This window comes from Cetorhinus maximus, chromosome 1 (genome assembly GCF_964194155.1).
Source record: "Cetorhinus maximus chromosome 1, sCetMax3.hap1.1, whole genome shotgun sequence".
Lineage (NCBI taxonomy): Eukaryota > Metazoa > Chordata > Chondrichthyes > Lamniformes > Cetorhinidae > Cetorhinus > Cetorhinus maximus.
In genome coordinates, this window is record NC_135879.1 from 70834255 (window position 1) to 70906343 (window position 72089).

Here is a 72089-nt window from a genome sequence, read left to right on the forward strand (position 1 = left end):
TTTTGAAGTCTGTATAGTCAGCAGTATTTACCAGATTTGGCCAGTTGATATTTTCTACTGTTCAGTGCTCAGATGGTTGCCGTTGCTTCTTTATATTTGGCATGAGGGAGGACAGCTCAAAACACTGCTGTCGTTTTGTGCATGTTACACCCTGCACAATTTAGGAAGTATAAAAAATCTCAGGTTTAGCAATAATCCAATGGTACCAATGATCCTGTTTAAAAAAATAGAAAAATTCACACCATGTCAATTGCTTTGAAGTACATTGATGGGACGGTGTCGATGGATATTTAGCCTGCACCTAATCCATATTACAACTGGCCTATGGGGACGATTTCCCCTTCGTTGGGTAGGTGCGGTGGACGGGCCTTGGAGTGGGCGGGAAACGGTCCACCGCCCACGATTGGACCCCGATTGCAATTTCACGCTGGCTGGATGAAAATTTTAAAATGGAGGCATTTCTGGACTCACCAATTTAACATCAGTTGGCGGAAGGTACTGGAGTATATCATCAGGGACAGAGTGGCAGAGCACTTGGACAAAGCTGACCAAAAAGACTTAGCAACCATTTCAGACAGGTCTACTAATCAATAATTAATCTGTTTTTAATGGGAAAAATGTCGGTCAGGACACCAAAGATGCCCTCTGCTCTTCTTCAAATTAGACTGAAGCCTTATAGTGGTTCACATTGTTTAAATGCATGTTCTTGGAAATTCTGTGGACAACAAACAAAGAAATGAAGCGCAGAAAATTATGAAAAGGTTATTTTTTAATTGCATTTTTGCACTAGATTACAATTATTTGCAATGTATCTGGCAGCAACAAAGCCACCTTTTACATTTATAAACTTCATCATATTGGGATCTGGAGAATAAAAGAGCACAACATGTGCTAGAAACACTCCAGAGAGAGGGTAGGAAATATGGGCATAGAGAAGCAATTGAAAAAAATATATACTGGGAGCAGGATGCCTATATGGAAACAAAATGGATTTGATGCAGAAATTATCAAAATTAACAATTTTACATATCTTCAATAAACCAAAGTGAATGAATAATATTCCTTTTTTTACACAGTAAAAATTAAATGTAAAAACTTACTTTAAAACCGATCTAAAGAAAGCACTTGCAATAATACAGAGCATTGCACAACCTCAGGATGTCCCAAAGCTTTTTACAGCCAATGAAATGTAGTCACTGTTGTAATGTAGGTAACGTGGCTGCTAATTTGTACTCAACTTGGTTCCACAAACAGTAATGAAATAAATGACAAATATTGTATTTTCCATCATCTTGGCTTAGGGACAAGTATTGGTCAGAACACCAGAGAGAAAGCCCCTGCTCTTTTTGAATAGTACCAATGGATCTTTTACATCCACCTAAGGAAGCAGGTTTGACACCTCATCCCAAAGCTGGCACCTCTAACAATATAGCACTTCTTCGGTAATGCATTGAAAATATAGCCTAGATTATGTGCTCAAGACCTGAAGTAGGGCTTGAATCCATGATCTTCTGATACCAAACTACTGAGCCAAAGCTGACATCTATCTATGCTGTATTATGGTAAAAATTGGCCAGATTTTCAGATTAGAATAATGGTGAAACTAATGGTGCTCGCTGTTATTTATGTGCAAATGGCTCAGCAACATTCAGATGAGGAGCAAATGCAATGCTAAACTTTAAAGTCCAAAAGTTGCAGTTCGAGTTGTGTTGCTTTTCCATTATCCTCTGAAAAATGGCATCTAGCTGCCTGTCTTAAAAGTGAAATGCATGGAATGTGTGAAGTTGCTGTATCTGCACGGTAGATGCAAACTAAACTTGGCACAGAAAGTTACATCTTGTACATGCCCTTTTAACCATATGCTAAGTATTAAATATTGATAAACACCCTCTCTGGCTCTGAAAGTTAACAATTATAAGTGTGGAGACCCATTTCTTAAGGTATTAATTGCTGTTGGAGATTTTAAAAATGCCATATTTAAAATGATCATTTTTTAAACTTTCCCTTTATATCTCATTTTCTCACCCTTTTAATCCAATCTTTCTTTCCTTATTTCTCTTTCTGTATCTGAACTGACATTGAATTTACCTTCTATAATTTATACATCCTTATCAATGGGAAGCAAAAGTGGAAAAATGTTGACTGCTTTGAGGCTAATGTCACTGTGATGGAACCTCTCATTGAAGCCAAGCAGTCCGCTCTCATTAGTCACAAGAGAGATCTGAGCGAGATGATTCTAAACACATTGAGTAAAGTCCAACAGACTGCGAAGTGTTGAGCTAATGACTACTGGTTCCAACTTTGCCAGAATATTCAAATATCCTTCAACACAGGCAATACTGGGTGCATATATGAAGGGATCAAAAAGGCAACAGATTCATCTCCAAAGAAAATGGCTCAATTGAAACAAAGACAGGAAAGGTCATCACTGATTGCAATAAACAGTTGGAGAGATGGGTGTAATACTACATGGAGTTATACTCTAGAGTGAACATTGTCACCGAGGAAGCTCTAGACAACATAAAAAGCTTTACTGTCATGGCAGAGCTGGATGTTGAACGCACAATGGTGGAGCTTAACAAAGTTATTGACACACTTGACATGGACCAAGCTCCAGGTCCTGATGCTATACCACCTGAATTAAAGCACAGGAAACTGGCACTCTTGCAGCATTGGCACAAACCTCTCTTTCTCTGCTGAAGGGAGGAGGCAGTTACTCAGGATATGAATGGTTGTGGCCCTGTACAACAAGGGCAATCACCGCGGCTGCAGCAACTATTGAGGCATCATACTGCTGAGCGTCATGGGAAAAAGTATTTGCCTATGTTGCCCTTCTCAAACTGTAGATTCTGGCTGAATACATCTACCCTGAATTAGTGTGGCTTCGGAACTGGAAGATCAACAATTGACAATTGGCAGTCCCTTTGCTGTTAATTCTACAATCCTTCAACTTGATTGGTTAATGAGCTACACAAGTGCTTGACCTGTTCACACAGGTTCCAGATACACTGTGTGGAGTTTTAATCCCAAGAATGAGTGGGGGATTAAAAATAAAAACGTGGCAAGTGTGACCCCAACTCTCCCAATATCTGACCCTCGCCCAATATCCTTCCCTCTCCTGATATCAGAACTGCCCCTCTCCAAAAGCCCCACATGCTTCCAGGGTCACAATCTCTCAATCTCTGATCCCTGGCTGTGGCCTGGTACTATTGACTGTTGACTACTGTTGACTGCCAGCCATTATTTCAAACTGGCTGACTGTGGCCGGGAAATAGAGGAAAAAAAGTTTAAAACAAGGCTTGCTATTAAATACACAGGGCCTTGGAAAACCCATGCTTTCAGGATTCCTGAGCTAAATCATCTGCCGCTCCCTTTGTTCCTGGAAGTTAATATTGGGGCCTATGTTTCACTCACTGTGCTATTATCAGTTTGCACTTGCAGCAATGCAAAAATGTAAAATGATAAATGTGCAAGAGCAAGTTTAACTCACAGCAGATACAATTGCAACAGCAAAATTTGATCCAATGTAGTTTTTGGGCTACAGTAAGGAGCCTTCATTGCATCAGTCTGCGTGAAACATGACACTAGTCATAGTGGTACTCTGTTCAGCTTGGTTATATGCCTGTTCAGTTCAAACAGACCATTATAAAAATCATTGTAGTCACCAGACTGGCTATCGAGTCAATATATTTGTCTGTGAATCAAGGAAGTTATGGCACTGGGTCGCCGTTTCTCCACCAAAATCTCCTTCCCTTTTCTTTCCTTCTATTCGTGCTGAGCCACATTCAGGCACCTCACTCACTTCATGTGAACTTAAACCTGAAATCTCCTTGTTGCACTTCCTATGTACATTGGCCAGGAGTGCTGGCACATGCTGTGAGTTTTCCTTAGCTCCCTGTTTGGGGTGGAGGCTCTGTCTACCATAAACATGGCCCTAGATGTCAGATGTAGCAGGGCGAGGGGAAGAAATTATATAAACAGGAATTTCCTCTGCCATGGCCTCTCTAATTCTGAGTGACTTGGATATTGCGATGAATCTGGCATAAGGTGGGGCATGCCTAGCAGTTCAAGATTGGGCTGTGGCCTGGGTCCCCTAACAAATCCTGGCAGCTTTATGCTTCTCAGCCCATTATAGTTGGACAGTTTAACAACTAGCTTCACTTTACACACAAACATAGGAACAAGGAGCAGGAGAAGGCCATTCAGCCCCTCAAACCTGCACCACCATTTAATAAGATCATGGCTGATCTGTTAGTAACCTGAAATCTGCATCCCCCAATAACCTATCACCCCCTTACTTACAAGAATCTATCTGCCTCTGCCTTAAAATTAATCAAAGACTCTGCTTCCACTGCCTTTTCAGGAAGAAAGTTTCAAAGACTCACAACCCTCTGGGTGAAAAAATTTTGCCTCATCTCTGTTTCAAATGGGCAGCCCATTATTTTTAAACAGTGACCCCTAGTTCTAGATTCTCCCACATCCACCTCATCAAGACCTCTCAGGATGTTATATGTTTCAATCAAGTCACCTCTTACTCTTCTAAACTCCAGCGGATACAAGCCTAGTCTATACAAACTTTCCTCATAAGGCAACCCACCCATTCCAGGTATTAGTCTGGTAAACCTTCTCGGAACTTCCTTAAATGAAATGATCAATACTGTACACAGTATACCTAATGTGGTCTCACTAGTGCCATGTACAGCTGAAGCATAACCTCCCTACTTTTGTATTCAATTCCCCTCGCAATAAATGATAACATTCTATTAGCTTTCCTAATTACCTGCTGTACCTGGATACTAGCCTTTTGTGATTCATGCACTAGGACACCCAGATCCCTCTGCACCTAAGAGCTCTGCAGTCTCTCACCATTTAGATAATATACTTCTCGTTTATTCTTCCTGCCAAAATGGACAATTTTACATTTTCCCACATTATAATCCATTTGCCAGATCTGTGCCCACTCACTCAACCTATCTATACCTCTTTGTAGTCCCCTCTTCACAATTTACTTTCCTACCTATCTTTGTGTCATCAGCAAATTTGACAACCATTCCATCTATCCCTTCACCCAAGTTATTTATATAAATTGTAAACAGTTGAGGCCCCATCACTGATCCCGGTGGCACACCACTCGTTACATGTTGCCAACCTGAAAGAGGCCCATTTATGCCTACTCTCTGCTTACTGTTAGCCAGCCAATCATTTTTCCATGCCAATATGTTACCCCCTATGCCATGAGCTTTTATATTCTGCAATAACCTTTGATGTGGAATTTTATCAAAAGCCTTCTGGGGATCGAAGTATAGCACATCCACCGGTTCCCCTTTACCCACAGCATGTTACTTCCTCAATAAACTCCAATATGTTGGTTAAACATGATTTCCCTTTCACAAAACCACGTTGACTCTGCCTGATGACCTTGAGCTTATCCAAGTGCCCTGCTATAACTTCTTTAAAATAGTTTCTAACAATTTCCCTATGACAGATGTTAAGCTAACTGGCCTATAGTTTCCCGCTTTCTGTCTTCCTCCCTTTTTGAATAATGGAGTTACATTTGCTACCTTCCAATCTAATGGGACTTTCCCGAATCTAGGGAGTTTTGGAAAATTAAAACCAATGCATCAACTATCTCACTAGACACTTCTTTTAAGACACTAGGAATGAAATCCATCAGGACCCGGGCTCTTGTCATCCTGCAGTTCCAACAATTTACTCAGTACCACTTTTCTGGCGACTGTAATTTTCCTGACTTCCTCCCCCATTTCCATTTCCTGCTTTATAGCTGCTTCTTGGGATGTTACTTGTATCTTCTACAGTGAAAACTGATACAAAATACCTGTTCAACTCATCTGCCATTTCCTTGTTTTCCATTATCAATTCTCCAGAGTCACTTTGTATAGGACCAACACTCACTTTTAACTCGTTCCTTTTTAAAATATTCATAAGAACTCTTACTATCTGTTTTTATATTTCCAGCTAGCTTTCTCTCATACTTTAATTTTTCCCTCTTTATTAGTCTTTTGGTCATTCTTTGCTGTTCCTTATATTCTGTCTAATCTTCTGACCTGCCAGCTGTCTTTGCACGATTGTATGTTTTTTCTTTAAGTTTGATACTATTTTTAACCTTTTGAGTTAACCACCGATAGTGTGTCCATCCTTGGACTTTTTGTTACTCGTTGGAATGTATCTATTTTGTGCATTCTGAAATATCCCCTTAAATATTAGCCACTGCATCTCTATTGACCTATGCCTAAACCTAATTTGCCAATTCACTTTAGTCGGCTCAGCTTTCTTGCCCACATTGCCCTTATTTAAGTTTAAAATCATAGGGCAGGATTTTGCCGTCGGCGAGCAGCGGGCGGGGCCCACTCACCGGCGCATAAAATGATGTGGGATGATGTCGAGTGGAACCCCAGATGTCACCCCGCCCCATTTAAATTTTCAGGAAGGCGGGGGCACAGCAAAATCAGCTGTGTGTCCACTGACCTGTCAATGGCTAATTGAGGCAATTGACAGGATCAATTAAACAATTAAAGGACCTGCCCGTCCAACGTTAAGGTTGGTGGGCAGGCCAGGAGCCCCAGCGGCAAATAGGGAAAACATGAAACCTCATCCACCGGCGGGATGAGGTTTCATGCAGGGCTCTAAAAAGTTTAATAAAGTTTTACTGTAATTTATAAACATGTCCCATCTCATGTGACATTGTCATATGAGGGGGATATGTTAGGGAATTTTTTTTTTCTATTTTTAATCTTTTTAAAAGTGTCAGCAATCTCCCTGAGGCTGCACTTTGCCTCAGGGAGATGTGCCCTCTTTCATGCGCATGCACGAAAGAGCGCAATCTCGCTTTTGGGGAATCCCCCCGCCCGCACAGGGAGCGCATAGTGCTTCCCACCGGACGTCACGCTGGGTGGGCCTTAATTGGCTCGCCCACGTAAAATGGTGGCGGGGCCCGCTTCTCCGGCAGGATGTCATCTCTACCAAACAGTCTCCACATCCTGGTTTCCTGAACTTAGGTCACTCTTTCTATTGTGCTAATACCATCATTAACTAACAGAGCCACCCCTCCACATTTTCCTCACTTCCTGTCCTTCCTAACTATCCTGTACCCTTCAATATTCAGGTCCTAATTCATGTCCTCCTGCAGCCATGAGTCTGTAATGGCTATCAAATCGTAATTATTTATCTCTATGTGCACTCTCAGTTCATCTGTTTTGTCTCGAATGCTACGTGCATTTAGAGACAGGGCTTTTAGTTTTATCCTTTTATTCTTTTTATAACCTCTAGTTTCATCTGTTGATTTACTGTTATATTTGTATTCTTTATCCCTTCCTGTCATGGTCTGTTTTTCATTTCCAGTAACAATACCTTTCTCTTTTGCCTTGTCTCTATTCTTTGATTTACCACATCTTCCCAGATTTGATCCCTTGCCGCCACTATTTAGTTTAAAACCCTCTCTACTTCCCTAGTTATGCGGCTCGCAAGAACACAGGTCCCAGCACGGTTCAGGTGTATATCATCCCAATGGTATAGATCCCACTTTCCTCAGTGCTAGTGCCAGTGCCCAATGAACTGGAGTCCATTTCTCCCACACCAGTCTTTGAGCCACACATTCACCTCCCTAATCTGATTTGTCCTATGCCAATTTGCATGTGGCTTAGGTAATAGTCCAGGGATTATGACCTTTGAGGTTCTGCTTCTTAATTTGGTGCCCAGGTCTTCATACTGACTATGCAGAACGTCCTTCTTTGTCCTGCCTATGTCATTGGTACCTACAAGGACCAAGACGACTGGGTCCTCCCCCTCCCACTGCATGTTTCTCTCCAGCCCTGAGCACATGTTCTGAACCCTGGCACTGGGCAGGCAACACAGCCGTCTGGACTCACGCTCATTGCTGCAGAGAATGGTGTCAATCCCTCTGACTATACTATCCCATACTACCACTACATTCCTTTTTGCCCCCCTCACTTGAATGGCTTCCTGTACCATGGTGCTTTGGCTAGTAAGCTCATCCACCATGCAGCCCCACTCTCATCCAAACAAGCTGAAAAATGCTCAAACCTGTTGGACAATCGCAAGGGCCGAGGCTCCTGCACTCCTGCCCTGATACTCCTTACCTGCCTCATTTGCAGTCACACTCTCCTGTCCCTGACCACTGACCAAATCAGAAGACCCTGTCCTAATAGGTGTGACTGCCTCCTGGTACAAAGAATCCAGGTAACTTTCCCCCTCCCTGATGCGTTGCAGTGTCTGTAGTTCAGCCCCCAGCTCATAAACTCTGAGCCAAAGCTGCTAAACTTCAAACACTTACTGCAGACATGTTTGTCCTGGATCAAACTGACATCCAGGAGCTCCCACATGCTGCAGCTGTGACACATCATCCTGACATCCGTAATGTGTTCTAATTAACTACTTAATTATTTTATTCAATTATATATTTTACTTTTGTTTTTATATATTTTATTAACGTTACCACCAGTTGCTAGACTATTTTGAACCTTAAGAATAGAATAAACCTTAGTCACTTACCAGATACTCACCAAATAACAACTTCTTCTCCTGTTGTAGAGTGCGGCCACTTGCTGAAGGCTGAGAAAATTAGAAAGCAGAAAGAAAAAGAGCACCTCTTTCCCTTCCTTCCCTAACTCCCTTAATTACCTAAGTCCCAGCAATCCATTCTAAGTCACGCTTCTTACAGTAAACCTTACCTAAAGCACCTTAATCCCCCATACACCAAATTCCCACTTTGAACCAAATTCCCTAATATATTCACTTGGTCTCTGTCTCACTCAGGCTGAAGTTTCCCCTCGCTGATTGTGCACCTCTTACCGATCGTGCGCTTAAAAAGTCCCTTTCTTATCTAGATCTGTGATGAGTCACTCTCTAGCCTAGCTTCCTGCTACAGTTATCAGCATCTAATTTAGGCCCTATTCAGGCAAAGGGCTTTTGGGTGATGGACAGTTAACTGCCACTAAGACAGTTGCCTATTTAACTAGGCTACTTAATTTCTGGGTTGTTAGTTCTCAGTCAGAACTTGACTCTTACTCCAAATTTGAACTTGAAAATGATTTACCAGTTGAATTCCCACTTTGAACCAAATTCCCGAGTATACTCACTCGGTCTCTGTCTCACTCAGGCCGAAGTCTCCCCTCGCTGATCGTGTGCCTCTTAAAATCTTTTTCTGCTTCCTCCTTCCATTTTCCTCAGGTAGGTGCCCAAATTGTCTCCATAGTGATGCAAGTGCCCACCTGTAGTTTAACTTATATAACCTCCCAAACCATCTCAGAGGGTTCAGGATCAAATGTTGCTTGCATTCGATGTGCTGCACTTTGTCAACAAAACATGCCCGAGGATTCTTAGGTCTGATGAGCCATCTGACTATTCAACTTAATCACCATGTCATTTATTAAGTCTTTTAGGTTACTTTTTTCATGCTTGGTGGTGCTTGGTACTCTGGATCTTCACCCCTCACATAGAACTATCGATTAAAAAAAACACAGGTGAGGAATATCATTGCTGAACCTTATCCCTCCCTTTAGCAACAGGCACACACTAACATGTTCCAGCAGAGATCACCGGTCAATGATCTAGAGATTGCAGAATTGTTCCTCCCTCAGTGAGATTTTGAAATTGGATTGAGCTAGGCTGCACAGACTTAATTATTATGCTGGCACTGAGCATAAATGCTTCTCCATGTCCAGCATTCTTTCATGTCCTTTGGGATGCAAGTTTAGCGTTGGTGGTAAGTGATTTCAGCTTTGCACTGATGATAAACTGACTATGTAATTTTAGAGCTGGTGTGGAACCTTGTGGAGGTGTTGGTGGTCATGGCTAATAGCTGGAGAGCCAGTGAGAGCCCCATGTCACCTCTTTTTGGGATGTCCCACCACGTTTTGTGCCACTCAGACACTTGACAGGCCAGCGGTGAGCATTCCCTGGGATCAAGGATCCAAGAACTGCTGGTCAGTCAGAGGCCTCCAACTCTACTTAATGGCAGCAGCCACTGCACCGCTGGTACAACAACTAACTGAGGCCTAGGACTGTTGCTGGATCCCAGGCCAGAAGTGAGTGATGGCAGAAGGAAGTACAGGCAATGGGGGTCACAGGGGAGGGGAGGGGAGGGGAGGGGAGGTGGAAGCCAGGGCAGGGGGTGGCCTGGGTCCCTTGATCAGGCACTGAGTGCCTTTGAACCAGTGAACTCCTTGGGAGCCCGCAAACAACCTCGCGTGGATTTGCTTGTTGTGCTCCCCGCAAGGCGAGGCCCCTGCCTGTTGCCAGGTTAGTAACAGTGGCAGTTGGATGAGGCCCTTAAATGGGTATTAATTGACCACGCAAGGGCATCAATTGGCAGCAGGCTGGGAAGGCTGACCATGGGCCTTTCCACCCCGGGCATAATTGGGATGGGGATGGGAAAGCAGCAGGGTTCTCACCCGCCCAATTAAATGTCCCCCTGCCTCCAAACTCGCCATGGGAGAGGAAACAAGATTCCACCTAGTGTCTTAGCTGGCTTCAGGAAACATCGAGATGTGGCTCCATGAATATGGCAATCATAGATCACTGTGGTTTGAAACTGCATGGAGTGTAAATCTGCTGCAGTGTCAAATCTGATTCACATAGAATTCACAGCACAGAAGCAGACCACATCCCAACTGGTCCATGTTGATATTTTGCATCACATGAACCTCCTCCCATTCTTCTTCATTTAACCCTATCAGTGTAATTTTCTATCACTTTCTCCCTCATGTCCTTATCTCACTTCCCCTTAAATGTATCTATGCTATTTGGGTCAACTGCTCCTTGTGGTAGCCAGTACCACATTCTAACCATTCACTGAGTAATGAAGTTGTAAAGTACTTAGGGGCTTCATTGGACCCCAGGGACATTTTGTAAACCCACCTAACCTCGTTTCAATTTTGAGCAGGAAGTCAACTCTCTCCATTTGTCTCTCAACATTTACATTTTCGATTTGTTTACAAAGAGCTTTACCCATTCTAGCAAGGCATGAGCCAGGAAATGTGAAGCCAGTTCTGCCCAGCTACAAGTTGGGCTGATTGCTGTGGTGTAAGTACATCCTTAGATAATTCTTTGAACAAAGATGGCCCTGTGGAGGATACAGCATCCTGTAATGCAGCTGTCGGCATTTTTATATTTCTTCCTCAGATTTTGGCTCTCTGTTACTGGCAGATATTTTTCAGTCTTCATTTGAACTGTTTTCTTCCTCAGTCTCAGAGATGACAATGGGTTCTCCACTAGATGACTTGGATACTTTTGGGGATAAATGGTGTGCAAAGATATGAACATAAGAATTGTGGATATCTGGGTCTACACTGTGCATTATCTGCAGGAAATATTTTTAGATACCAGTTGTTTAATGCATTTAGCAGGGATGATTGTAATCCTATCTGTCTGGCAGGAAGAAGGGAGTGATGTTGTTGAGAGCAGGCAATTAGCTCTGATAGTATACTTAACTGCTCGTGGCCCTCTCTATTCCCACTGCTTTCTCTGTCAGCCTGCCTTTGTGAGCAGGTGGAAAGATGTCATTAGTATGGATTTTCTTTAAGTATGCAGATCGGGGTCTGATAACCCTTGATTCCAATTTTAACTGGTGACATTAGCAGAGAAGGCATTATAGCTTTCTCACCTGGTGAAACTCACAGGAAGAGGAGCAAGGCCAGAAAATGCTCCTACAAGACATGACCAAGGTAAGGTTAGATTTCCCTTGCCCTGGGTTATCCCTTCCTTGACCATAAGATGGTCCTGAAATCCCCTCCTGATGACTTACCTAAGTGCCAGGGGGCATTTTTTTGTTCCTCTGTAATAGCCTCCCGTCCCCAAAAATAATGCAGCCAACTACCACTTCCTGTCTGGTTTGAGTGGGAGGCAGACTGTAGGTATGCAGATGCCAAAGTTGAGGGTGGGGTGGTGGGGTTTTCAAGCAGTGCATTCCAGATCTTACCAACTTACTTAGTGAAAAGAAGTTCTCCCCACTGGCTATCTCCCTAATTATCTTAGTCCCTTGGTTACCTCCTACCAGTGGAAATAATCTCTCCCTATTCGCCCTACCAAAACACTTCATAATTTCGAACATCACTATTAGCTCTCCCCTTAGCTTTCTCTGGTCTACGGAGAACAACCTCAACATCTCTAGTCTTCCCAGGTACTTGAAATCCCTGGTTTTCTCCTGGTAAATCACCTCTGTACCCTTGCCTAGGCTTCAACATCTTTTCCAAAAAGTGATGCTCAGAATTGGACAGCACAATGTTGTAATATGCCATGTAACATAAGCTTCAGATCAATTATATATAATTGATATTTATGCATGATAAATGTCATAATACAAATAAGGTGGTAGAGTGCAGAGTCCCAACTTTTCCAGTTGTTCTGCTTCAAAATAATTGTTTTGCTATTTGATTGAGTGCTCTAGACTCTCTTATTATCTTCTCATAAATTGTTGGACCAGTGGAAATAATTATCTCCCATTCTTGTGCCATTCATTCCTGCTATTTGGGGTTAGAAGTTATTTGCTACAGATGCATAACCTCTTTGCTTTAGACAGCTTATTGACAGAAGTTAGTAAATTAGCAAATTTTCACTTAATAAACACAAATTGGCTGAACTTATCACTAGTAATAAATTACATGTACAAATGGGGCACATGTGGATTGCTAACATATGTTCAACACTTGCTATCTTACATGTCTTAAGAAAGTGCACAGGGCAATTCCTTCTTTTGAATTTTAAAGGCACGTTACTCATTTTATGTATGTTTGGGACTCCTAATTTACAATTCTATTAAATAAATAAACTCGTGTCACCAGTGGATTCTTTATCTGCTACTTGTCTTTGTTTGTTTTCGAGATTACTTTTTGAGTCAAGATGAGGTTCATTTCCCTCAGGGATCAAATCTAGCAACTGGGAATCCACATATGACAGGACGCCAGAGTCCTTGGATGAAGATTTCTCCAGATTCTTAAAATCAGCTTCATAGTTTACATGGCTCGGGAAGGTCACAGGTCTAGGCACGGCATACTTGTTATCCTGAAGCATTTCAAGTGGTAGTTCAAAGGCAGAGGGGCCTATTTCACTTAAGGAGCGCTTCAGAGTGTTGTGTTGGAAAGTTGATGTATGCCAGACTACACCACGGCACATCGAGGAACACAAGCAAGGTCGTGGCACATCATAAATTGCGTAAATACTTGCTTCGGGAGAAGTGTGCTCTGGGACGTTTGCCGCCAAATGCCCTGCTTCAGTTTTAGGCTTTTTTGCAGTTTTCTGGTTAATTTGGGTGACAACAGAGCCACTGTTTGCAGCATGGTTGAAAGTTCTCAACTCTGTTGATTGTTGAAGTACATTCCCCTGGGAATTATTCAACTCTTCATGTGTTAGATTTTCATGGTTCCCATTTGCTTTTTCCATTTGTGTCACAGGATTTCGCGAACCATTCTTGATAGCATTGTTGTAAGACGGTGGTGAGGAATATTTGGGAATATTCTCTGTTAACCGGCTATCCCCTCTGAATCCATTGGCATTGGAGTCTTTTGATGAATTCATGCCAAGCTTTGCTTTGTTGGGAGACTTAAATGGGGTGGCTTGTACTGTCCCATCAGGAAGCTTGAGATCAGAACTCCTGCTTGACCTCTCTTCTGTGTCATGTTCATTGCCAATTTCCACTTGTCCGACGCTGTTGTTTCCTTTCACATTCCCATTAGTATTGGTCAAGTCTTTATCTTTCCTCACTTGTGTAAATTGAGCCAGGTTAGTACCAATCTGTGCATATGTCTCGTCATCTTTTTCTGACAATATTTTCCTGATCTGAAAAAAAAAGTGTAATTGCTTGCACTCTGCATGGGAGCAGTTGGCTTATTTAGACATTAAACAATAGAAAAAGGGCTTAATTTGGAACAACAGCACATAAACATTTTCAGAAGGCAATTTAAAAAGAGACCAATGCTTTCTTTAAAAACAAGCTAACAGCTCGCTGACCTTGATAATTCTTCTGCTCATTTTTTCCCTTTTCTCTTGTTCATCTCTCAATCAAGCCTTTCTGATTTCTTTAGCTTGAGGGACTTCCATGACTCTCTGGTAAATTGTCTTCATTGGGAAGCTAAGCAATGAGTGCTGATTGTAGGAAATTTCAGGCTGGATTTTTATCCTTGAGGTAGGTAGCGGGAATCAGGAAAATTCCCAGCTCGGCCCACCCACCTCAGGAGAAAGTGCTCGCGAGGATGGGATTTTTAATGTGTTGGGTGGGTGGGGTGGAGTGTGGGGGGGTTGCAGGGGGTGTGGCGCTGCAGGCTGCAGTCAAGCCACTGACCAGGGAAAAGGTTTGGAGACAACCACCAGGGCTGCTGGGTGCCAATGTGAGCTTTTTAAAAGGCCTGCCTCAGTGCAGTGGGACTTCGTCCCAGTTAAAATAAAAACGGAAAGGCCCTATAGCCCTCACCCCCCACACATTTCCCATGCCCCATCCATGCCATGACATGGCCCCCACCCACCTCCATGGCCCCTTATAACCCCCGTGTCAAGCTATGCCCTCCCAAACAACCCCTATGGCCCCTCAGGCTCCCATTCCAAGCTATGTCACTTCCATGTCCATTCACCCACTACACACTGTAAAGAATCAATGAACCCTATACTGACAGTAGGATGTATATTAAAAAAAAAAGCTTTAAAAAAACAGTCCTTCACTGATAACTTTCCACTTTCTTAAAAAAAAACCTCCTTTTTAATACAGGCCAATAAAAATGTCAATTAGTTGTTTGGAAGTACAGTGCTGAAAAAAGAGACATGTCTAAGCATTCTGCTTGCACTTATCAGGACACTTGCAAGAATTCCAATATAAGGGGAAAAACAACAATTTATACTGTATGTGAAGAGAATGCTGACAAGGCCACTTTCCAACCAATCAGCACTCTCTTCACATACCGTATAAATTGTTGTTTCCCCCATATATTGATATTCTTGCAAGTGTCCTGGTGAGTACAAGATGAAAAGCTTTGACTGACATTTTTATTGATGAAAAATAGACATATATCCAGACTCTTTAAAGAATCAATAGCAGAAACTGCAAGCACTTGAAGCCTCTTTATTTTGGGTAAATAAACATTGTGAAACTGACAGCGTAGATCAGAGAGCCAGAGCCATCAATCAAGCAATGTTTTCCCTGGGGCTCAAGTGTTTCAACAAGCTAATGGATTTCTGGGCTCTCAGGTTTGGTGGAAATCCAGCCCATCATAGCTGACTTCAAACTTCCCCTCACTCACTGAAACAAATTACAGTATCTGAACCACAGAGATCAACAAAGTCAGCACCGGCAAAGGATTAAACCAAGGGTTATTCTAGTCTCAATGCAACACACTAGCAGAATTTACCTAGAGTGTTCTTGAATTTGTTTTGAATTGCTCATGTTTAGTAAATACAAATTGAGATATTAAGGCAGCAAAAATGTCAGATTCAACCTACTATTAACTTCATTGGACATTTGGAGACAAATTAAATATGTATTTTTTGAAGTGACTATATGTTGTTGATGCAACGTTTGAAGAAAGCACCTGTGAATCTCATTGTAATTGATCTGTTCATTTAAGATGTACAGATAATTTTCATCTTTAAACTACTGGAAGGGATCACTTGCACATTAAAGAACCTCTTCAAATTTCATCCAATTAAATCAATGGAATGAAAAATCAAGTGGGTTTTAAAATGGGCAGATGATATGATTTACCAGGACACCAACCAGATAATGAAGACAAAAATGACCCCCATAGTTGCTGGCGCAATGGAGGAGCTAAAAGCTGAATAAACTGTACCAAAATGTGACAAACATCATCAGATGGAACATCCTCCATCTTCAGCAAACATCAGGGCCCTGGCATCTCACAGGTTGTGATGAGGCAGCTGCTTACTGGTGCTCTCCAACACTGACCCCTGGCAGAGTTTCTGGGATCAGTGGGACAGCTCCTCATTTGCATGGATCAGCAGGTGGCAGTGCCACAGTGACACTGCTTTGCCCATATCAGTAGAAATTTTGCTACCCACCTGCCCATCAGGGAGTGGAAATTATTGCGGGCTCCTCCCGATCCTGATGTTTTCCCCCACCTCCCAGCCACAACCTCTTGCTCCCACACCCCTGTGCAAAGTGGCCAAACTAGAAGTTTTGCTTTTATAGAGAAAAGATGCCCTAGGGTTCCAGGCCACTTGCAAGGCCTGTACCCAACAAGCGGGGTCCACATGCATTCTGTGCAAGGCTGGGGTGTCTCATCTGACTTGATGACCCTAGGTTCAATCTTTCATCTGTGCTGACTTTGCTGATCTCTGTGGTAAAGATACTGTAATTTGTTTCAGTGGGTGAGGGGAGGTTTGATAATCACTGATTATCGCTGATAATCTGGGCCCTCATCCACAGCCAGGAAGGAGAAGTCCCTTCATTTATGTATAAGGGGAAGTAATCCTAGAACTTGCAGAAATGCTGGACAGTTCAATTAACTGGGTTCCATCATTTCCTTTGGGGTTTCACCAATATTTTAGTGGGAGTAGAAATGCATAGAATTTCAGGGCCAAGATTAAAAAATTAGAACCACATTTGATCTCTGCATTGCGCATGAATACATCATTGTCAGATTAACAGTGTAAAGTTAAATTGGATTTTGTGCAAATTCACATATCGAGGGCCTTTTACAGTTGTTTACATCCATATAGCATAAACAAGAAATAAAATTAGGAAGCACTTTTTGACATAGGGTAGTGAAAATCTGGAACTTTCTCACACAAAAGGCTGTGAACCTTGGGTTAATAGGAGCTTTAAAAACTGAGATTGACAGATTTTTGTTAGGTAAGAGCATCGAGGGATATGAAGTTGAGGTGGGTAAATGGGGTTGAGGTGCAGATCAGCCAGTGAAGAGAGGCTGAATGACCTACTCACGTTCCTGTTGTTTCTTCTTACAACTATCGAAGAGATGGAAATCTTTATTTTATCTTGTGTTTTTTTTCAATAAAGTGACAAGTACCTGATTGAGTTTAATGTAGATGAGAGTTATTCCAAAGATTGCTGCAACACATACTAACAGTAGTATAACCAGCAGGACAAGAGCAGCCACTAAATACTTCTGAAGAGAATTTGAAACTTCTGGTTCTCCATCACCAATAGTTGACTGCCCAGTAACTGGTACCTACAATAAGAAAATAAACGAAACAAGAGAATAAAAACTAAATTTCAGTTTAAAAACAAAAACAAAGAAGGTACTTTTCCCCACTTTTTACCTCTCTATCTGTAACAATGAATGAGCATCGGTAAATCCACAACAAAGTCACTTGGGGGAGTAGCACCTTTGGGTGGGAGGTTAATTTTCTGGCATTTGGTGTTTAACTCCCCTTGCACCATGACAGGGGTGCCCAAATACCCCTATGGAGGTGCTTCTTTGGTGCCTATCTGCCCCTTGCCAGTGGAAATTCAGCTGAATGTTTGTGGTGGGAGAGGGTGAAGGCAGTTGCCAGGCACTCCTCTGCCATCCTGACCACCTTGCTTGAGGAACAATCAGGGCACCTCAAGTGGTTTATAAGAACATAAGAACATAAGAAGCAGAAGCAGGAGTAGACCATACGGTCCCTCGAGCCTGTTTCGCCACTCAATATGATAATGGCTGACTTGCCTTAACTCCACTTTCCCACCTGCTCCCCTTGTCCCTGGAAAAACTCAGCAGGTCTGGCAGCATCTGTGGAGAGAGAAACAAATTTAACATTTCGAGTCTGTATGACTCTTCTTCAGAGCCGGACTCATACAGACTTGAAACATTAACTCTGTTTCTCTCTCCACAGATGCTGCCAGACCTGCTGAGTTTTTCCAGCATTTTATGTTTTTAATTCAGTTTTCCAGCATCTGCAGTATTTTGCTTTTATCCCCTTACCCATAGATTCCCTGAGAGACCAAAACCTGTCTATATCAACCTTAAATATGCTCAATGATGGAGCATCCACAACACACTGGAGTAGAGAATTCCAAAGATTCATAACCCACTGAGTGAAAAAATATCCCCTCATGTCAGTCCTAAATGATTATCTCCTTATAATGAGACTGAGGCCCCATGTTCTAGATTCTCCAGTCAGCAGAAACAACCTCTCAGTGTCCACCCTGTCAGTCCCCTTCAGAACTTTGCATGTTTCAATGAGATCACCTCTCATTCTTCTAAACTCTAGAAGATATAGTGCCAATTTACTCAGCCTCTCAATGCAGGGCAGCCTTCTCATCCAAGGGATCAGCCTAGTAAACCTTCACTCACCGCCTCTAAAACAAATATATCCACCCATGGATAGGGAGACCAAAACTGTGTGCAGTACTCCAGGTGTGGTCTCACCAAAGTGTATACAATTGTAGCGAGACTTCCTTATTCTTGTTCTCCAATCCCCTTGTAATAAAGGCCAAAATGCCATTTGCCTTTCTAAATTACTTGTTATACCTGCATTCTAACTGTTTGTGTCCCTTGTATGACCCAAGTTTTTCTGAACATCAACATTTAGAAGTTTCACACTATTTAAAAAATGTTCTGTTTTTCTATCCCTACTACCAAAGTGAATAACCTCACAAGTCACCATATTATACTCTATCTGCTACCTTACTACCCTTAGTCATGGCTTTGTAGCCTCTTTGTGGCCCCCTCATGATTACATTCCTGTCCAGCTTTGTATCATCAGCAAACTTAGCTATGTTACTCTTGATCACTTCTCCTAAGTCATTATTATATGTTGTAAACAGCTGAGGCCCCCACACCGATCCTTGTAGCACTCCACTAATTACAGCCTGTCAATTTGAAAATATCCTGTTTATCCATACTCCCTGCTTTGTGTCTGTTAAATAATCCTCTATTCATGCTAATATATTACCCCAACTCCATGAGCCCTTATCTTGTGTATTAATCTTTTGTGTGGCACCTTATCAAATACCTTTTGGAAATCCAAGAATGCTATATCTACTGGATCCACTTTATCTAGATTACTGGTTACAGCCTCAAAAATTGTTAATAAATTTGTCATATATGAGTTCTCTTTGATAAAGCTATGTTGGTTATGTCTGATCATACTATGATTTTCTGCCCGCATTGTTAAGACTTCCTCGATAATATTTTCCAGAATTTTCACAATGACTGATGTCAGGCTAACTGGCCTATAGCTCCCTGTTTACTCTTTCCCCCTTTTCTTGAATAATGGAATTACATTTGCTACCTTCCAATCCTCTGGGACCTTTCTACAACTTAGGGCATTTTGGAAAATCACAACCAGTGCATCCAATATCTCTGCAGCAATTCTGCTAGAACCCTATGATTTAGGCCATTAGATATTGAGGATTTGTTGGTTTTTAGTCTCTTAAGTTTCTCGACTACTTTTTCTCTGCTGACATTAACTACTTTAACGTCCTCACTCTTATTAGTGCCTTGGTTAACTTTTATTTCTGTTATGCAATCTGTGTCTCCTACTGCGAAGACAGACACCAAAAATTTGTTCAAAGTCTCTGCATTCCCCATGATAGTTTCTTCTGTATCTGCCTCTAAGGGGCCAATCCTCTACTTTATCTACTCTCTTTTTTATATACCTGTAGATGTTCTTACAATCCATTTTTATGTTTCTGGCTAGTTTACTCTCAAATTTCTGTATTTTCCCTTTTTACCTACTTTTTGGTCATCCTTTGCTGGTTTCTAAAATTGTCCCAATGTGCAGGTTTGCTATTTGAGTGGCACAGTTGGTAGTGCTCCTGCATCTGACCCAGAAGATTCTAGGTTCAAGTCCCATACCAGGATATGTTAGCCATGGAAGAACCCATCCACTGGTGCAGGCATGCTTGCATGTATTGGTGCTGGCGGTGCCCAGCCTTGATAAGTTGGGAAGGTTGGTTGCAGGAAGGACATCTAGCTCCAAAACCACCTGTCAAATGCCAAAAATTATTGTTAACGTGAAGGGTGATCAACCAGCATTGTGGTGACACCATGTAATATGGGAAAAGCTGAAAACACAAGCAAGCTTAGGCTTACTACTATTCTTCACAAAATTATAAGCCTCTTCTTTTAATCCAGTGCTATCCTTAACTTCCCTAGTTAGCCATGGATGGATCTTTCTTGCTGAGTTTTTGTTTTTTTTAATGGAATGAATTTTTGTTAAGCATTTTGAATTGTTTCTTTAAATGTTTCCCACTGTTCATTTACTGCCATACCTTTTAGTATATTTACCTCACCAGCCTTAGCTAGCTCTCCCCCATACCTGTGAATTGGCTTTACTAAGTTTAAGATTCTTGTTTTGGACTGGAGTATGTCTGTCTCAAAGTTAATAAGGAACTCAATGATATTATTACAACCACTTTTTCCAGAGGACCTTTCACAATGACATTACTAATTAAATCGGCCTTAGTACACAATGTAGTAGTGATCTGTCTAAGGGCAAGTCCTCTGCTCATTTCTCCACACCTTGTAATCTTGCACTTTCCTCTTCAGTTGCTCTTAAGAGCTTCCCATTTTCAGTTTCAATAAGCAATATTGATTAGCAATAATCCTGGTCACCTTGTAACCGTGGGTTGAATTTTCACTCCTATATGAAGGTGAGTGGGTGAGTGTGAAAATTTGCACCATCGGTTGGTGTACCAGTTTGCTGGCACCATCTTGCCTCCAGGCCATTTTTACGGTGGTGGAATGGTGGTCAGGTAGGTTCTGCCTATGCAATGGATGTTGAGTCCATTTTTAATTTAAAAGTTTAAAAAGTTGGAGAGAGGGTGCCTCAAGATGGAAGTGCCGTCACTCCCTCATACCTGAATTGCAGTCTGCTGCTCCTTCCAAATTGCGAAGGGCTTCTTACTGGCCCTCCTTCTTCTAGAGCCTGCGTGCCGTCCTTAATTGGATGCTGGGCCTGCCCTCTGGCCACTAATTGACCAATTTGTGAAAAATCAATGCTGGATAACTTCTTCCCACACAGTCCGGGCTCATGACCCCAATTTGACCCTGTCATTAGGGTCCTGACCCAAAATCTAAAATCCTGCCTTATGTCTCTGTAATGGTGATTGGATCTTGACCATTTAACTCTATTTGCGCTGCTAATTTATCTATCTTATTATGAATGCTTTCTGTATTCAGATAAGTAGCCTTTAATTTAATTTAATTTTATTGTACAACTATTTTTTTCATGGTCTTTACCTTTAAACGCTTTGCCCCCTCTTGTGCTCCTCTGCTTGTCTTTATCAAAATTGCTATACTGCTCTATTGCCGCGACTTTTTAGATTTCTAAATTATATTTCACCTGAGCACCAGCCTCCCTAAAGCTTTTTTAGTTTAAAGCGCTTTCCATGGCCCTATTTCCACGATTCACCAGGATGCTGATCGCAGCCCAGTTAAAGCGGAGCCCACCCCTTCTGTCCCCAGCACTGGTACCAGTGCCCCATGAATCAAACCACTTCTCGCACCACTCTTTGAGCCATACGTTTAATTCTCCAGTCTGTTGACCCTATGCCAATTTGTGCCTTGCTCAGGTAGTTTTCCAGAGATTATTACTCTTGAGGTCCTGCTTATTAATATGGAACCCAGTTCCTCAAACTCCTTCCACAGAATGTCATTCTTAGTTCTACCTATGTCATTGGTTCCTATATGGACCACAACAACTGGATTCTCCCCTTTCCATTCCAACTGGATCATATGTATACATAGTTACATACATAGCTTGACCCAGAATAATCAGAATAGAGTGATAGGTTGCGCTGATGGTTCAGTTTGTAAGTGCATTTCTCCTTGTACCAATTAGTTTATTAAACTGGAATGTTGTAAAGCTCTGTACAATTAATCTCAGCATCCCTAGACTGCAATGGATGGTGACGATGTGGAGGAAGGGAGCTTGGAACGGGGGATTAAATGGGGGACAGGATTCCTGCTCCTGATTGCTATCTAATGATACTTGCTGGGAAATTTACACGTGTAGGTGACAGATGAGCACAGCATCACCAGGTTGAATTGCCTACTTAAAACGCACAGTTAAGGCTCACACATGAAGATAGGGTACTTGGGTGAATTGCCTGTGGAAGTTCTCCAATATGAGTCAGAAAACATAGTAGAGGAGAGGAGATGAGAAAATTATAGTGGAAAATAGAAATATAAGTCTGACAAGTAGAATTAAAAATCCATCTACGAAAAGTTTATGTAAGTATTTGGCTGCCTGGAAACAGATGGCCATTCCCACAGGCAAGGTCAGAAGGGACTCCAAGTCTGTCTCGACGTGGCATTGAGTCAGAATTGTCGCAAGCTCAATGAGCAGTGAAGAGTTTTGCTGATGTTGTCATGGTTACTTGAGTTCAATTTACTTTAATTTCAATGAAAAATGACATTATTGTGGAATTTGCTGTTTAAAACCCTGAGTGCCCCATAATGTCAAAGCACTCTTCCTTTGAATTTTGAAATGATGTGTAAATAGCTAAATATACTGAACTCTCGACCACTTCTCAATTCTTAGCATTCATGAGACAAATAAATTAATTTGAATAGTATTGCATATTTAATTCTGTTGAAAGGTTCAGATATGTAGTAGAAAAGCTGAACACAGCTAACAACATTATAGCTAAGCAAAACAGGAAAAACAGAATAGACATTTTAAATTAAATTTACCCTCCCCACAATTTATAGTCAAATGGACACTTAATTGTGAGTGTGCGTGTGTTGTGAGTGTGTATGTGTGTGTGTGTGTCTGGTGGGGGGGTGGTGTTGAGGGGAGATTGTGGTGAGGCAAAATTCCAGCCTTTATCTTTAATTCTCATGCAATGATGCTGTGTAAAATAATCAGAAAGCTGACAACATATGTAATCCAGGCACACAGCTTGAATGGGTTAGGGGTCACACACACAAGTAATATGATTTCACATTAATCGCCATCTCCACAAAGACTTTTGAAAAATATCTTTTTTCAGTGCAATTTTATTTGTTCATTTGGCACTAATAACACCAAAAACAAACAAACTGGTCATTCTTGTTGCTGTTTGTGGAGCACTGCTATAAGCAAGATGGTTGCCATATTTACTTAATTAACAATGGTGACTTGGAAATAATTTCTTGGGTCAGATTTTGCAGGCAGCAATGAAGGGGAGGCACCAGCCATTCGATAGACTTGCTCTTGGCCATATACTTTCCTTGGACTTTTGTACTCGAAGTTCATCAGCCAACCATGGAAAATGTAGCACCCCCTACAAGGGATCTGAGACTTGTGTGAATAGGATAAGCAACTGTGCATCTCATTTACCAATCAAATTGTTGATATTTACCAATCATAACAAAATTAATTAAAAGGGTGTGGGGTGCAAATTCATGTGGAAGAAAAGAGGTTTCATCCACAGCACAAGTGGCTCATAGTCAAGGGTTAAGTTGGCAGCACAGATAATGAACCAAGAAGTGCCAATGTAAAATAAGGTATGGAGAGCAAAATAAGGAGATGGGAAAAATTGGATCAAGAGAGAAGAAAAATGAGACAGAAGAAAAAGTAAAAAAAAGAGTTTTTTTTATTTTTTAAATCTCCAACAACACTTGAAATCTGAAGGACTGAATTCCACATTTGTTAAATGCAGTTTTTAATGCCAGAGAAGTTATTTGGCAATCATTAAGTCTACCATGCCAATAAAAGGGTACTTATCCTGGAGTAGACAAGCCTTAACTTTTCCTGGCATGTTTAGTTCATATCCATGAGCTAAGTACAGTAACTTCACATTAGTTAAATGTTGTATCAGATGACAAGGTAGATAGAATCACCTAGCTTTAGGAAAAGCGGGCATTTTGGACAGTAACATCTTGATTTATGCATTTAATTGCTCATGTGTGGTCAATAAACATTTCTGTCCAATTTGCACATTAATACAGTGAAAACTGTTAGTCTGTTATTTTTATTTCAAAATCCAACCCATTGGAATGCATATGACATGCATTGAAATATGCTAAGAAATGTGATAACATGCTATATAAATTCTTTCTTTCTTCCTTTCCAGCACAGGGTATAAAATGACTAGTGTATAGGAAGCACTTATTTAACCATAATCATGTTCTTCTATTGCCTTTTGAGTTTGCCAAGAATTTTAGGTTCCTATTGTTCTAAAGGGGGAAGCAGTTACATTCAAGCCTGCATCTAGCCAAAGGCATAAAATAACAAGGATTTTTTTAACCACAATAGAAGTCTGTACAACAATGTATGAGGAAACTAACTTTATGAAACCTGTTTGGTATCAATGAATGCCATCCAGAAAAATATAACACTACAGCATATTTTAACAAAGGCATTGTCTGGTTAATGTGTTCAATTGATTCATTAAAATGAGTGGAATTGGAGAGAATAAAGAGAAAAAGGTGGAATTATAAATTGGAACATTCTGAGGTTTCAATGGAAATGGAACATTTTTTTCCATTTTTAAAAACCCATCGTCAATACTTCTGGCTGCAGAGTAATTCTCTTTCTACTATGTACTGATGGTTTACATTAAATTTGGAAAAGCACCCTCCAGTACCCCAGTGCAAATTTTTCCATTCCTATTTACCAGGCAACCTTATAATCTCCTTCAGTAATTGATAATTTAGCACCACTTAATCCTTGACTATGAGCCACTTGTGCTTTTTTTCCACATGAATTTGCACCCCATGCCCTTTCAATTAATTTTGTTATGACAAATTAAGATAAATGCTCTTCTAAGTAGCATATTGTGGTGCAGCTCAGTACCCGTTTAGTAATGTGTTGAAAGATTCAAGGAGACTCTATTCTTTACACAGATCATAGACTCTATCTTAACTCTCTATAATCTCCTGAGGGAAAGTTCTAAAAATACTCTATGGTCCCAAAGGCAAGCGAGTGAACTGCCAGAATATCAATACACACATTATTATTTTTATTGAAGGATTACTCTAACCCAAACATATGCATTATTCCATTGTAAAATGGGGTTATTTTGAGTGAGTTTTCAGTTTCTGGACATTAAAATCACTGGAAAATCTGTGAATTGGAACTGGAATGGAATCAGAATTGTCCCAAATCAGTAATGCCAGAGTGAGTATAATGTCGATATAGCAGTTAACACAGAAGTAAGACTTCTAATAGTCTGGACTGCACTCGAATGCTAGTTTCAGAAGCAACAGAACAGTCCCTAACATGGTGATCCACCCAATTCCAGAAAGCAGAACTTTCATACGATCGATGAAAACTCTGAATAATACATTAACTAATAAAGAGAAAATAGTAAAGCAACTTACCAGCAATATCTCTAACCAAATGTAGTTCGTCACCCAGAACGAGTAGAGTATTATTGTGATCATTCTTCTCCGTTTCCTGGGGGCTATCAGCAATGACTGGGACAGAAACCTATGATTACATCTGTGGGAGACTGCAGCACTTATGGGAAAGCTTATATTTTTTGTTCTGTGAAAAAAGGAACTTTGGAATGAAACACTGTGGGTGGAATGACACATGGTTGGCAGGAACTTCTCGGAAAATCCAGAGGGAGGAACATGATTCAGTGTAGGCTTAACAAAATGCACAAAGACAATGGCGATGTGAGAAACAGGGTGTTACGGGGAAATCACCGGCAGGTAATTCAATTTGATGAATCGATTAGGTGTGTACTTCCTAAAGCAAAGAAAATCAGTGTCCAATTAGAAACAAATGCTAATGTGTGTAGTACAGTGAACAGCTACAAAATGAGTAAACTCCCAATCTCAGCTGCACTCTCACAGGAAGAAGTTGACCGGAGGCCAGGAACTTCACTATAGCCAAGCTTTTCCCTCTTATGTGCCTCAAGAACAAGTTTGAAAGAGACCTAGGAGTAAGTTGGCTGCCCATTGTCCCTACCGGGAGCTGATGTTCGGTGCAAAGAACCTGAAAGAGCAGGATAAGATAAAAAAAAATTCAAACTAACAGGTCAATTGCTTCATTGTGTTTTAACATTTTATAGTTTGAAATAATAACAGTTGGAAAATGTGACACGTGACACATATAATGGAAAACATTTTGGCCTTGAACTTCTATGAGCCCAATGGGCATTGATTTGGAATGTAGTGTGGCTTCCAAGAATTCTGGTAAATCAGGTTCCAGCCTGGGCCTAATGAAGGTTCTGACGAAGGGACATCAACCTAACATGTTGGGTGCAATTTTCTGGTCCTGCCCGCCGCGGGAATTGTTGTGAGCAAAAGGCCCATTGACTCTGGGCGGGAATTTCTGGTCCTGCGGCAGGTGAGGCTGGAAAATCCCACCTGTAAACTCTGTTTCGCTCCACTGATGCTGCCTGACTTGCTGAGGTTTTGCAGAATTTTCTGTTTTTATTCCAGCCTGGGCCTATTTAGGTAGAAGTTCCATTAATCCTAAACATGGTCAGTGACATCTGAGGGGGTGGGGCTGAGGGGAGGAAATTTCCATACTAGGAATTTCTTTGGCTCAGCCTCCCTAACGTTGAGCAACTTCAACCCAAGGACAAGATCAACTGGGAGTCCATGCCTAGGGCCTGGCCTGAATTCCCAAGCAAAATACTGGCTCCACATCCAATGTCAGCCATCTTATAACAGGGGGAAGAATTGGAACCTACACAAAAATGTCTTCACCAATCGCATGAACAGATCAGTGAGTGGCCTGCTAGACAGGCATCAAAGATGCACCTATAATGGCTTAAATGCTCACTGCTGCGATTTGAATCCCTAGTCTGAACCTTGGATATTTTTGTGGGGTCCCGAGCAGAGGTTGATGTTATCTGAGAATTTTCAATGCTTTTATCCTGGAGGAAAGAAACTCTCTGCATTGATTTTCACTCCCAGGTCGGGTACGCAATAGGGAAAATTCCCAGCTCCATGAATCTGACCTTTAAAAATGGCTGCCTGGATTTTTGGTCCAGCAGGGCGGACTAGATTAGAACCATGGAAGAAGTGAGGGAGCTGCTGGGTGCGAAGGTGGGCTGGGTGCAAGGCCTGCCTCAGGGCTCTAGCACTGTGTCCAAAAATTAAAAAAGAATAAAACATAATACATACCCTCCAGCCCTCATCCCTCACATCTTTCACCTCCCCACACAATCCCCAGGCTCCATCCATGGTAACCCATGCTCTATACCAACCCCCATGGCCCCTCATACCCTCCATGCTAACCTATGCCCCTGTAGCCACCCCAATGACCCTTTATACTCCCTTTGCCCCTCCATCCAGCTCCATGGCTCTTTATAGCCCCAATGCCAACCTATGCCCATGTACCCACCCCATGGCCCTTTATAGCCCCATGCCAACTTGTGCCCCTGTACCCAGTCCCCAAGGTCCTTTATAACCTCCAGGCCAACTTAGAGCCAATTCGTGCCAACCCATGCTGCCAACCACCATCCTTTGCCCTTACACCTACCATGCCAACTCACCCATTATCCACCATGGGCAGACCTCAGGAGCCATGCAGAATGAGATAAATTGAAGTTCTATAAAATTAATTTTTAAGTGTCTATTGCAGACTTCACAATATTGAAAATACACTCTCATTCCAAAAAAAAACATTTGCTACATGTAAAACTCCTTCAAGTACATAAAATCTTATAACGAACATTTCATTCAAGTGCACAATCCCTTATAACAACAACATTGGAATTCAGAATCCCACTTAAAAGAGTCTATAACCACTTATAGCTGTTAATCAAACTATGAATAGCAGGCACTTTACTGTGATAATGGATGATTATGAAATCAGTCATGTAGCACTAATCCAGTAATGGAAGCCCTTGGGCTTATATCAAGATACAGACTGAAATAGCAAGCAATCATTTTTTGTGAACACTCCAGATATTTTTTTTCAAAGATTTAAAAGGCAGGAATTTTAAATGCCTTGACAGCTCCCTTTGACAGATGCTTTTGACAGTTCATCTTGACACTTTTGACAGGTCCTCTTGACAGGTGCTCTTGACAATTTCAACAGTTGAATTTTGACAGGTCTGTCGACAGTTACAATGAGCTTGACAGTTAATGAGTTAAGGCACTTTGAATGCACATTCATGCCTACTTTTAACAATTCCAAAGGACACCTTACTTCAACCAAAGGTGTCCCGTGACCAGACCCAAAGGGGTATCCTGGCTATCCAAACAAATCCACAAAGTTCAGATCTGGTCTTACCAGATCTAATCTATGTGCTTTGGGTTTCACACTTCTGGGCTGCCAAAATCCCACTTGAGTGGAGGCAGCTGATGATTTAAATGACCAGCTGCCTCCATAAAACACAATATGCACAAAAAACCTAGCCCCCATCTCTGCCCCTGAAAAAGTGGGAATTCACTCTGTGTCATGGCCAAAATATGGGCCTCTGTCTGCAGTATTCCTGATTTCATTACAGTGTTTGATGTAAGCATGTACAACAATGACAACAATAACAGCAACTTGCATTTATATGGTTAAATAACAATGAAGAAAGAATTGGCCACCATTCATGGCTCCATGATGTCCCAAAACCTTTTAGAGCCAATGAATTATTATGTAGGGAAAAAAAGGCAGTTCTTCAATTGCTACTAAACACAATGAGGATCAAATTGATCTTCGGTGCTAGTGTAAAGCATTGATTTCAATGGAAAAGAGAATAGGGTGGGATTCACCCTGATACCAAAGCTTAAGCATTACAGTATTTAAAAAAATCTTTTACTGATTTTTCTCCTTCATTCCTCCTCTGAAGGCATTGACATCTTAATACAATGAGGCCACATTATGCCACCCATTTGGCTATCCTTCATATGTGAGCCTTGACATTGAGTAGCCCCTGAAGACTCTTTCAGGAAGGTGTGTGACTTGCAGGGGAACTTGCAGGTAACGGTGTTTTCATGATATTGCTGCTCCTGTCCTTTACTGGTAGAGATTGTGGGGCTGTCAGGTGTTGTCAAATTAAGCTTTCAGAGCTGGCCTAGTGCAGGTCTAAAGACACTGCAATCACAGTGCATGTGTTGCGGGGTGGGGGAAGGGTGGTGGGTGGAGGGAGGTGGAAGGGTGACAAACTGAATTCAGCAGCAAAGCCACTGATCAAACAAAGCTTTCTGCCCAGGATGGTGTTGAGCTTCTTGAGTGTTGCAGCTGTACCTAAGCAGGCAATGGGTGGGTATTGCATCAGGCTTCTCATTTAGGCTTCGTAGATGGTGGAAGAATTTGAGGGATCAGGAGGTGAGTTCCTCCTTGCACAGGACCCAACCTGTCCTACTGTAACTATTGTGCTGATGTGGCTGGTCCAGGTAAACTGCTGAGAAACAGCCAAGATATTGATGCTGGGGCTCTCTAACGGTGGTTGGCTGTTTCCTTATTGGCTATGGTCATTGCCTAGTATGTATGTGCTACTTGTGGCTGTGTTGTACAGTAGAAAAAGGAGGTGAAAATATTATTTCTGATGAATAATGTATGAGTTACTTGGGCCTGAATTTCACGCCTGTTGGGCTCACAAGGTCGGTGGGGCTGGAAGTGGCCGCGATTTCCGTTTCCACCTGCGAGCGTCAAAATAACACAATTTCACGCTGGCTGGCCAACTAAGGACTGGCCAGCATGAAACTTTCCCCCAGATTGGAGGAGGGCTGCCGGCAGGGGCAGGAGCATGTCAGGAGCCGGGTCCAATTGGGAGCCAGCGGGGGTTTTAAATCAGCTGAGGCAGCACCCTGAAGGCTGCCAGGGGTTCCAGAGGAGACACAGGGACCTGCCCAAATATAAGCTACAATCATGGCATCAGCATCCACTTGAAACACCAGGGTGGGAGGGCAATGCAGGTGGTCACTCTGCTCCCCGCTTCTTGGATGAGTGTTTGTGCACTCTCGTGGAGGCAGTGAGTGCCAGGTGGGACATTCTGATGCTGCGGGATGGAAAGAGGAGGCCACCCACCAAATGAAGAAGACCTGGGCAAAGGTGACAGCACAGGTCAGTGGGCATGACGTGGTGCACGGCACCTGGATTCAGTGCCGATAAAGATTTAATGATCTTCAGCAAGGGTGACCACCGATTTGCGATGGTACTGTGTGGGGAAGTCTTGAACGGTGGCTATCCTTTGTGGTGCCCAGGGGTGTCAGATTCAGAGAAACAGAGGTGCATACGTCTGTGCCTGCTAAGACTGGGCGATCAGACCAGTAGTCCTGGGTGCATATAAGGGTCAGATGTGCAAATGTGGCTGGCACTTCGACCTGCTTCCCAGGGTTGGGCGGGGGGAAGGGGGGAGGAGTTTGAGAGGAGTGGGGGGTGGGGGGGGGGGGGGGGGGGGTGGGGGGTGGGGGGCGGGGTGCAAGCCTAGTCTAGTGTTGCAGGTAATGGGTGGACTAATGAATGGACCTTTGCCCGTACAGGAGAAGAGAAGCCATAATGCTGCTGAGTGCTCAAGAACGGGTGGTGGGGTGGCCAACCTGCTCATCCTGAGCAAATGTGAGATGGATGCCCCAGAGCTCAAGTATGAGTGTGCAACAAGGTCAATAGGTCGCGGAGAGACAGGCATCTCGGAGGAAGGTAAGAGTCCAGTGGACAGATGCAGGACAAGTGGAGGGTGCAAACAATGTAGGGTCCTCTCATCTCAAAAGATAACTTCCAACCAAGAGTCTTCACTGACCCAGCAGTGAGGATGCCACTGGGCAGAATCGTCCCAGATTTGCACAAAGTGCGGTAGCGGGCGGGGAAAAGGATGTTTTACCCACCGGCCGCAATGGAGGCTTTTCGCATTGTATCGTCCCATTCTTGGCGCATCCCGCCTTATTAATTATTCATTCATGAGGAACCTGCCGGTTCGCTGGCGGGCAGGCTCGAATTTGTCCGGCACACTGTGACCTCAGCACTTCCTCGCTCCGGGCACCATGTTTAAAGCGCACCAGAGCGCAGCCTACTTCATGTCTACAGAGCAGGACTGCTCCAGGTGACAAATGGCCCTGAAAGCTAGGAAGACGCAGCCCACAAATTTAGTGATGTCTCTCTGAGACGCCTGCTGGATGCAGTGGAAGGCCACCGCGATGTTCTCTACCCCCACTCTGGCTGCAGGAGGTCCACCAGAGTCACCAATCCGGCCTGGGAGGCGGTGGCAGTAAGTCAGCGCCACCAGAGCACAGAGGAGGTCAGCCATCCAGTGCAGGGAGAGAATGAATGATCTCATCTGTTCCCCCAGGGTAAGTCATCCATCTCATCACTCTCAACTCCCACGCTCACAAACCCATCACATATCCACAAGGATCTCACCTCAAGGGACAACACCACTAACTCTCTCACACACCCACACATCTCCATCAGGCTCATATCCTCTGGAGCTCACATCCTCATCCTGTCCATGGCTCCGCTCGCCACACAAACATTCCATGCAGTGCCATGCACCCTGCTGACACTCTCTCCATCTGTTTTTATGCAGGAGAAGCTGGCTCACAACAGCGGGGAGAGGTCCCAGGCCAGGGGTGGAGTGGCCCACATTAGGCTCCTCACTCACTTTGAGGAGTGTGCCATTGTACTGACTAGTGAGGACCTGGAACATGCCTGCGGTGACGGTGAGGTCGATGGCAAAAACCGATGTGAGAATCCTGTACCACATCATCCCTCTCTCAACGCAAATGTGAGTGCTCTCTCTCCTGCTTTTGACTCTGCTGTCATGCACTAATTATTTCTACTTTGGTTCACAGGGAGCTCTGCCAAGTGACCGACACCCTCAGCCAGCCAGTCCCTCAGCTCCATCCACGTCTTCACCTCCAGCCAAGAGGACACCTCCTCCATTGAAGATCTGGAAATAAGCAGCCTGGAAGACCTGTCACAGCACTTAGCCACACCCTCCACCAGCGCAGGGACACACACCTCAGTGGGATCTAGATCTAGAGTAGGCTCGGGTTCACAATCTGGTGGCCACCGCATGGACACATGTCCGCAGCAAGAGGAGGCAGGTTCGGCCGAGTTCCCCGGCACTTGGAGAGCTGTTGGGGATCAGGGACCTGTGAGATCCGAGTCAGATGACAAGCCTCTGGATTTGGCCTTCCAATTCACCGTGGAGAGTCAGCAGAAGGAGGGGGAACATCATGCAGAGCTGTTGGAACCCCACAAGAGAGTAGCACCTGATTCAGAGAAGTGTGTCAGCCTGCTCGCTGATGAAATGGTGCCTGTGTATGCACGCATGGAGGTCTCCATGGGAAGGATGGTGGATGCCACGGAGACCCTGGTCCAGCAGAATACAGAGTTACACGCAGACCTACACTCCATCGTGGGAGCCATGGGTGAGTTCCTACAATGGCAACGTGAGAGGGAAATGGGGCACCTCGACATCCATCCAGGTGCTCCTTCCCCTCGAGGAGTCAGACTGGGGCCCCAGGGCACTAGACACGCACCTGGACCACGAGTGATTCTGGAGGGAGAAGCGTATATGTGTGGCAGGGTCTTTCAGAGCCTTGTACAAGCATTCTCCCATGCACGCTCATCTCAATGTCCCGAGCATTTTCAATGTTGCCTTCTGGGGTTCGCTTTCAGTTGGCCATCTGAGCTGACCTGCATCTCCGTCCACCCACTGATCACACTCCCATGCAGCACCAGTTCCTGCCCAACACGAGGCTCCGCTCATTTTCAGTTTGAAAACCATGGCTGTAGTCAAGTTTCTGCTCAGTTCCCCCGTCTTTTTCCCTCCCCCCGTCACTCATTTCCTTCCCCCATCGCTGTTGACCCGCCTGGCACACCTTCCACCTCCCCACTGTCACCTTCCAACATGAACCCTTTCCTTTCCAGGAAGTCCAGGTTAAAGTGCATGTTCCCTACTTTCCCGAAAATACCACCCCCATCCACATTGACACCCCCGGCCTCCTCCTTCCCAGTCCCAGGATCCCTGTGTGCCTCCAAGTCCCAATCAACCACCCTCTCTTCTATCGCTACTGTCGCACCCTCACCTTCTGGCTCCCTCTGCCCCCTTTCATTCTCACCACTCCCTCCTACCACGCCCACCCTCAGTTTGCTCCCCAGGAGGAGTCATTGACTCCATACACCCCTCCCTTGCACGTTCACCTGGACATTTCCCCCACTTACTCCCTCATCCACACTTATTCCTTCCCCCATCCTTACTCATTCCCTCCTTCGAACTCCTTCCCCCCTCTGAACTCCTCCCCCCCCCAAATTGCTTCCCCCTCCATACTCCTTCCGCCCCCTGAAATCCTTCCCCCCTCCGAACTCCTTCCCCCCCACTCTGAACTCCTTCCCCCCTCCGAAGTCCCTCCCTTACAACTTCCTCCCCCCTTACACCTACCTCCCCAGTTGCCGTATTCTCCCCACTAAACCCTCCTCCCCCAGGTACTTCCTCCTCCCTCCGCTCGGCGTCACCCCCCCCCAGTACACCTTCCTCTCCCATTCAAACTTAGACCTTTCTCTCATGCCCCCCCCCCCAGGTACACCTTTCTCTCCTACTCATGGCTGGACCTTCCTCTCCCCCTACCTCACCGATCATCCACAGCAACCCATGGCCACGGCCGCGATGTCCCAAAGCAGGCCTGAGACATCCACAGTGACCCCCCACCTTCTGTGAGCTGCTTCATGGCGGAGCCATGTCCGTGAGAATCCTCCCAGCATGCGATGCACGTGATCCTCCAGGGTCCAGACCTGCGCCTCAGATGTCCGTGATCTCAGCAAGGCCCTAACAGTAAGTCCCGACTTCTGCATGTCACACTTGTCCAGGTGTGTTCTGGGTCGGCGTGTTTTCCCGCCGGTGTAAAGGGAAATCTGGCACAAGGGGAACGAATTGGTCAGACCTTACTTTGCATCCCATTAGTGGGATGCAAAGCGGGTTCATGCTGGCCTATAGCGGGATCCCCTTATGCTTTCATGCCGGCTTGAAACTGATTTTTGGCCTTCCCGCCATATTGTCCCCCCCCCCCCCCCCCCCCCCCCCACCCCCCCAACCACCTGCCGCCAACAGGGGCAGAAAATTCCGGCCACTGATATCCATAGTCTCATCAGGCCACCTAGCATACACATTCACTATGTGATGATTTGTACCACTGAAATATTGCCTTCCTCCTTCGGATGTGCCATTCTCCAGAGGCATCCAGGACCCCGAGGACACTTAGTTGACACTGGAGGAGGAGACACACATAGATCCACCCGTGTCACATCCTCTCTCGCTACCAGGCACCGGAGGTCAGTGGGCTGTATTTCATCAGCTTAGATGCTTGTGCACTCTGGGGAGGTCACAGTACACTCGCATGAGGAATTAACGGAGGTAGAGTGTGCCCAGGGTGCCAGGGAGGACTGCTGAAGACCAGGAAGAAGCTGAGTCCGAGGTAGATGATGAGCCTGTGGACTTGTCCATCAGGCAGCAGATGCTGGATGTCCAATGGGATGAGTGGGAAGATCTGGTGGAGATCCCTGAGGATCTGCATGCCATGATCTCTGTCATGGAGGAGTCCACGAGGAGCTTGAGCGCTGTGTTGACCCTGAGCACTGAGTGCACAGCCTCCTCCATTGAGAGAGTGGTGACTCTCATGGAGAAGCAGCTCCAGGGACAGAATCAGGGGTTCCTGAGGTCAGACCTGCACGCCTACACACAGAGGAAGCCACTGCCAGTGTGAGAGGTGGATGGGGCACCTAGTCTCCCTGCTGGATGCCCGTTCGTCAATGGTGGGCAGGGAGGTACAAACGTGCCTCATGTTGGTGGACAAGCTGCCTGTGATCTCTGTGGGCTCCTTTCATGGCACCACGAACGAGGGCGGCAGCTCCTCTGCCCCTCTGCTAGTGACTGTGGCATCTTTTAAGGCCGCGAGGACTGATGAATGCCCAGCCATGTTGCTGGTCGCACCCTCCCAGGCGGAGTCTGCTCAGGCTCCACTGGCAAAAGGACGACAGCCAAAGCCATCAAGGCCGACATGATAGCAGAGGCAGCAATCTGCCAATGCCACTCCCAGTGTAAAGGGTGGGGGGGCGGAGTGGTGGAATGGTGCACCAAGATGTAGCTCTCGCAAGCGTAAGTTTAAGGCACCATGAGCACAGGATGGGGTTATCATGGGTGACCGTCTTTCATTTCAACAGTGCTATGTATTGTTTTTGTGTGACAGTAGCAACTATATTACGTTATGTTCCTTGATTGTAACCCTGATAAAGATATAAATGTAGACTTTATTTCAATGCCTTGAGCGTCCTTCACGTTTTCCATAGATGCGGGCTTCATCAGTGCCTTATGATAGACGGCAGGGGCAGCAAACTTTATTCCAGAGGTTGTGAGGTGACAATGGGGCCATGGGATTGCCTCCTCAGAAATGTGTGTGAAGGAGGCGGAGCCCTTGCAATGAGAGCAAACACATGCCTTGGCAGCCTAGCTGAAGGTGCGTTGAATCAAGCCCTCCTTAGTGTCCTTGCCTCCCTGAAGGTTCCTTAAGTCTGCCTCCTTGTCCTCACCATGTACCTGCTCGGGCTCCTCATCAGATCCATCAGTAGAGTCTTCCTCTGAGGCCTGTGGAGCTGCCTCGCTATCCTCATCCTCCAATGGGTCCCCCCTTGCCAGTGCCAGATTGCACAGAGCTCAGCAGACACTGATGATAAGCGACTCACACTCTGGAAGATATTGCTGTGCACCCCCTGATCAGTTCAAGTGGCTGAACTTCATCTTCAGCAGCTCAATGGTCCTCTCACCCACCGCTCTTGTGGAGACGTGACTCCTATTGTACCTCTCTTCCACTTCTGTCCTTGGATGCTGGAGTGACGTCATGAGCCACCTTTTCAAGGGATATCCTTTGTCATCCAGCAGCCAACCATTGAACCGAGCTGGAGCCAGGAACAGCCTTGGCATCTGGGAATGTCGCAGGCTGTATGCATCATGGGAGCTGCCAGGGTACCTTGCACAGACTTGCAGAATCTGGGTCTTCTGGTCACATGCTATCTGCACATTCATGGAGTGGTGACCCTTTCCATTCACGAAGGCACCCACTGACCCACAGGCGCCTTGATGGCCACACGAGTGCAGTCTACAGCACCCTGGATGCGGGGGAGGCCAGCAATAGCTGTGAAGCCTCTGGCTTACTCAGCCTGGCCATCTTGGTCCATTCGGTAAGGAATAAATGTGAGGACTTGTCTGAACAGAGTGTCATTGATGAATCTGACGCAACTGTGGACAGCTGATTGGGACACTCCACATAGATCCTCCACTGACCCTTGGAAGGATCCGGATGCAAAGAAATTAAGGGTTACTGTGACCTTCAGAGCCACTGGTGTTTGGTGCCCACCCACACAGTGGGAGGTGACCTCCTGCCCAATCATCTGGCATATTGATGTCTTGGTATCTTAGAGAGGTGGAGCCTCCTGTGGCACTGGACCGCAGACATGTTGAGGTAGCTGAGGCGCTGCCTGTACACTCTGGCAGCAGGATAGTGGCGTCTTCTGCGGTCCATTCCGCCTTGCTCTCTCTGCTGACCCTGCATCCCCTGAGCCTGCACCTCTCCTCCCACAGGTCACTCCGTGACACTGCCTGTCGACACCTGGCCTTCTCTCCCTTCTGCCCCTCTCTTCCTCGTCGGAGGAAGTCCCCCCCAGTGGAGTACACAATCCCCATCTGCTGAGATGCAGATGGCACTGCCCGGTGAACTGAAGGCTGCGCTCGACAGAAATGGTCCAAGGAAGTTTGCAAAACAAAAGAGTCCTCAAAGCAAAGCTAACAAAGCAAATACTGCAGCAGAAACCACAGTAAAACATTTGAAATTACAGCAATAAAGCAGCAGCAAACTGTCACCTGAACTCCTAACAACTTACACAGCCAATGCTCCGCTCTCCTTTTATCCTGCACTTGGATGAGAAAAGTGAAAAAGTCAGTCGGCCGCCTGCCCGTGTTGCCTGTGTGCTGCGCACAAAATCGCACGGGCAACGTAAAGCTGCCTTTGATGACACTTTTAATTGCCTTAAGTGGCTGATTAATTGTGGGCGGGTGTGCTGCTGAATCCCGCGCGCGTCCGCCAACTGTAATATCGCGCGAATGCGCTATGATGTGTGGACGGGTGCCTGACTTCTTCTTGCGAGATTTTATGCTCTTGCGGGTCGAACAGGCGCCTGCAACTACCGCCTAAAATTTTGGCTTTGGTTGTTACATCAGTATTTAGCAAATTTGCTGAGATTAAGGACGAGGTTTAGTAGTTGAAAATATTGGTGATCTTAACTGCTACTGACAGTGCCATCCCATAGAAAGAATTTGTCTGTACAGCAGGTGGCACACATTTACAACTGCTTCTGTGCTGGCTCTGAGCTTGTAGAAGCAGCTACCTGAAGTGATGATCAGCTGGATTTACCAGGGCCTATAAATTTGTTTAGTGATACCATAACAACAAGCTCAGGTGCAGTCTAATTTTTTCTGGGATGCATTTTTTATCTTGTACCACGTCAGCTGTGGCTCAGTTCATAGCACCCTCGCCTTTGAATCAGAGGGTTGTGGGTTCATGTCCCACTCCCGGAAAACCAAGAACTGTGATTGTACTCGAAAGAGTTGCAATCTGTGACTGTTGATAACTCGAAAGAGTTTCAAATATCAGACACTACATTTGGGTTGCTTCAAAAATAAATCATGTCATTAATTAAAAACATACATGTCAAAATTGTTTTTGTCTCTTTAAGAGCTCCCTGCTCTGGTGTTGAGCTTATATTTAATAACCATGCTGCATGGACAGGATTATCACTGAGTTGGAACGCTACACCAAATAAGAACTCACATTTGTATAGTGCTTTTCAGTAAGTGCAGCTCAAAAGAATTTCATTGACTCTGAAGAACTTTGGAATGTGCCGAGATTGTGAAAGTCCGAGATTGATATCAACACAATGGATATTTGCCAGTGGTGACAATAACAAAAGAGGAAACACCTGCTATTTGCAGGAGAAAATGTCCATGAAGACAAGGTGAGAACAGGCTGTTCACAGATCCTAACTGTCAATTGTTTATCCCCAGGTAAGAATATTATTGCATCAATGTAACAATCCTATGATCCTGTGAACAGAATGGTGAAGTAGGCATTCAACAAAATCAAGTGTGGAGGACCAGCACGCTTTCTTGCAAAATGATGTGCTAAAAAGGACTTGTTACTTTCTGTACAAAGCTTTTTACTTGATTTGGGGGACTCTGTAAATTGTAAATTGTAATTTGGGCTCTGTAAATTCCAATAGGGCGTGCGACTGGATGCCATTTTGGTAAAAGGGTTTGTGAATGCATTTAATGATCACCAGTAGCATGTAGAGCAGGCAGGTTATGTCAATCAGTGTGCAACATTGATATGATGCTGGCACTGCCATATTCAAATGCCATGTTCCAGCTCCAGTCCTACCCTTGTATAGCTGAGCACAAAGTTCAATGACATGAATGACTCCTTGCCAGTGCTACTCAAAGGACTTATGAACTACTTAAGGTGAACTGCTGGATTATTTCATCTGGTTTCTGGTGTAGTTGCATGTGTGTTTGGAGTTTTCCTACTGGAACAGGGTCTCTGGTGATGGTGGGGGAGAGCACATAGCAGAGGAACTGGTCAGCCCCCGTTAGCCCCTCCCTGTAGGGAGCAGTCTTCTTGAGAATCTGAGGGGCTGAGCCAGATCAGTTCAAGACTGATGAGTCACTGTGCTGAGGAGCCAAGGCAATGAATAGGATAGAGATCTGCAGCAGCGGCTATGAATATTCTCCTTAAGTAGCTTGTCCCTTGACGTTAAGCTTTTCCTTGAGAATTTATACAGCTTCGATGCTGGTGGGGTTAAGGAACCTCATTTTGTAAACTTCGTGCTGTCCATGTGCTTAAATCTCACATTACACTGTACTTGGCTAAACTTTGAATAGTCTACAGGGAGTAGTCTGGCTAGTGCTGAAGTACTTTCTGTTCATTTAAAAGCTTGTGTTGAAACAAGTTGCTTCCAGACATAGGTGGCTTAGTAGGCCTTTCTTTGGAATTGAGCATGACTGGGAGAATAAAGAGAGGCCACACAGAGCAGTGCAAACTACTATAAGAGGGAGGAGGACAGGGAGACGACCACTCTGCAGGAGGCCCTAGCTGTAGTGGGTCTTTATGGAGCAATTCTCTTTGCTCCAATGCCTCAACATTTGTGAGGATCAATGCTTGAGATGTCTTTGCTTCACCTAGAGACGTCATGACTGAAGTATGTCAACTGCTGTAGCCACAATTGCAACCTCAATGCTGGACAAGGAGCACATTGCCTGTAGCTGTCAAGGTAACTGTGGCTCTTAAATTTTGTGGCCTAGCTCCTTCCAGACTGCTGCTGGTGAAATAAGCAAAATCTTGCCATTTGCCATACATTGTGGTTTAAGGGAGGTCACTGAAGGTCTATATATGCAGAGGGCAAATTTAATTCCTCCCCGACAACCCGCAGGGCAGGCTGGGAGCTGACTTGGGCGGGTGGCAGAGGGGGCGCGTACAACGGGTGATGGTGAGGTAGTAATTTAAGCAGTGGTGCAACTGATAGGATATGATGAACTCACTCAGCTTGACAATTTGTGTGAGATTGTTAAACTTCTTCCTGCACTGCATCAATGTTTTTAGAACATAACACATGACTTTGACATCCACCCTTACTTCTTCCCACTACCTCCAGAGTATTTGATGCAAGGGCCTTTTGATCATCCCCCGTCCGGAAAAAGGATGCCTCTCCTCAATTCCTCCTCTTCCACCAAGACCTCCAGTGCAGTGACTGAAAAGCTTTATGAACGCTGTCCCATGTGTTTTGCCATTGCTGAAAGGATCAAAGAACAGAATTAGTGTACTAATGACTGCCATAACTTTCACAAGCCACAATGTATCTCCCCCTAAGAGGTGCAGGCTGCCATTAAATAGTGCACCGCAAGCAGAAATCATTAAAAGCAGCAGGCAGTACCAATTTACCCTGCTGCCTGCGGCACAATGAATGGGCATGGGCTAATTGTGTACTCTGCACCCCACGCCTGTTTTTGGGGTTAGCCAATTTCTCTCCCATGCTGTTTACTGAATTCCTGTTTAATCAAACAGTTAGGGTTTTATAAACAGCTTTGTGAGTTGGTGTACAATCCAACTTTCACTATTAAATTTATAGCCCAAGTGCAGAAACACAGAGCAGAATCATCCCAGATTTGCACTAAGTGCGGTAGCATTGTTTTACCTGTCTGCCGCAATGGCGGGTTTTCATGCGGTATCGTCCCAAACTTGCCGCCTTACTTATGCGTTCCCGGGAAACACGTCATTTTCATGGCGGGCGGGATCTCACTCGCCCGCCACGCTGTCACCTCGCCGCTTCACCATGCCGGGCACCACATTTAAAGTCCAGCCGGGCGCACACATCTTGGTGCTTCCAGCCCACGACTACTGCAGGGGAGATGTCCACGAAAAGCAAAAGGACTGCAGCCCCCAGGTTTAATGACGCATCATTGGAATATCATTTGGACACCGTGGAGGCTCCTTTACCTCTGCTCTGATCGCAGGATGGGCAGCGGCATCATCAATCTAACATGGCTGGCAGTGGCAGTGGTGGTCAGCGCCAATTCCCTTCAAAAGAGGACAGCCACCCAGTGCCCCTACAGGATGAATAGTCTCATCTGTTCCACCAGGGTAACTCACTCTTCTCATCACTCTCAACTCACACACTCACAAACCCATCACACGTCCACAGGGATCTGACACCTCAAGGGACAACACCACTAACTCACACATCACACCCTCACATCTCCATCAGGCTCATGTCCTCTCGAGCTCACATTTTCATTCATGTCCATGACGCCGCTCACCGCACAAACATTCCACGCATTGCCATGTGTCCTGCTCAGACTCTCTCCATCTGTGACCATGTAGGAGAAGCTGGCTCACATCAGCAGGCAGAGGTCCCAGACTGGGATGGGGGGGTGGAGTGGCCCACATTAGGCCCCTCACTCACGTTGAGGAGTGTGCCATTAGGCTGACTGGTGAGGACGTGGACCGTGCCTGCGGTGACGGTGAGGTCAGCAGCGAACACCCACCTGAAGATTCTGTACCACATCATCCCTCCTTCAACGCAATTGTGAGTGCTCTCTCTCCTACTTTAAGTCTGCTGCCATGCACTAACTATCTCTGCACTGGTTCTGCCAAGCGGCCGACACCCACAGCCAGCCAGTCCCTCAGCTCCATCCACGTCCTTATCTGCAGCCAAGAGGACACCTCTTCCAGAGAAAAGCTGGAAATAAGCAGCCTGGAAGACCTGTCCCAGCGCTTACCCACACCCTCCACCAGCGCAGAGACACACACCTCAGTGGGGCCTAGATCTAGAGCAGGTTTGGGTTCAAAAACTGATGGTCACCGCACGGACAGGAGAAGACAGGTTCAGCCAAGCTCCCCGGCACTCAGGAGGCTGCTGGGGAGGAGACATCTGTGAGGTCCAAGTCAGATGACTAACCTCTGGATTCGGCCTTCCAACTCATCCTGGAGAGTTAGCAGAAGGCGGGGGAGCATCACGCAGAGCTATTGGAAGTCCTCAGCAGAGTGGCATGTGAGTCGGAGAAGTGTGTCTGCCTGCTCTTTGATGAAGTGGTGCCCATGTGGAGGTCTTTATGGGGAAGATTGCGGATGCCACAGAGACCCTGGTCCAGCAGAATACGGAGATGCACACAGACCTGCACTCCATCACGGTAGGCATGGGTGAGTTCCTGCATTGGCAGTGTGGGAGGGAAATGGGGCACCTCAATGTCCCCCCAGGTGCTCCTTCCCTTTGAGGACACAGGCCGGGGCCCTCGGGCGCCTGAAGGGAGGAGGAGTGGCAACTGGACACCCCTGGGTCCATGGACTGAGGAATCCAGAGGCTGTCCTCTCCCTCCGAGTCCCCTTTGCCTGTGAGCCCTTCAGCCTCTTCTTCTGTCATCACAGAGGGAGCAGGCGGCCCACAAGTCATGCTGGAGGGTAAAGTGTGTGTGTGTGGCAGGGCCTTTCGGAGCCTCGTGGAAGCACTTTCTAGGCACATGGATCCTTCGCTTATCACACTCATCTCAATGTCCTTAACGTTTTGAATGCTGCCTGCTGGGTTTCGCTTTCAGTTGTCTATCTGAGCTGACCTGCATCTCTGCCCACCCATTGATCACACTCCCATGCAGCACCTGATCTTGCCCGCCACAACTTTAGTTTCGATTTAGCCAGCATGGTCTGGTTTCACTGCATTGTGAGCTCTCCCATCTTTCCTCCTCCCCCATCACTGTTGACCCCGCCCCGGCATCACCTTCCACCTCCACTTCGTGACCTACCAGCCACAACCCTTTCCTTTGGGGATGTCTAGGTGAACGTGCACATTCCCTTCCTTCCCGAAACCCCACATTCACCTCCTCGACACCACCTTCCCACCCCCAGGTCCGTGTCTGCCTCCGAGTCTCCACCAACCACCTTCGTCATTCCTTCTACCACTACCACCGAACCCTCACCCTCCCTACCCTACCACCTCACTCTGCCCTTGGTCATTCTCACCATTCCCTCCTACCACTCCCACCCTCAGTTTTCTCCCCAGGAGGCAGACATGGACCCATCAGACCCCTCCCGTGCATACTAACCTTTACATTCCCCCTTCTCACCCATTCCCCCCCGGAAACACTTCCCCCCCCCCAGGAACCCCTTCCACACCCCCCCCGCCCCAGTACTCCCACTCCCCCCCACCCCTGGACTCTACCCTTAGCCCCTCCCCCTCCCAACTCCTTCCTCCATACTTACCTTTTCCTCCAGCCTCACTTCTTCCCCCAGCCTTACTCCTGCCCCCTTTCTACCTCCTTCTTCCACACTTGCTTCTTCCTCCATCCGGACACCCTCCCCTCTCTGCGCCTCTTGCTCCTCCCCGGACACCCTCTCTTCTCCATACCCCCCGTACACCCTCCCCTCTCCGCACCCTTTCCTCCCCCTGGACTCCGTCCCTTCTTCGCACCCCATCCTCCCCCGGACACCCTCCCCTCTCTGCACTCCTTCCCCTCTCTGCACTCCTTCCCTTACACCTTCCATCCCCCCTTACACCTACCTCCCTAGTTGCCATCTTCTCTCCTGTTACCCCCTCCTCCCGCCTTTCTCCTTCCCCCTCCCAAACTTACCCGCCCCCCCAACACCTTAATTTCTTCCCGCAACCTATCCCTCCGATGCCTTCATCCCCCCCCCACCGATATCTTCATTTCCCCCTCTCAACCTCACCCCCCTGACATCTCTTCCTCCTCCAGTGGATCCTAGTCCTTCCTCTCCCACCATCTCAACCATCATCCACTGTGAACATCAATGGTGACTTTCCAACTTCTGTGAGCTGCTTCACAGCAAAGCCATGTCCATGACGACCCACCCAGCATTCCATGGATGTTCCTCCAGGATCCTGTTGCTGTTGGGCTCCAGCATCTTCTGCTCCTCGGGTTATGCACAATATGAGCAAAGCCCTGGTGGTAAGTCCCGGTTTCTGCACGTCACACTTGTCAAGACATGTTCTTCACTGGCGTGTTTTCCCACTGACGTAGGCGGACGATCCAGCGGGGAGTGCCGGCAGGGGGGGGGGGGGGGTCAATTCTGGTGGACAGGCGATATACTGACGTATTACAATGACCCTCCCAACGTCCAATGGTGGAGAACGTGGCCTGCCATCGGTGGGCTGAGCGGACGATCGCGAACTGGTTTCACGCTGTGGTGAAACCAATAGCGCCATATCGTCCGCTCACGGAACCAAACACGCCTGAAGCCGGTGGGCACGGAAAATCTCGGCCACAATATGCACTTTATTTTAATTTTGCTGACACAGAACTGTAGTATATTCAGCAACGAGCGGTGGTTTGGCTAAGATATAGCACGACCTGTGGTCTTTGTTGCATGAAACATTACTGGTTATCATCTGCACTGGTCTCAGTCAGCTAGATGACTGCCTGAATGCTCTGGGAAATTCTATAGAGTATGACAAGAGCTTTCAGGTTGGTGTATTGCCTGCAGCAGCATCAAATCCAAACTATAGTAAAAAAAATTAGAAACTAAAGATGTATATACTACCTATGAGATGGCATAAATTCCAATTGCCATTTTAGCAGAGGCAGCAGTCAGGTGGCAGCATTCTTCCTATCAGGCCCAGTTCACATTTTCTCAGTGTGGAACTGGACAGGCTCGTTCCCTCTTCTAATACTGTCACAAATTGTGACACACATGACCTCTAACACGACCGGCTGAGTGCACACTGACACACTAAACAAAAGGAATACATTTCAGTCTCCAGAAATGTTTTTGTGAATTGAATATATCTACACTGTACATTATTTTGCATGGTTCTCAGACATTCTCCACATCTGAATTTATCTTAGCAAGTCTATTTTAAGAAACCATGCTTATTAATCACCATTTTCATTGCGGTTGCATAAAAATAGACATTTGAAGGCATTTTGTCCGGTGGCATATTGGTTGCATTAAACTACTTGAATTTGGAGCTTATTAAGGAGACTTTGAAGTTGTCAAAGACTGCATTATTTTTTCAGTATTCTTTCCGCTGTGGCGATCACAAAGAAATTAATGCAGCAGTCAGCCTCATTACTGTTAAAACTGTACTGGGGTGGGCATTCAAGGCCTCTGAACATGTGGCAAATATTGGTGAGATATGTTTCTGAACTCATATATGTGCTGCAGGATCAATCGTATATTTAATTTTGTATTGATTATAACTAAATATTGTGGACTTCATGTAATTTGATTGGGGCAGTATATGGGTAAGTTTGACTATGTGACAGTGTAAAATGGCTGATAATCAGATGGCTGTGGTAACTGCATGTATTGTCCCTCCCTCCTGTCAATCGTGGGTCATGTAATGTACTGCAGGGGCTTTGACCAGTAAGCTCTTGGCACAGGCAATCAGGTGAGGGGGAGGGCAGGGTCTTTCAGGCGAGTGATCGGGTCTAGGTGAAGCACCCCTAGATGCAATAAAGCTTTACTGTTTCTTTACGAAACTTGTCTGAGTCACCACACTGCACTTTCTACATTTCTCCTCATATTTACTTCCATGGAAGTTAACTCTCTGACAATTAGATTACAATGTTGCAGAAATGAAGCTAGGGTTGCCAGTGTTATATGAGCAGTTAATGCAATTGGCCTCAAGTTACTCAATCTTTAGATTCATGGAGGAATTGGTGTGCCTATTTTAAACAGCTTAATGCTCCACTAAAATAGTGGGAAGATGAATTTGAAACATGCATGTTAAGTGTTCAGACTATAACTTTGCCAACATTAATTTCTACCCTATAGTTAGGAATCAGTTGGTCCTTTACAGTAATGACGATGATTGTAATTCTGTATTCATTTACATTAGCCAATATACGAAATGAGCATGTGAGAGTGACATGTTTATATTGCTAGTGAAATGCAGATTATGATTGAAATCCACCAATTACCAGCAGTAAATGTTTTATTCTACCATGTCATCCTGTCCTGAACTGGGAAGTGATCCAAAAATAACAGCTGTCTGGCAATGGGTTATTCTTCATTAATGAGCCAACAATTTAGGTGTCAACATTATGTCTATAATAGAGAACCATCTTCCGTATCCAAAATAAATTACCTTAAAATGTAGATCTAGTGATTGATGCTGCCTTTTTAAACTCTTGTCTTATTAAACAGAATGTCAGTTAACATCAGAGAATGAAAAGAAACTGTTAGACGATTTAATTTTAACAAAATTAACAATTGAATGGATGAAGGCGTTAAATAATTTTTATCATCAGAGGGATTGGATTACTTTCATTGTTGGATAGGCAGAGAAAGACCCTATGATGCATTTTTCAGTGAATTTTGTTAAATGTTTAAAGAATAATTAGCTCCATTCTTTCTGGAGATTTCTTTATTTGACAGGGGTCTCCTGAGGGTGTCATTAAACAAATAAACTAAACTCTATAAAGGAAGAAAAATTCTCTTAACCTTGTAATTTACAGCCTATGAGATAATAAAATGTTTAATTTTACTGATTTTAACATGTTCTGTAGGTGGGGATATAATGGAGAATGGCCATGATAAACTTTTTTAACAGCCTATTCAAGATCTCGTCAGCAGAGTCACATTTAGTTTGGAAAATTTTGGACATGGTTTTATAACCACCAGGTTTGGAAAGGATATTTGTCATATAGGTTCATTCACCCCAAATTTTGATGGTGTTCCACAATTTTTATTTAGCTCATCATCCAAACCTTACTGTGAGTGGCATAAACACGTGAATTAAGTGTGGATTTCCCACTCCAGACTGCCCATTGTAGTAATGTGAATTGGACAGCTTTATTTGAAAATGGGCTGTAGTTGCGCTACACTGGAACTCTGCCCAGTTTGCCATCTGTTTCTTTTTCAAAAGAAATTTCTATTATTTCGGAACAGCACCCAGCTAATTATTGTCAGCTCAATGGAAGTAAGGTGGTAATTGTATGATTCCTTTGCACACTTCCCATTATCCAACAATTACACCTCATTTGCATGAGGTAATTTTCCCACCCCCGTAACATGGGTTGCTAGGCACTGCAGACAAGCTGGCAAGGAATTTAAAGATCCCAGCAGCTATCTTCATGGAATTTATGGATATCATATTTCTGAATTGATTTTGGCGATTTTATTTGGTTTACTTATGCAGTTGCCAACTCTTCTGTGTTTGTCCCTTATATTGTAGAGCTGCCATTTATTTTGCTCCTCCATTGTAGACAAGGCAACAGTGGGCAATAAACAGGGAAACCTCTTTTATGTTATTGCTTGAGGAAGAAGAGGAAGAGGAACACGGTGATGCCAGGCTGTGAGAAATGGATGTTATTTTTTTATATTTTTGGGGAATATTGTGTTATTCTGTGAAAAAGATGTGTGTGTGTCTGTGTGTGTATGATTTAATTCAGCTGGGTGGAGAATTATAGGAGACAGGTTGTCTGGGGGGTTTAAAACATGAAAAGGGTAGAGGTGTTAGGTTTGAGGTACGAGTGCATAGGTTAGATCTAACATTTGCATTTTTAGATAAGTGGAAAGTTTGGTTGAATATCAAAGGGGAGTCAGAGGTGAAAGAAACATGGCTGCATCTTGCAGGAGTTCCATAGGTAAATAGAAGGGAGGATTATATTTTATTATCAAAAAGCAAAGACAAGATGGAAACATGAAAGATCTTATATTTGGGAGGATTTGAGTTTCAAGGAGGTGTGAGAACAATGGAACCTGAGATGAAAGGAAAAAAGGTATTTTGCTGTCGGGCTGTTGAGCTGGAGCTGTGAGATGTAGCAGCTGAAGCTATAGCTGGAGTTGTGATTGAGAGAGGATGCAGTTTGAATCAACCATCCAGTCAAGCTAGAAATATCCTGGGCTTCAAAAAGCAGTTTTATTCTGAAGTTTGGATTTTCACAGCAGAGTGAAAGAGTGTTAGAGGTCAAGTGGTATGCCTTTATTGAAACTACAGCAGTTTGCCTTGGGTAATATTACTGGATTTTTTAATAGTTAACATTTATAAGGGAGTGTTGCCTGGAAGGTGTTACTTGGGAGTCTGACCAAGTAGAGAGTCTTTTTGGAGGAATTTTTTAAAGACTAAATTTAACAGTGTAATTGTAATCTTGTGTGCTTAAGTTTTCTTTTATTCTTGTTAATAAAACTTTCACTTCCAATTTTTAAAATCCCAAAAGGGCTACTGGACTTCTCACTGCTGAGATCAGTTTGTCCCCTTCTTGTTTTCAGAATACAAATAAAGGGTATGGCCTGTAAGCCAAATTTCCCTCTGGGATTTGGTTTGTGCAACAATTAACATGGGTTGTGGTCATAACACAGGCAGTCAGGCAATGCAACGAGTTCAAGGCAACTCCTGCCAGCACTCCCATACTAGGATATATGCAAATTCCTACCTCCAGTTTTACCAAAATCTGCAAAGGCTCTTTTGCAAAGGGAACAATTGCTCAGCAATGTTACAAGTTATACCCCGAAGAATAGCCCATCTACAGCACAGCCATTGCACTGCCAGTGGGTGTAATTGTCACAAATTACCCTGGACTTTTGTGGCATGGGGATACCGCAGGCTGTGCACAAATGAATTTAGCCAAACAATCATTTACAGTTTCACGATGCATCTGTGGCTTGTTTCATTAGCTACAGTGAGCAATACCAGCCATTTCTCCATGGAAATTGTCAGCTGCATGATATAGCACTGCAATGTTACACCGTGCTGGAATTTTTGAGAGTCTTGGCAGCCCTGGGTGGCACTGACACGAGCATATGTGTTCCCCTACTCCATGCCACCAGTTAGATTAATAGAAAAAAATACCCTCTTTTTCATTGTGCAGCTTGTTTGTGACCAGCAGCACCACAGCATGCAAATGCATGCTCACATTCCTGGCAGCTGCTATAATGAGTTAATTTGAAATCAATCCAACATGCTGCTGCTCTTTGGTTCTGAAAGGGAAGTCTTAGGCTATTCTTGGGAGATCAAGGCTATCATTTTCAGCCAAAGCCAATGACAGGTGATGGATCCGAGGAACTTATGAAAGCAACTTTTTGATCTTTCCAAACACAAAGTTGGCACAAATTTAGCCACCATCATTTTATTGTCAACCCTGTGCACCAGTCTTATTGTTTCATCCCACTGGGCTTGCCTTGATATTAATATACGAAGTATGAACCTTCTCCTCGATTCAACTTGAGTGGCAGGGATCGTTGAGGTACCTATAGGTTTGGGCCCCTTGCCTAAGGAAGGATATACTTTTCATGGAGGGAGTGCAGCGGATGTTCACCAGACCAATTCCTGGGATGGCGGGATTGTCTTATGAGGAGACACTCAGCCAGTATTTTCTAGAGTTTAGGAGAATGAGATGGGATCTCTTTGAAACATACAAAATTCTTACAGGGCTCAAAGGGTAGATGCAGAAAGGGTGTTTCGCCTGGTTGGAGGGTTGGGGGGTGGTGCGGTCTAGAACCAGGGGACACAGTCTCAAAATAAGGGGTAGGCCATTTAGGGCTGAGATGAGGAGGAATTTCTTCATTCAGAGGATAATGAATCTTTGGAATTCTCAATCCTAGAGGGCTGTGGAAACTCGGTCATTGAGTATGTTCAAGATAGAGATCAATGGATTTCTAGGTATTACTGACATTAAGGGATAGAGTGATAGTGTGGGAAAATGGCATTGAGGTAGATGATCAGCCACGATCTAGTTGAATTGCGGAGCAGGCTCAAGGACTTGAATGGCCTACTTCTGTTCCTATGTCTCTATGCTCCTTCCAATGTTCCGAATTGCTGTGTGCCAATATGAATTTTTTTGGACTGAAGTGATCCTTAATCTCAAGGCAGATAGATGGGCTATAGCCTGCACCTCTTGTGCTGTTCCATGGTCTGCCCCTGTCTCCTTAATGTCACATGCAGGCATGTTAGGGGACCCACAGGGTGACGTGCATGTGATGTCATTCTGAGCATCATGTGAATGCAGCCATGATCCTGAGAATTAGCTCTGCATAGCAATGGATTTGGGAAACAGGCCATTGCTACTACTGAGATCAGTGATACTCTATGGGCGGGATTTTCCACACCCACCCGCCGCTGGGGTCTTCCAGTCCCACTGCATGTCAATGGACTTCTGGCTGGGGCGCCACCTTGCCTGTGGCGGGGCCGGAAAATCCCGGTCTATATCCTGGTTATTCACATCTATCTAGTTAATGAGCCTGACAAAGGCAGAAGAAACCATTTCCTCCAAGTTCGCATTTGAAGCCTCGATTGCTGCAGTCTGAGAACCCATAGAGAGAACTGCTGCTAGGGACTCTGTGGAAAGGTCTCCACTGCAGACCCTCTACAGCTGCCACACTCTCCATGGCGGCCAGCATGTTGTTAAAGTTTCCTTCAATGTAGAGCTGATGGACTCTTTCACCATGTCGCTATCTGCAACACATGGACTTTTATGGCTCTTAATGCCTGCCCCAATGTATGATGCTCTTGCAGCATTGTTGTGTTGAACTGTAGATCTGCAGCCTCTTCAGTCAAGAGGTAATGTCTCCTGGCCCTACACCCATCTGCTACCTCCTTACCCTCACGAGCTACCACAAGCTGCTTTTGTTCATGCATGCTCTGAGTATCATGCGTGTCTCACTCTGTAACTTCCCTGTGGTGGAAGTTGCTGATCAGGTGCCTGGATGGGGTGGGGGGAGGGGCGGAGGTGGATAGTATATGTAACATAACTTACCATAATAACAATGGGGTTCATTTTAATTGTATAATCGTATAAACAAGGTGAAGTCAGAGTGCCCTCATTGTACACCTCCCCCAATTTCCGTTTTTATTGATTGTGATGGAAATGAGAATCATGCGTGTGGGTAGCTGACTGGGATATCATCCTGATAAAGCTATTAGCAAGAATTAAACTTTTCCCCAATGTTACTTCAGGATTAGTTTTGTGCATTGAATTGACCATGGTTCTCATGATCACATTCATGTCACCATTTTACATGACATGGGGATGTGGAAAAAATATCCTTTGTAAAGCAGGCACAGAAATGAAGACGGAGGCTGTCAGTTATCACAAATACAAAGGTTAAGTATGCAAGGAGCACATCCATTATGCTGAATAATTGTATTATTTATTAACAATCTTGTTGTTTCACTCCCTGTCTGTTCACAATGCAAAACAACTATTAACCAGGCTTACTCCGCAGGTCACACAGTACATGTGGAAAGAAACAGAGTTAACATTTCAGGTCGTTGATGAACAGAGTTCCAATGAAGGGTCATTATTAATCTGAAATGTTAACTCTGTTTCTCTCCACAGATTTTGCCTAACCTGCTGAGTCGTTCCAGCATTTTCTGTTTTTATTTCAGATTTCCAGTTTTTGCAGCATTTTTCTTTTGTGTAAACCAGGTTCAATAGTTCTTAAGCTTTCTTATTTATTATTTCATTGATTGTACGTCATTGTCACTGATGGCAACCCTAGCCTAGAAGGAGCATTGTGAGTTAAAAAGCCAGAAGCTCTGAGGTTCAACATTTTGTTGGTTTATCTGGAACTACTTCCTGGCTAATGGAAATATTGGGCGGAACTTTACAGGGATGGCAGAAGTCCTGCTGCCGGAGCCAAAAGTAGGTGGCAATCCCTCATCCACTGACAACAGGACCCTGGAAGGTGGTGGCCAATTAAGTGGTCATCGCATTGGACAACGGCCCGTCCCCAAGAGCTGCTGGTCCAATCAGAGGGCCAGCAGCTCAGCAGCATCACCACAAGCAATGGCCAGTTCTGAGGTCTAAAGAATTGAGGCTGATTTACAAGGTTGTTGAAATTGAGCAGTCTGGTAAGCAGAACTGATGAGCAGTCCAACAATGTATTCAGAAATGAATTCCCAACATTATTTTTAGGCTTAAGAAAGCTGAAGACAGAACATCACACAACCCTAAGAGCTGATGCTAAACCAATTTGCCTCTTTACACCGAGGGAAGTCCCTAACCCATTCTTGGACAAAGTCAGGAGGGAGATTGTGCACATGTTACAGCAGGGGGTTATCTCTCCAGCAACCATACCAACAATGTGGTGTTCTGGAATGGTCAAAGTACCAAAGCCTCATGGTTCAATTAGAATCTATGTGCACTTGACTCAACTAAACAAATAAGTAGAATGTGAGATCCACCCGATGGCATCAGTGGAGTTTTGCTAATTAACAAAAACTAACCTCTTCACTAAATTAGATGCTAACAACAGCTTTTGCTAGTTGTCTCTGGACAAATAATCCAAACTGCTGACCACTTTTATAATGCCATTTGGTCATTATTGTTTTAACAGGTTACCATTTAGAATTGCTTCTGCACCTGAGATATTCCAAAGGACAATGTTTTAGACCTTGGCAGGCATGGAAGGAATAATATGCCTTAAGAATCACATGCTTGTACATGATTCATTGAGAGACAAACACGACCGTAGAATGAAAGCATTCTGCAGGAAGCAGGTTTGGTGCTGGAATGTGGACTTAAATGCTTTTGATATGATCAAAAATCTTCTAATTTTGCCTGAAATTCTAGCACACTACAATCCAGAATTGCCAACAGTTGTAGCAGCGGGTGCATTATCTACAGGTTTGGGTGCAGTTTTGTTTCAAGTTCAAAAAGATGGAAAAAGAAGAGCAGTTTATTATGCCTCAAGATCACTCACAGACACTGAGAAAAGGTATGCAACCATTGAGAAAGAAGCATTTGCAGCTACATGGGCATGCAAGAAGTTCTACGAACATACAAACAAAGAGCAGGATTAGGCCATTCAGCCCCTCAAGCCTGCTCCGCCATTTAATAAGATTACTGCTGACCTGATGGTAACCTGAAATCTGCATCCCACCTACCGCCAACAACCTATCACCCCATTGCTTACCAAGAACATATTCATCTCTGTCTTAAAAATATTCAAAGACTCTGCTTCCACCACCTTTTTAGGAAGAGATTTCCAAATACTCACGACCCTCTGAGTGAAAAAATTTCACCTCACCTCTGGTTCAAGTGGGCGACCCCTTATTTTTAAACAGTGACCCCTAGTTCGAGATTCTTCCACAAGAGGAAACATCCTCTCCACATCCACCCTGTCACGAACCTCAGGATCTTATATGTTTCAATCAAGTCGCCTCTTACACTTCTAAACTCCAGTGGATACAGGCCTAGCCTGTCCAACCTTTCCCCTTAAGACAACCTGCCCATTCCAGGTATTAGTCTGGTAAACCTTCTCTGAAATGCTTCCAACGCATTTACATCGTTCCTTAAATAAAGTGTCCAATACTGTACACAGTACTCCAGATGTGTTCTCACTAGTGCCCTGTACAACTGAAGCATAACCTCCCTCCTTTTGTATTCAATTCCCCTCATAATAAATGATAACATTCTATTAGCTTTCCTAATTACTTGCTGTGCTTGCATACTAGCCTTTTGTGATTCATTCACCAGGACACCTAGGTCCCTCTGCACCTCGGAGCTCTGCAATCTTTCACCATTTTGATTATATGATTCTCTTTTATTCTTCCTGCCAAAATGGACAATTTCACATTTTTCCACGTTATACTCCATCTTCCAGATAATTGCCCACTCACTTAGCCTATCTATAATTTTTGTAGCCTCCTTATGCCCTCTTCATAACTTACTTTCCTACCTATCTTTGTGGCATCAGGAAATTTGGTAACCATCGCTTCAATCTCTTCATCCAAGTAATTTGTATAAACTGTAAACAGTTGAGGTCCCAACATTGATCCCTGTGGCATGCCACTCATTACATCTTGCCAACCTGAAAAAGACCCATTTATGCCTACTCTCTTCTTCCTGTTAGTAAAGCCAATCTTCTATCTATGCCAATATGTTGCCGCCAATACCGTGAGCTTTTATTTTCCGCAATAACCTTTGATGTGACACTTTATCAAATGCCTTCTGGAGATCTAAGAACAATACATCCGCCGGTTCCCCTTTATCCACAGCACATGTTACTTCCTCAAAGAACTCCAATGAATTGGTTAAACATGATTTCCCTTTCACAAAACCATGTTGACTCTGACTGATGACCTTGAGCTTATCCAAGTGCCTTGTTATAACTTTTTAAATAACAGCTTCTAACAATTTCCCTCTGACAGATCTTAAGCTAACTGGCCTGTAGTTTCCTGCTTTCTGTCTCCCTCCCTTTTTGAATAATGGAGTTCCATTTGCTATCTTCCAATCTAATGGAAACTTCCCTGAATCTAGAGAGTTTTGGAAAATTAAAACCAATGCATCAACTGTCTCACTAGACACTTCTTTTAAGACGCTAGGATGAAGTCCACCAGGACCCGAGCTCTTGTCATCCTGCAGCTCCAACAATTTACTCAGTACCACTTCTCTGGTGACTGTAATTTTCCTGACTTCCTTCCCCATTTCCATTTCCTGGCTTATAGTTGCTTCTGGCATGTTACTTGTATCCTCTACAGTGAAAACTGATGCAAAAATACCTATTCAACTCATCTGCCATCTCCTTGTTTTCCATTTTCAATTCTCCAGACTCACTTTCTATAGGACCAACACTCACTTTGTTAGCTCGTTCCTTTTAAAAATATTCATAAAAACTCTTACTATCTGTTTTTATATTTCTGGCTAGCTTTGTCTCATACTCTAGTTTTTCCCTCCTTATTAGTCTTTTAGTCATTCTTTGCTATTCCTTATATTCTGTCCAATCTTCTGGCCTTCCACTTATCTTTGCACAATTATATGCTTTTTCTTTAAGTTTGATACTATCTTTAACTTTTCTAGTTAACCACGGATGGTATATCCGTCCCTTGGACTTTTTCTTATTCATTGAATGTATCTATTCTGTGCATTCTGCAATATCCCCTTTAAAAAAGCCATTGCATCTCTATTGACCTATCTCTTAACCGAATTTGCCAATTCACTTTAGCTCAGCTCAGCTTTCATGCCCTCATAATTGCCCTTATTTAAGTTAAAAAACTTAGTCTCGGACCCACTCCTCTTTCCCCAAACTGAATGTAAAATTCAATCAGATTATGGGCGCTGCTACCTAGGGGCGCCTTCACTATGAGATCATTAATTACTCCCACCTCATTGCACAATGTTACGTCCAGTATAGCCTGCTTTCTGGTTGGCTCCACAACATGCTGTTCTAAGAAACTATCCAGAAAACATTCAATGTACTCCTCATCTAGGCTATCTTTTCCCATCTAACTTTTCCATTCCAAATATAAATTAAAATCTCCCCTGATTATCGCCGTGCCTTTCTGACAAGCCCCAATTATTTCTTCCTTTATGCTCAACCCTACAATGTGGTTACTGTTAGGGGGCCTGGACATAACTCCCACAAGTGACTTCTTGCCTTACCATTTCTCATCTCTATCCAAACTGTTCCAACATCCTGGCTTCCTGAACTTAGGTCATCCCTCCCTATTGTGCTAATACCATCATTAACTAACAGAGCCACCCCTCTACATTTTCCTCGCTTCCTGTCCTTACAATGTTCAGGTCCCAATCCATGTCCTCTTGCAGCCTGATTATGTGATGGGAGTAAGGTTTAAAATTGAAACTGACCACAAGCCTTTGGTTGCTCTTCTTAACTTAAAGGAGTTTGCAAAAATACTGCCTAGAATTCAACAGACTGAGACTAAGGAGATATAAATCAGTGACTGAGTATGTTCAAGGGAAGTATCAGGTGACAACAAATGCACTAAGAATAACAGTGAAAGGAGGGATGCTAAAAGACTTGAATTTCACCAAGGAAGTGAAGGAAATTACTTCACTCACTACCAACCACTTACCAGCCACTGAGATTACAAGAAATTAAGCAAGCATAGCAGCAGGAAGACAAATGCATCTAAATAAAAGAGTTCTGCCAGAAAGGATGGCCAGATCATATTCCAAACAGCCCAGTGCTATGCCAGCACTTTGTCCAGAGAAAGCATCTCATAATCTTTGATGATTTCTTAGTTTTAAATGACAGACTAGTCATCCTTAAAACACTTCGACTTGAAATTCTCCAAAGAATACATCAAGGTCACTTGGGGATAGCAAGATTCCAAGCAAGAGCCCAGCAGCCAGTCTGGTAGCCAGGCATTAATTGTTCTATTGAAGAGCTGATCTTGAATTGCCTTACATGTACAGTGACTAGGCAACAGCAGAGTGAACCACTGTCGCCCTCCACTTTTTCATTGAGGCCATGGGAATGCCTGGGAATGGATTTATTTGAGTTTAAAGGCCAAGTATTCATTATAATTATTGATTACTATTCCACATGGATTGAATTGAACAGATCGCACACTATCACGGCGGAGGCAGTCGTTCAATCACTGAAGACAATCTTTGCAACATAAGGCAACCCAGCCATTGTTTTGTCAGACAATGATCCACAGTTTGCTAACAAATTATTCCGCAGCTTTTCACAGGAATATGGTTGCATTCTTGTGACTAGCTTCCCTAGATATACTCAGTTGAATGGAGAAGCAGAAAGGGGAGTTCGAACAATCAAAGAATTGATGAAGAAGAATGAAGATATTAACTTAGCCCTCCTTAGTTACAGAACTTCACCACTACAAAATGGGTTCCCACCATCAGGATTATTGATGGGAAGGCAGCTGTGAACACAACTTCAACTCGCTACAACAAAAACTACAACCCAACATTACCTCAGGTGGTCATGAGAGGGTTCAAGAGCGTGAGGAGCAATAAAGTCACAACCAAGCTCGTAACTTCAAATTCAGGCACAGAGCATGAGACTTTAAATTGCTACAGCCCAGGGACCAACAGAAAGTAGGTGTAGTAATCGAAAGAGCTCCACGGCTCAGATTTTATAGAATCAAAATGGACCAAGGAAATATATGAAGGAGCCAAAAAGCCTCGATATCCTTGGAAAGAAAGCCAATAGAAACTTGGGCTTACTATTCAGATCCTGATGGAGATAAGGAACAAGACAAAGCTCTACAGCCATCCAGGAGAAGGACACTTACATTAAAATGCAGAGGGAGTGCAGATAGTCCTTGACCTCAGAAGGAAATCAGAAGAAGATCAGGGAGATTGATCAAGACACCTCAGAGACGAACACTGTGAAGTCTGAGACTTTGGAGGGAGATGTAGGAGGATGTATGTAGTTGGGATAAAATTTGGGAGGAGATGTAGAGTAAAGGGTTAACATCAGGACCACCTGATCCTGATGTAAGTATGATGCAATGTCACAGGACCAAGAAACAGCTATCTGGAGGGAAGCAGAAGTACAATCTTGTGTAGAGTTACTGAGATGTACATAGAGCTGTAAATAAATAATAATGGTTTAAGAAATACAGTCTAAAGTAGCTTTCTTAGGGAAACAGTCAAACTCCAAAGAACCCCATCTAGACCCTGAATACAAGACAAAACATCCACCACCCCAACGGTCTCCCCACAAGGCTTTCCTGACATGGGCAAAATGCCTTTGGAGATGGGAGGCTGATCTACTAACTTCTTTGTCACTGGAAAAATGGCATGAGTCATAGAGTCACTGCGCAGAAAAAGGCCCTTTGGCCCATCGAGTCTGCACTGGTCAAACAAGTACCTAACTATTCTAATCGCATTTTTCAGCACTCGGCCCATAGCCTTATCTGCCATGGCATTGCAAGTGCACATTCAAATACTTATTAAATGTTATGAGGGTTTCTGCCTCTACCACCCTTTCAGGCAGTGAATTCCAGATTCCCACTGCCCTCTAAGTGAAAAAATTCTTCCTCACATTCCATCTAAACCTCCTGCCCCTTACCTTAAATCTATGCCCCCTGGTTATTGATCCCTCCACCAAAGGGAAAAGTTCCTTCCTGTCTACCCCCATCCATGCCCCTCATAATTTTATACACCTCAATCATGTCACCCCTCAATCTCCTCTGCTTGAGGGAAAATAACCCCAGTCTATCCAATCTCTCCTCATAACTAAGACTCTCCAGCCCAGGCAGCATCCTGGTAAATCTCCTCTGCACTCTCTCTAGTGCAATCACATCCTTCCGATAATGTGGATTCCAGAACTGCGCACAATACTCTAGCTGTGGCCTAACCAGCATTTTATACAGTTCCAGCATAACCTCCCTGCTCTTATATTCTGTGCCTCGGCTAATAAAGGCAAGTATCCCATATGCCTTCTTAACCACCCTATCTACCTGTCCCGTTACCTTAAGGGACTGGTGGACATGCACACCAAGGTCCCTCTAATCCTCGGTACTTCCCAGGGTCCTACCATTCATCGTGTATTCCCGTGCCTTGTTTGTCCTGCCCAAGTGCATCACCTCACACTTATCCAGATTAAATTCCATTTTCCACTGATCAGCCCACCTGACCAGCCTGTCTATATCCTCTTGTAATCTAAGGCTAACTTCCTCACTATTTACCACCCCACCAATTTTCGTGTCATCTGCAAACTTACTGATCAACCCTCCTACATTCAAGCCTAAATCATTTATATATACCACAAACATCAAGGGACCCAACACCAATTCCTATGGAACCCCACTGGACACAGCCATGTAGTCACAAAAATACCCCTCGACCATCACCCTCTGCTCCCTGCCACTCAGCCAATCCTGGATCCAATTTGCCAAATTGCCTTGGATCCCATGGGCTCTTACCTTCGTTATCAGTCTCCCAAGCAGGACCTTATCAAAAGCCTTGCTGAAGTCCAAGTAGACTATGTCAAATGCATTGTCCTCATCTACACACCTGGTCACTGCTTCAAAAAATTCAATCAAATTGGTCAGACATGACCTCCCCTTAACAACACTATGCTGATTGTCCTTGATTAATCCCTGACTCTCCAAGTGTAGATTAATTCTGTCCCTCAGAATTTCTTCCAATAGTTTCCCCACCACTGAGATTAGACCGACTGGCCTGTAGTCCCTTGGTTTATCCCTTCCTCCCTTCTTGAATAACAGTATCACGTTGGCTGTCCTCCAGTCCTCTGGCACCTCTCCTGTGGCCAGAGAGGTATTGAAAATTATTGCCAGTGCCCCTGTTATCTTCTCCCTTGCCTCACTCAACAGCCAGGGATAAATTTCATCCGGGCCTGGAGATTTATCTACTTTTAAGCCTGCCACACCACTTAGAGCCTCCTCCCTTTTTGTGCTAATTTCTTTAATGATATCACAGTCCCTCTGCCTTATTTCCATACCCACATCATCCCTCTCACTTGTGAACACCGACACAAAGTATTCATTTTGAACCCTATCTACGTCCTCCGGCTCCGCACACAAATTACCATATGGTCCTTAATGGGCCCTACTCTTTCCCTAGTTACCCTCTTACTCTTAATGTGCTTGTAAAATAACTTTGGATTTTCCTTTATTTTACCTGCCAATGTTTTTTCATGCCCCCTTTTTGCTCTCCTCCCTTTTAAGTTCCGCCCTACACATCCTATATTCCTCTAGGGCTTCAGCTTTTTTGAGCCCTTGGTATTTGCCATAAGCCTCCCTTTTTCTCTTTATCCAATCCAGTATATCCCTTGACATCCAGGGTTCCCTGGATTTGTTGGTCCTGCCCTTTGTCTTTACTGGAATATGTTGGCCCTGTACGCTCCCTATTTCCTTCTTGAATGAGTCCCACTGCTCTGACGCAGATTTACCTAAAAGTAGCTGCTGCCAGTCCACTCTGGCCAAATCATATCTGATCTTGTTAAAAATGGCCTCCCCCCAATTTAGAACTCTGATTTATGGCCCATCCCTGTCCTTTTCCATAACAACCTTGAATCTAAAGGAGTTATGATCACTATCTGCAAAATACTCCCCCATTGATACCTCGACCACTTGCCCAGCTTCATTCCCCAAAATTAAGTCCAGGGCCACCCCCTCTCTTGTAGGGCCTTCTATGTACTGGCTTAAAAAGCTCTCCTGGATGCATTTTATGAATTCTGCTCCCTCTAAACCTATCACACTATGCCTAACCCAGTTAATGTTGGGGAAGTTGAAATCCCCCACTATTACTACCCTATTATTTTTACACTTCTCTTAAATTTGTCCACATATTTGCTCTTCTATTTCTATCTGACTGGGGACCTATAGTACACTCCCAGCAATATGATTGATCCTTTTTTGTTTTTAAGTTCCATCCATATGGCTTCATTTGAGGAGCCTTCTAAGATGTGATCCCTCCTTACTGCTGTAATTGATTCCTTGATCAATATTGCGATACCCCCCTCCTCTTTTACCCCTGTTCCCTATCTTGCCGAATACCCTCTATCCTGGAATATTGGGCTGCCAGTCCTGCCCCTCTCTCAACCATGTCTCTGTGACAGCAATGACATCATACTTCCATGTGTTAATTTGTGCCCTCAACTCATCTGCCTTATTCGTCAGACTCCTTGCATTAAAATAAATATCATCCAACCTTGCCAAACTCCCTTGTGCCTTAACTGGCCTATAATTTCTATGCCTTCCAGACTCACTTGCTCTCTCTTCTAATATTAGCTGTGCATCTCCCCCTGCTGAACCTCCTCTGAGGATCCCACACCCTGCCAAGTTAGTTTAAACCCTCCCCAACAGCACTAGCAAACCTCCCCACAAGGATGTTGGTCCCATTCCGATTCAGGTGCAACCCGTCCACCTTGTACAGGTCCCACCATCCCCAGAAACAGTTCCAATGTCCCAAAAATCTAAAGCCCTTCCTCCTGCACCATTTTTCCAGCCATGCATTCATCCGGACTAACCTCCTATTTCTATACTCACTAGCACGTGGCACTGGAAGTAATCTAGAGATGACTACCTTTGAGTTCTTGTTTTTAATCTGTTTCCTAGCTCTCTAAATTCTGCTTGCAGGACCTCATCCCTTTTTCTACCTATGTCGTTGGTACCAATATGTACCACGATCTCTGTCTGTCTGCCCTCCCCCTTTAGAATCCCTGCAGCCATTCAGTGACATCCTTGACCCTAGCACCAGGGAGGCAGCATACCATCCTGGAGTCATGCCTACGGCCGCAGAAATGCCTGTCTGTTCCCTTACTATTGAGTCTCCTACCACTATTGTTCTTCGCCTCTTTTTCCTCCCCCCCATGCAGCTGAACACTCACAGTGCCATGAGCGTGGCTGCTCTCCCCAGAGGAACCGTCACTCTCACCGTTTTCCAACACAGAAAAACAGTTCTCAAGTGAGATGCACCCTGGGGATTTCCTGGCTACCTGCCTGACACCTTTCTTCTGACTTATGGTCACCCATTCCCTCTCTGTCTGCACTTCCGTATGCTGTGGGGTGACCACATCTAAAAACGTGCTATCCACGAAACTCTCAGCCTCGCACGTGCACCTCAGTGCCTCCAGCTGCCACTCAGGCTCCAAAACCCGGAGCTCAAGTAGCTGCAGCTGGTGGCACTTCCTGCACATGTAGTCGGTCAGAGCACAAGGAGCATCTAGGACTTCCCACATGTTGCAGGCGGTACATAACACGGGACTGAGCTGCCCTGCTATGCCTCTAGTTGAAAAACAACACCCTTACTTTAAGTTAAATAAAGTTAAATTATTTATGTACTTTAAATAAAGACCAGAACCCTTACCTTCCCTTAGCTTAATCTATTTTAAACTGGAGAAAAAAACTGGAGAAAAGCACTTACCCACTATTCACCAATCAGCTCTCACCTTTGTGCTAATGTCACTTTTTGAAGCTTCCCCGAACTCGCGCTAGTTCTGATCTCTCCGTCGCTCTCTCGCGCTGTCTTGAGATGTCACTCTTGTTATTTTCAATAAGAACTGACTGCAGGACACTCTTCCAAGTCTGTTTCACCGTGATGCTGATGGCAGCACGCTTTTCCCAGGCCGCTTCACCGCGATGTTGACTGCAGCACACTCTTCCCAGCAAAGAGCCTGGCATGGCATGGAGACATTGGGTATCCCTCCCAATAACTTCCCATGCCATTTTTCAAGCTTTCTTGCTTTCCATTTCATCCTCAGTGGCCCCAGAAAATTTTGGCCATTATGTCTATAGGTGCAGAGAACCATGAGAAACAATAAAAGAGGGGAGAGAACAGTGAGAGGAGAGGAAAGGGAAATGTTGTAACATGCTTTTTAAGGGTTATCAGCATGACATCAGTGGAAGGAAAATATGTCATGTGATGCAGCCTTAGTTTCATTGTTGCTTTGAGCAGAGCACAGACACACAGCTCTGATGCCTTCAAGCTTTATACATAAGTATAACTGTCCTTATGTGGCTTGTCTTAATAAATTAACCCATAACATGTTTACCCAATCCCCTATGAGTGATAGGTGCCTTGTGGCTTATACAGTAAATAAGCCCAAAGTATCATATCATTATAATGACATTGTGATCACCAGTGGTAAGACAGTGGCAGCAAGATTAAGTACAGGTAAGGCATGGTGAACAGTCTTGGATCATGCTACAGGGCATGAGCAGACCCTTGATGTTTTGTTCAGACTGCAACAAAGGTACAACATTGGAGCATGTTGAAAATGCAGTGTCGTGACTGCCAAGAGAAGCTTTGGAGACAGAGTGCTGAGCTAGCGCTCGAATAACGAGCTGGTAAGCAGGTGGATCCCTTGTGGTGAGATTGCAGTGCATAGCCTGTCAGTTCACTGAGTGGCACAGCGCGTTGAGAGGACCAGTACCGGGTTAGCTCATTCAGGGAAGGCGAGTGGCCAGGGTGTGGGCCAGATCGATAGTGAGTAAGGGAGAGTCAAACAAAAACAAATCAAAAAAGCCCTGCCATAAAAATCAGGTCAGAGAAGCTTGCAATTATAAGGGGCAGCTTTGGGAGCTGCTGAACTATAAATTGAATAAAAAACAAAGATGCCATTATTCCGTTGTGTGTTCCCATGATTACTCATCTTCAAGGGCGGAGCTTCGGAAAAGTACGGAAAGCAGCTTCAGCAAAACTCATCCCAACTACTACAGGAGAAGGAAGGTCAAAGGGATATTGTCAGAATGTTGACAAAATTCCCCAGTTTGAATTGGGATGCGGTTGATCTACTATCTGAATTCAAAACATACATCAACATACAGAGCTATGGTTTCTTAATTCAGATGTGTCTGAACTAGACAAGCAAGCCATAAAAAATTGCCTAGCAATTGGGGCTGAAGGTCTACACTGGCTGAATGCATCAGAATTTACAGAAGTAGAGCTAAAGGATCCCCAGAGGACATGGGCTGCTTTGGAAGACTGGTTCAGAATCAGGTTAAACTTCCATATTCATCAACTAGAGTTCATGTCATTTTGACAACAGTCTACAGAGTCCATAAACCACTTTGTCAGCAGGTGCATAGAAAAAGGTACGCACTGTGATTTTTCAAACACAGAGCTAGCAGACAAAATTGTTGAGTTAGTGATTGCATCCACTCCCATGGATGCATTCCAGAAAAATTTTCTAGACAAGCCCAAAATTTATAGTATCAAAGAAGTTCTCTAGGATGGACATAAGCATGAAGCAATTCTCACAGGTCAGCAATGCTCACAGGTCCTAAATACAGCCTCAATTGTTGATGCACTCACTAGTATACCTAAGCCTGGCAAGACATGTGGAAGGTGTAGACTTCTACATGCACCAAGGAAATGCCCATCTTTTCATCAATTTTGCAAGGCATGTTGCAGCAAGGGCCATTGGCAGCAGCAGTGCACTAGAGCAGTGGTTAATGCAGCTACAAAGAGCAGTGAACTGATCCAAACAGACCATATACAACAGGTACCTTCAAGCAATAAGAATGACCATCCAATATCCCATCAAAAACTTATACGAGGTGATTGACAAACCAGTAAATGACAATGATGTGCATGACGAGACACAGAGTGGTGAACACATGTTTCACACCATCAGTCTTGTGGAAAACAGATGCCCTCACACCATCTGAAGTAATTGCCAAGATTGGAATTATCTGCCCTAAGAAAGTTGGTTGCTATTCATTATTCAGCAAGATTGACACGGGGCAAGTGCCAACTTACTACCTCTGTGTGAATTCTAAAAGACATGTATCCAAAACCTACTGTCGTGAAACTTTCAGTATTCAATGGTTCACTAATTCCATGTGCAAGATCCATAGTCCTGGAGTGCAAGTGCAATAAATCCTCCTGGGTGTCACATATGTTCTACATCATGGAAACTGAAGGCTCAGCAATTGCAGGTCTATTGGCATGATGTGATCCCACACTGGTAATAATCTATAGAATCAGTCAGACATCACAAGGCAGATCAACCTCAGAACCTACTCCTATCACCTCAGTTCATGTACTAACATTGAAATATCCAGAATGTTTTGACAAAATTGGCAGTTTCAAGGGAGCTACAGTATTACGCTTGCGGGAGAATGCAAGTCTGTCAATTGATTCACCATGTAAGTGCAGCATCCACAGACAAGACAAATTGAGGGTCAAATTAGACAAAGTGGAGAAAGGCGGAATCATAGCAGAGTACAAGAGCACACAGATTGGTGCAGCTCATTCACGTGTCATAAAGAAGGATGGATCATTGAGAGTATGCCTCGATCCATGATGTTTAAAGTCAGCTTTGAAACGTCCTTAAAAAGTAAGGTGGAGCAGACCATCAGGATGCTGAAGATGCAGTTCTGGTGCCTGGACCGGTCTGGTGGAGCCCTGCAATGCAGTCCGCAGAGGGTGTTATGCAGCGTCGTCGTCTGCTGTGCCCTTTACAACCTGGCACTCCAACGGGGAAAGGACCTGGCTGAGGAGGAGATGGAGGACCTGAAGGTCTCCTCGGATGAGGAGGACATCAACGGGGATGAGGTGAGGAGATCCTTGGTGGTGACAATGACAAGGATGAGGCTCTCGCACTAGCTAGACAAGGCAGGCGTGCGTGGGAGGCCCTCATAGCTGCCAGGTTTGTGGAGGATGATGACAACATGTTGCGAGGCGTCCCTATAGATCCTCACATCACAGTTGTGAACGTTTGACTGCAGTCTGGTTTATGGCAGCGCGAATACCCTCTACGAGAATACTCCTGTCATGGAGATTCAGTGGAGGCACTGATACTCAATTGCAGGAGGATGATGACAACATGCAGTGAGGACACTGCATAAATCTTCACACAGCCTCAGAGAATGTCGGACTCCTGTCTGGCCGAGGGCAGCTTGCTTGTGATCCATGGTCAGGGCCATCTCAGAGACACAGCCATGAAACTTTAGACGCATCTGATGCTGTGTCCGCCTTCAGCACCTCAGCCTTTCAGGAGCTGGTGCACAGCAAAACTGGTCACAGATGCTGGTGTGATGGGGGCCAGCCCCACCTTAAAGGTGCTGAGAGCACACAGGGAATGAGAGAACTCTGTGATGCCTGCCCACTACATTCTGGCAGCAATGACCAGCACTGCCGAGGTGTAGTATCAGTAATGTTTCCAGGGCGTGTGAGGCTGGACCATCACTGTGGTCTGAAGGCTGCACAGAGCACAGGGAAGAGGCCCTGGACTGAGACACCTGCCTTTCATCTAGTGCAGAAAAGTTTCACATCTGAGTGACAAGAACACTGCTCATCAGAACAAAGAGCCACATTTTACTTTGCAACTACTGCACATGAAGGCACAGTACCACAACAGACCAATGTACAAGATCTTCTCATAACCAGCATCTGAAGTGCCTCTAAATTGTTGGTCTTAGAAAAAGATGTATAAATAGAAGAGTCAGAGTCCGTTTGCCATGTAAGATTCAACAAAGCCTGATCAGTACTGCATCTTCAGCAGTTGTTCACCTGGACTTCGGTCTCATCTTTCATCTTTTACGCTTCAGCCTGCACACACGCTTCTTCCGCCACTTAACTCTCATGTCAATAAGGATCTCAAAGTCCCAGAACAGGGTGATGTTCTTAGGAGTTTATTGACAATAGTGAACATTATGTACAAGTGATTAACACCCATGCCCAGGCTGTGCTTTACCTCTCTCCCTCCTCTCCTCTCTGTTTTTTGTCATCCTGGAGGTTACACCATCCTTTCCCCCTCTCCCTGGGGTGGGATATTGTTGAATATAGAGCTCGAGTGGGTGTGGATCTGCCCCTATGGCTGCGGCAGGGTCGCCTGTAGCCCGGCCTTCCTGGGCGACTGTGGAGGCGGTGCTGTCACCAGTGGCAGGGTTCCCTAAGGAAACTTGAGGGTGCAGCTGCTCCCATGGCCCTGTCACCTTTCCGCCTCCTCACCAAGGCCCTGGGAGTGAAGAGCTACACCCACCCCGAAATGACAATTGAGGTGTGCGTCAGGGCTACGCTGGGGTTGTTGGCCCCTCAGCTGTAGGCGCTGCTTCAAAAATGTACAGCAAAGCTGTAATTTTCTTGAGGTCAGCTCGGGCGGTACACCTGATCCTAGAAAAGGGGCTCACTGTGGGTGGGACCTTTCTGGCGGTGGACCCCCTTGGAGGCCACTGCCCAGATGATCATTATTTCCAACGTCCTGCCCTTTGTCCCCAGTGAGCTCCTCCTCCCCCACCTCCACCAACTGTGGGAGGTCAGGCCAGGGGTTGCACTGATCCCGCTCGGCCTCATGGATGTGGCCCTCCAACATGTGTATTCCTTCCGCACCAGGTATTCGTCCGCCTGGCCCGGGACGAGTGCGTGGAGGGGGGCTTTAATGTGGAATGTGCGGGGGCTGTCTACAGGGTCTTCTGGACTGCAGACTGCATGCGGTGCCAGGCCTGCAAGGAGGTGGGACATGTCTGTAAGAACTGCGGCCATGGCTGGCACCGCCGCTCCTCCCCCCGCCACGACTACATCTGCCTCCCTGCAAAGGGACGTGCCGCCAGCAGCCACTGGCGAGGTGGGGGGGGAGACCCCGCGCCACTAGTAGGCATGGAGGAAGACCCGCCACCTGGAGGTAGCCTCCCAGACCCCCCAAACCCCCTAAACCTGCTCTAATCCTCAGACCCCTGAAAACATCGGCTCGGCAGTAAAAACATCATCCGGCCCTGGCGACATGTTTCCGGGCCCATGTGCACCTCAGTGCCATGTGCTGGGCCCGGCATTGTCCCCCCCGTGGGTTCCCGGGTCCAGCAGCGGTGTGGCGCGCGACCCTGAGCCGGTGGTCCTATTAAAGAGGGTGGACCTGCCCAAACCCCAGAGGGTGGAGCATCTGGAGGTGCTGGACGAGGTGGCGGGGGTCTCGCAGGCGGAGGTCTCCCCAGCTCCCTGCCTACCCCGGAAGAGACGTCACCCCCTCGGAGGGGGAGGACCTCACGACTCGCAAGGTCGGATGTATCCCCTCCCCCAGTGAAGTGGTGGTAGCGTCTCCGCCCCGTAAGTCCTCGCTCTGCCCTCTGGGGGGAGCACAAACCCCCGTTCCCGTGCTGCAGTCCCCTGAGCAGGACCCCTCGGGGGTCGGTGAGGATATTGCCCTTGTGGTGTTGCTCCACCCCGACCAACCTTGTACCCTGAAGTGCCATCTGGCCCGCCAGGGGACTGCACCAGTCCCTTCATGGCTCCGACAGGTGGGTCATCGGGCGGCGATGGTGAGGAAGGCCTCCCCGCTCCCTCCCAACCTTTAGTTCTGTGCACCTTTGTGCTAGGTCCAGTGCTTCTTCCGGACTTGCCGGGCAACCCGGTGCCTGGGGGAGGGAGCGGGGCTCTGAGCCGCAGCCACCCTTGACCCATATCCCCAAGAGGAGACCAGAGAGGACCCTCTGTCCTTGATCCTGGGGGTGGAATTGTGGTGGAGGCGGAGCCGACAGGCAGCTCCGAAAACCAGTACTCAATATGGGGGAGAGGTTGGAAGTTGGAGGCAATGACCTGGAGGAGGATGAAGTTTTGGTGGTGAGCACTGGGGACGACTTAGAGTCTTTGTCGGGTGAGGTGGTGGATTCCCTGGTGCCCCCCACTGACTCTCCCCTCATCCCTATTAGGGAACTCCAGGATTTTTTAAATGAGTAATCGCGGTCATCGAGACAGGGTCCATTCAGCTCTGGGTCGGTGGTATTCTTTCCCTCTTGCGTTCTGGTCCACCCGTGAGGCCTTCAAGGCCCCTGGGCTGGGCCGGAACGCTAAGAGGAGGCTCCACACGTTTCTTACTGGGCTCCTGAAGGAGAGGAAGGATTAAAATATCCCTCTCCTTCTCACACTAGGCAAGATGCTGGTAGCACATACTCCTGATAATGAAGACTGCCATAGCCAGCCCCAACATCAAAGGCAGCAGGGATGCACAGCGCAGGTTCCAGCACTTCTTGGTCCTCTGAGACGGGAAGTATGCGGTGTGCTTCCTGCAGGAAACCCATACCGTTCTGGGAGACAAAGCTACATGGTTCCTGCAGTGGCAAGGGGGGGTCTACTTGAGTCACCTAGACTCCAATTCTGGCGGGGTGGCTATCTTGTTGGCCCCACATTTTCAGCCGGAGTTCTTGAGGGTCAAGGAGCCGGTGCCAGGCCGGTTGCTGCACCTTACTGTATGCCTAGGGGGCAAGGTGCTTCACTTTGTGAATGTGTACGCTCCCCTGGGTGCGCAGCAGCAAGCGAGCTTCTTGGAGGAAGTGTCCACTCATCTCGGCTCCATCGACGTGAGCGAGCGCATCGTCCTTGGGGGGGTGGGGGGGGGCGGGATTTCAACTGTACCCTTGGGACTAGGGACCTTCTCAGTACCCAGTACCGCTCGCTCGGTGTGAGTAAGTTGAGGGATCTGGTCGGGTCCTTCGACTTGGTGGACGTCTGGTGACATCTCCATTCCTGACTCCAGCATTTTCACTTTTGTGTCACCTGGAGTCGGAGCGTCCAGACTCGACCATCTTTACATTTCGAAGCTGTACGTGTCCTGTGTTCCGTTGGCTTCTGTGCAGCAGGTGCTGTGCACAGACCACCGTCTGGTGTGGGTGGAGCTCACTCCGTTCTGCGCTCGGATGGGGTCTGCGTACTGGCTCTTTAACAACCTGCTGCTGGAGGACGAGCGGTTCCTGGTGTTTGAAGACAAGAAGGCCGCGCTGCGGGATCTGCAGCTTGTCGGGTCCCGTGGCGCGTACGTGAGGTCACGGATCTGGTTCCTCCAGGGCCTGGACCGCGGCTCCCCCTTCTTCTACTTGCTGGAAAAAAAGCACGGGCTCCGTCAGCAGCTCCTTACACTGCTGGCCGACGATGGATCACTTATCTCGGATCCGGAAGGCACCAGGGCCATTGCCTGAGACTATTACACTGCCCTGTTCTCTCTGGATCCGTCCAGTGAGGATATTCGCAGAGTTTTGTGGGAGGACCTGCTGCAGGTCAGCCTAGAGGGTGTTGGAAAGCTTGACTCCCCTATAAGTATGGGGGAGCTGACCGGTGCCCTTGACAGCCTCTCCAGGGGCAAGTCCACGGGGCTGGACGGGCATTGAGTTCTTCAGGGCATTCTGGGGAACAGCTAAGAAGGGGTCCTGGGAGAGAGTGTTGCAACCGGGGAGACGCCCCTCTTGTGGTGCAGGGCGGTCATTGCCCTGCTGCTTAAGAAGGGGGATCTCCGCCACCTAAAGAACTGGTGCCCGGTCTCCCTCCTCAGCATGGATTACAAAATCTTTGCCCGGGCCATGTCTTCTCGCCTTGGCATGGTGCTGGACCACATGATCCACCCTGACCAGTCCTACACGGTCCTGGGCTGCACCATCGTTGATGACATCCATCTGGTCCGGGGCATTATCCACTTTTCCCAGAGGGCTAGTCTGTCGAGCGCCTTCCTGTCTCTTGACCAGGAAAAGGCGTTCGACAGGGTGGATCACGAATATTTATTTGGGACTCTGCGAGCATTCGGATTCGGGGCACATTTCATTGCCCAGATCCGATTTCTGTACACTGCCGCAGAGAGTCTAGTTAAGGTTAACGGGTCCCTGATGGTGCCCCTTCACTTTGGGAGAGGAGTGCATCAGGGCTGCCCCCTGTCTGGCCAGTTGTATTCTATTTGCGTGGAGCCTTTCCTGCGCCTCTTGTGGAGGAGGTTGTCGGGATTGGTTCTACGTGGGCTGGGCATCGGGGTGGTCCTCTTGGCTTACGCTGTTGGCGTGCTCCTCATGTTCACTAACCCAGCTGACCTGCAGAGGCTGCGCGAGTGCCAGGAATTCTACTCTGCCACGTCCTCTGCCAGGGTCAACTGGGACAAGTGTTCTGGACTCCTGGTCGGTCAGTGGCAGATGGATCCCCTACCCGAGGAGCTCAGGCCTTTCACCTGGAGCAGGACCAGCCTCCTCTACCTGGGGGCCCATCTCTGCCCTGCTGAGGAATCCTGGCCGCCAAATTGGCTGGAGCTGGAGGCCAAAGTCACCACTTGCCTGCGGTGCTGGACAGGACTGCTCTGAGTGCTGTCTTACTGGGGTTGAGTTCTGGTCATAAACCAGCTGATTGCTGCCATGTTGTGGTATCGGCTGGTCACTTTGACCCCTCCCCCGGACTTTGTCACAAAAATCCAGAGAATGCTCGTCGACTTCTTCTGGGACAAAAGGCTGCACTGGGTCGCTGCTGAGGTTCTGAGTCTCCCACTTAGGGAGGGTGGTCAGGCGCTGGTGTGCCTACGCACCCAGGTGTGACTTTCCGCCTTCAGGTCCTGCAGCGATACCTTTACGTTGAGCCTCCTCCGAGATGGTGTGCCCTGGCAATGTATTTCTTCCACCAGGTGCCTGAATCATGACGTGCAGCTCCTGTTTGTGGACCAGAGGGGCCTTTGTGGCATCTTGCAGACGTTGCCCGTCTTTTACCAGAACCTGATCAAAGTCTGGAACATGGTCGCCTCGTGATGCAGCTCTCCCCCGTCAGGAGTAGCATCTATCGTCAGAGAGCGGCTGCTCAGGAATCCACACCTCCGCCACTTTCGGTGGCTGGCGGAGAGGAGGGCTGTGGCTGCTGGGGTGACCAGGATCGGGGACGTGCTGGGTAGCGGAGGAGTGGGCTGGATGCTTCCACAGGAGTTGGCACATTGCGAATCCGTGGACATCCGGCTCGCAGTCAATGCCATTCAAGACCTTAGGATGGTCATGCTCGGCCCCGCCGTCATACTGGGACTTGAGGTGGCGCAGGTGCATGGTTGCCTTCCGTCTGAGCATACCCCTGTTTGGACGGAATTCCACATTGGCCCCAAATCCTCCCTCAGGAGCTGGTGTCCCGCAACCTGAATTGCCTCGCGGAAATGCCCTCTGTGTCCTTTAGCACGGTGCGGAGGGGTTTCCTGTACTGGCTGCTGCTGCACACCCTTCACTTCCTTGCCCTTGCCCGCCGCCTGGACATGCCCTGGTGTTCCTTGTTGCCGAGCAGTGGTGGAGGTCCCCAGTGGGAGGCCCTCTATGGGGGTGTCCTCCCACTTTCCATCGGGGAGTGGGGTGAAGGGTGTTGCATGCAGCAGTCCCGTACAACCATAGGTTGTCGGTTCACGGATTCCCAAGATACCTGTTCCTTTTGTGGCCTTGTGGAGTCTGTGGACCACATATGTATAGAGAGTTGTGGGCTGCACCCCCTTTTTGGTTATTTTAAAAACCTTTTACTGTTGTTTTGTTTGCATTTCAGTCCCACGCTCCTGATCTATGGGCACCTGGTGTGTGTGTGTGTGTGTGTGTGTGTGTGTGTGGGGGAGGGGGTGGGGTGTGGTGGTGCGGGGCAGGGAGGGAGGAGGACCTCCTCGCGGACCTGCTCCTGGGCCCGGGCAAGTTAACCATTAACTGGTCCAGGCAGCGGGCGATCGAGGGGGTCGTCCGACCCGACGGTCTGCCCCTCCTCCGTGGCTATGTTCATGGCCGGGTCTCCCTGGTGAGGGAGCATGCGGTGTCTGCCGGCACTGTCGAGGCCTTCCGTGCATTTGCGCTGACCACTGCTGCCACCGCCTCCCAAGCCGGGTTGGTGATATTGCTGCCCATCCTGCAGCCAGAGCAGGAGTAGAGCACATCCCGGCGGGCCTCCATGGCATCCAGCAGCTGCTCAAGGGACCCGCTGTTGTGATGGAGGGCTGCAGTCTTTTTCCCTTTGCTGGTGATGTCTCCCGGGCAGTGGTGGTGAGCTGGTGGCAATGAGTGCTGTGCTGGTGGCTGCATTTTAAAGATGGCGGCCAGCATGATGCAGCAGCGCGGTGACGTGCAGCAGGCGAATGAAAGCCTGCTGACTCTGCTATCCTGTTGGCCTTGATGACCTTGGCTGTCGTCCTCTGGCCAGTGAAGCCTGTGCTGGCATTGCCTGAGAGGGAACGGCCAGTGCCACTGCTGGCATTGCCACAGTTGCTGCAGCCTCATCAGATACCACGGTCACTGGCATAGAGGTGGAGGAGCTGCTCTGAGAGGAGCCCGCAGAGACGACAGGCAGCTTGTGCGCCAACATGTGGTCACTGTGGACCTCCCTGCTGACCATTGATGGATGGGCACCTAGCTGGGATACTGGGTGTCTCATCCATTTCCCACACTGACAGTGACCACCTGAGGTCAGTGCCTGTGTGAGGGCTTGCAGATCCAAGCGCTACCCCAGGAACCCCTGATTCTGTTCCTGGAGCAGCCTCTCCATGAAAGTTGTCAGTCTGTCAATGGAGGAGGCAGTGCGCTCGGCGATCAGGGTCAACGCTGTGCTCATGCTCCACATGGACTCCGCCATCACGGAGGCCATGGAAAGCAGATCCTCGTGGATCTCCGCCAGATCCTCCTGCACATCTCGCTGGACATCCAGCATCTACCACCTAATGGACGACTTCAGAGGCTCATCATCAGCCATCGACTGAGCATCGTCCTGGTCTCCAGCAGTCCTCCGCCCTGGGTACTCTCCGCCTCCACCTGCACCTCAAGCACCTGCACCGAGTGTAAAGTGCCCTCACTAATGTGCACCGAGATGCTAGCTGCTAATCTAAAGTCCACTGAGGCGCTGGTATCTGCACTGGTGCCTG

At 45.9% G+C, this 72089-nt stretch overlaps 1 protein-coding gene across 1 annotated transcript; it reads right to left on the reverse strand.

Moving 5' to 3' along the window:
• Positions 1–12667: 12667 nt before the first annotated feature.
• LOC144680840 (uncharacterized) lies at positions 12668–25857 on the reverse strand. Its single transcript, XM_078542293.1, has 3 exons — positions 25236–25857; positions 17007–17168; positions 12668–13812 (listed from the first exon to the last, which is right to left on the reverse strand). Exons 1-3 carry the CDS (start codon positions 25449–25451, stop codon positions 12793–12795), a joined length of 1398 nt encoding a protein of 465 aa, XP_078398419.1. The 5' UTR covers positions 25452–25857; the 3' UTR covers positions 12668–12792.
• Between the last annotated feature and the right edge of the window lie 46232 nt (positions 25858–72089).

Excerpts from the sequence above, each read along its gene's own strand:
- LOC144680840 (XM_078542293.1), bottom strand. The coding sequence starts at position 25,451 with ATGTGTCATTCCACCCACAGTGTTTCATTCCAAAGTTCCTTTTTTCAC. Across the intron at positions 17,169-25,235 it reads TTTGGTTAGAGATATTGCTG|GTACCAGTTACTGGGCAGTC; the intron begins GTAAGTTGCTTT and ends TTCTTATTGTAG. Across the intron at positions 13,813-17,006 it reads TCTACATTAAACTCAATCAG|ATCAGGAAAATATTGTCAGA; the intron begins GTACTTGTCACT and ends TTTTTTTTTCAG.